Below are 60,184 nucleotides of genomic sequence, written 5' to 3'. Positions count from 1 at the left end.
CAGTGATCCTTGTGATGTACTTGGACTTTGAATGACTTGGATGCACTTGCATCAAAGGGTCAAGATGGATCATTTTTCATGGATTAGATTGACCTTGATGGACGACTCCTCATGAGCCAGCTTCGGTGTAGCAGTCCTCATAGATGGTGAATGTACACTTACATATACACACCTCATTGACCTCAGGGAAAGCATTCATCATTAAGCCTAGAAAGGATGTTCTCCTTCAGGCACCTAAAGTCAGTATTCTTTACCTTTATTCGAGGTAGGAAAGTACTCTCCAGTACGGTTCCAAGGGAAGGAATTGACCCAGCAGAGTAGTGTGTGCGTGCGTGCGAGAGTGAGGGAGGCTTAGCCGACTGAGAACGAGTAGTGATTCTGCCTTCGTACAGAAGGTAGAGCGTGAAAAGGAAGGCTTCACACTTCACTCTTATTCTTCTATTCATATTGGCGGGGGGCTATTCAGACAAGACCATTCATTCTTACTGTTGATGGAACTGCCGAAGCTCTTTCCTTGCCCCCTCTCAAATGGGCCCAATTGTTAGATTATATGATACAGGATATTCATCTATTAGGTGGTGTTATGCTTCAGGCTCAAGAGATTTATTGGACTCAGTACAAAGTGGATATCGAGAATATCTGAGTTGACTCCTCAGCGAAGGTTGGCGCGTAAGCTCATAAAAAGTGCTCGATAGGGGCGTTAGAGGTATAGCGCGTAAATGGCATTGAGGGTGTGTTGACCTATGAGACTTTGTTTTCCTGGTTTCCGACTTGGTGCAAACCAAAGTCATCGTTCCCTTTGGTTCGCTCAATCAAAAAGTAATTCCAGGATTGAAGTAGGCACCGAGAACGTAGTATGGGAAGATCTGTGACTTTCTTTTGCTCTTGGGATACGCCCCGGAGCGGGAGATCCAATTAACCGAGATTCAGAAGCAGAAATTTCACCTCTCCCATCAATAGGTTTAACCAGAGCATTTATAACACGACAGAGAGAAAAGGAAAGTCCATTTGAAAGCATGAGAGGGCTGCGTGAGCTGTAATCGTCGACTCTTTTTGAGTTGATAACATTGATGGCGTCATATACATAGTTAGCACATTCGTCATAGTAAGCAGCTCTGTATCAAGGTCATCATCAATATCGTCACTATCATCAATATCGATATCGTCACTATCATAAAAAATAAAAAAAAAAGTAACCCATCAAAAAAAAAGATATCGTCACTATCATCAATATCCATATTGCTTTTTCAATTGAGATGGGAAGATTCGTTGAATCAAAGAATGATCAATAATATCAAGGTATATTGTCTCCTGCTTAGACTGATAAATCCAAGGGAAATATCCCCATCCCGACGTCATACTCAGTAGCCGTAGCTTTATTGCACTGCCCACTGCTACTTTAGCCCCCGTTCAGTTCCCCCTATATTTATTGAGTTCGACCAGTTGTTAATTAAGTAGTAGTAGAGATATGTCCGCATCCGTTTCGTTTTTTTTTTCATGCCACATTGGATCAGGCTTCAAGAAAGGATTGCACGTAAAGGGTGGGTACTTGAGTTTGAGATTGAGTTTCTTACCTGCAGGAGCAGAGGCAAACTCATCCTCCTCGGCCTCAAAATACTGTCTGGGTCTGTGACCAATGGAACACTGATGGGGTGATACCTCATCAGATGATTGTATAAGGAAGATGGTAGATTGTAGAAAAGAAAGAGTGGAAAAATAGGATAAATTCAATGGGATTTTTTTTCTACCTTTCCAGTCATTCTAGATACAATTTTGAAATATTGGATCTTCCATTATTTAGATCGTGTATCTCCTCTGTTGCCGGTTCTACTTAAGTTTCATTTCGTTCCGTCACGATGTGCTTGACATAGTTGGTTCTCATCCTTCAGAGACTACAAGTGTAATAGGAGCATCCGTTGACAAAAGGATTACCTTAAGATGATCATCTCATGGCTATTGAGAACGAATCAAATCAGATTTCATTTAGGGAAGAATCCAATCCGTCTTGGTACCGTGTGTCTTGAGGTTAGCTGAAAGGTGGCTGGCGTATGGGAAAGACTCTCCCTAATGACTAATTTATGTCATGAAATGGATCAAAGTCTCGCTGGAAGTGTAAGAACTCAACAGGACCTTACCCCTCGAATCAGACAAAACAAAGAGGGGTAAGGTCTTATATTCCAACTTAAATGGATCTTTCAGATCGGGACTGTCAGTAATAACTCCACCAGCAAAAGAAAAGATATAACTTGTTATTTAAATGAGCCCTCGTTTTCTTCTCCTAGTTCATCAAGCCTTCCATCTGGAACACATCAGCACAATGAGATCTGAGCCGGAATGCCTTTGGAAATGCTGAGCCACTCCGGCACCTATTGATTTTGCACCTTCTAACATCTCGAGTCGAGAATTCTCGTCACACTCGGGCAAAGGAAAATAGGGATGACGCAGCCCAACATATGCTCTTCTTGATCGCTCTCCCAGCTAATCGCTCGAAATCATAATAGCGAGGTGACTTTTTCTCTTCTATGCCGTCCTTAGGCAAGCTCGGTTGTCAATGGAAAGGATCCCAAAAATTAGGATACATTCTGGGAAAATTAAACTTCCATGGAAGAGAAGCAAATGAAATGCTTCCTAGTGTGGTCTGTGCCTCAACAAGCCGTGTTGACTTTTTAAATCTTTTGCAAGTGCTCTTAGCCCCTTGGGTTCAGAACCAGTCTTTTCTTTTAGAACCTGCATTCTTGATGATCTTTGTGGGGATGAAATATCATCCCGTTTGCTCGGGACATAGCCATGCCCCTTTGCCGGATTTCGTTAGGTTTGGATGTAGGGCGATAGTCAGCCGAGATGTTAGCACTTCAAACGGGTGCTTCACCTCTCTTTTTTTAGTTGAATTAGAAAGAACGAGGAGGAGTGATATTAGACAACCTGCCTTTCCTCTCTTTTTCACAAATAGAAAGTTACGGATCAAATTCGGATATCAGAAGGATCACCATATATAACATAAAATTTCTCCTCCAATTCTTTTTAGTCGAGCTTCTCGATCTGTCATTATACCTCGAGAAGTAGAAAGAATTACAATTGCCAACATTGGCCTTTTTTCATCTCTTTATGATATGCTATCTTCCTTTAGCCAGACTTTCTGCATTACAGTGATCAAGAGGAGGCGCTAAGGTCTATCCTTTCCTTAAGAGTGAGGTTCGGATATTGGCATGGCTCCTATATGAACTACTGGGGAGATCATAGCAAAGAAGTCGAGACCTAACAAAACAAGTAAACCTGAAGTGTCGCGAAAGACTAGGATGGGGTGCAAACTGAAGAAGGCATTATACTGATTGAAGTAGGCACCGAGAGCGTAGTATGGGAAGATCTACGACTTTCTTCTGTTCTTGGGATGTGCCCATATTCTCCGCTAGGCAATATCCGCTGTTTAGGTCCTAATGAGACCATTTGGAGGAAAGACAAGTCCTTTGGCCTTGTCCTCACGGTTGCCGCTGCACTCTTTTTGGCTCGCAACTTGATTAGCTAGGGCTACTCGCTGGCGTTGTCGCATTGCGCCTCCTAAGCTATATTTTGAGGCTCTTGCACTTGTAGCACCCCGTCGCTGCGTTAAGGGGCCTTGGTTGTCCGCGCGAAAGACTCAAAAAAATAGTTATTCAAAGATGGTATGGTGCAAATACATTCCATGCTTTTAACCCAACTCAAGCTGAAGAGACGTATTCGATGGCCATTGCTAACCGCTTGGACCCAATTCGATTCAGTGGGATCTTTCACTCACATTTTTTTCCACCAAGAACGTTTTATGAAACTCTTTGACCCCCGAACCCCATAGAGCTGCGCCGTTGACCGACTTGTTGAAGAAGGATCGAACCGTCAGAAGAGTACCAGTGGGCATTCGATGGCCTAAAGACTTCGGTAACTCAGGACTCGGTACTATAGCTGCCAGATCATGCACTCAATACAATAATAATTAATTGTATGGTAGAAATTGTATCCTTTAAAGGAGATTGACTCCTTTAGTTTTATAGAGAGAGGAGGGGTTAAGGACTTCTTGTTGACTCCGCGCTCTATTCGGTCGGAACCAGGTTCGAGAACCTTCTCTCATAGATTCCCTTCACTAAGTCATCGCCATCAATCTGCTCTTATCCCTTGGTGTCAACGGGAGAGTTCCTTTCTTGTCTTGCAGTTCGTTCTGTCCTTTCTTTCTTTGACCTTTAAGGCGAAGCGCTTCGTCTGGGTACTTGGTTAGGGGCGGCTTTGAGTGAGCTTTATCCGTATGAGCAAAGCGTTCAGCGGTGAGCTCATTAAAAAAAGAGTGGAAATCCCTGCTACAGTAGAAGGAAACAAAATCAAGCAATTGATCGCATTCGGCTTCTAAATTCTCATAGGCCCTACTTCCCGAAGACTTCCCTTGAAACCCCTTCGTCCCATACATTTTCCAATAAATATGGTTTGTTCTTACATATCTCTACCATTTTTCCAAATTAATCCTGCCGGGGGGGTGTGTCAGACGTTGTTCAACAACCTAGCCCTAGCGTCCAATGTTCATCCCTCCTACACTGGGCCTCTGCTTACGATCAGCCTCTCGCTAATGTCCATCAACCTAGCCTTAGCTTCCAATGTTCATAATCTCTACAGAAAGGTTCTCTCTCTATCTCTCTCTCTCTCTCTCTCTCTCTCTCTCTCTCTCTCTCTCTCGTTTTACATCCTGTGTAGGGGTGGCAATGGTTCGGTTCGGTTTGACCCCAAACCGAAACCGAACCTAACATGCTTACCTCCAAACCAAAACCGAATCACTCCAAACCGAACCGAACCGATCATACACTCCAAACCGAACCGAAATGATGAAAAGGGAAACATTTATCATTTTTCTATGAAAATGGGCGCATTTATCATTGTCCAAACCAAACCGAACCAATCATCGGTTTGGTTCTACCGAACTGAAATTTGAATTGGTTTGGTTTAACCAAACCGAAACCGAATTTTCGGTTCGATATCGGCTCGGTTCAGTTGATTTTGCCACCCTTAATCCTGTGTCCTGCCAATACATTCAATTTATAACCCACTCTACTGGCAATACATTCGATTTCTCGCCTGCATTTCCTATCCAATCTTGATCGATTAGGAAATGCAAGGAGAGTCACCCCCCCCCCCCCCCCCCCCCCAACCCCCCAAAAAAAAAAAAGGATTTCTGGCCCCCTCTCCCTACAATACATTCGATTTGGGTTCCAAAAAATAAGATACAAAAAGAAAAAAAAATATGTCATGCATTTCCTATCCAGGCTTGATTGATTAAAGGTTGGGCTAGTTTAGGTATTATAAAAAGACTACATATTCATTGAATTTTAATCAAGCCGGGTCTTGGTGATAATGTATTTGCCGGAAGTGTTCTTTTCAAGGTTTTATACTAAATTTCATTGCTTTGATGAGTAGAAAAAGGTTTTTAATTGAGTAAAGTTTAAAGATATTGTTTTGATCAACTCAATGATAGGTCTATTCACTAAGATGGGAAATTTTAAGGAAGCTTCTTCCAATTTGGTTAGACTCTATCGTATTCTCTAGTATCTGTTAGAATATGTGAGATTCACCGTTGATCTGGGTTGATTTGGGTATCTTGATTTGGGTATCTGATAGAATAGGCAGCTTGGTTAGATTGGCAACTAAGCTAGATTTAGTATAGGTAGGATTTCTATCTTTATCTCTTTCCTTGGTTAGGATTTCTTTCTTTAACTTTTGCCATAGTTACTCTTTATCTTTCCATGCTTATCTTTTGAGTGCTCTATATAAACACTCTTTAGCATCTTTGTAATTCATTCAAGAGTTAGTGAAATCTTCTTATAATTTTACGTGGTCTCAGAAATGCCTGGGTTCAAAGTTCAAACCTCCTTGATAGCAAAAATCCACATGCAATGGCCAAACCCAAAAAAGATGGGCCACATGTATCACGTGTAGGCCAACCCTAGAAAGAGGGGCCACACAGTGAATGGCTTTTTTAAGCTGTGAATGCAAAGGAATCAAATCAGATAAATTAGAAAGGAGGGGGAGCGAATATCAATTTTTGAGATTTGGGTATTTTACTGAAGTAAAAGGGACGGGTGTGGAGTCAAATTAGGGGGTTCCACTTTCCACACCATCCTCTTCTTAAAATTGTTGTAGGAAAAAACACTAGTTTTGAGGGAATTGATGGAGAACGAGAGTTGTTGATCTACCTTCTTGCTGGGGTTTATGCGAGGCCAAGTATCACCGCCCGGCTTCGCCGTACAATTGTGGATTTGAATGCAACCACGATCAGATGGTAGACTTCTTGTAGGGTTGTAGATGGATGCTCGTGTTGGGTTTGAGAGAGCAAGGAGAGGCCAAGGTTGGTGGTTGGTGATATCCAGAGAGCGAGATCAGATTGGGGATATCGAGTTAGCGGGGTTGGGTGAGAACAAGGTGACAATAAGAGTGAGTCGGGGACAAGGGCGTGGACTTCAGTTGATGGAGCATATTTAGACATGCAGGATTGATGAGTTTAGGAATGTTGCTAAACTTTGAGTAATGCTAGAGAAACCGAGAGTGGGACCTAAAAGGGGACCGAACTTGATTGATGCCACATCATCACAAGTGATGTGAGATTTCCCTTAAGTCTAAGGAAATTTTAAAAAGTAAGCTTTTTTTATCTCGGCATTTTCTCATTACAGGTCCCCTGCTAGGTGGTACTGTCTCCATATCATTTTCCCTATACTTTGGATTATTTTCATTAACAATAGCATTAGCATGTGCTTATATAAAGCACTTACATGATAAACATAGAAAGATGTTGTGATAAACATAGAAAGTGAAAAGAATAGAACTTTCTAATCAGACCTAATTACCAATTTAATCTAGCTGCCTAATCTAGTCAGATTTCCTCATTTAACCCACTTACTTAATCTATCACAAACATTATCTGATGGTGAGATCAACACCCAATCCATTGGTTGGATCTCACATATTCTAACATACGCCTCAAACATATGTGCATCGAAAAATCAACATACATTTGATCTTACAATAAAATTCCTCAAAAAATCCCCAATAAATTCCCCAAATTGATGCACTGAATATTGATGTCTGATATCTGCTCAAGATGTTGATAATTGAAGAAGATAATGATTCTTGTCAAATGTGCCACTTGGAAGATCCTTTTGTATATTGAGGCATTGGTCCATAGTGACCTGCTCTTATGAGGATCGGTAATTCAAAACATTGATTCAATTCTCTTTTAGGGTTCCGCCAACAAAAGTAAGGCCCTTTTCGTTTAAGATTTTGACAACCGGCTGTGAACTCCAATTTTTGAGTCCTATAATTGGTATTGGAGTCACAATCTGTTGTCGGAATCATAAATGAACAGGGCCTATACTGTTTATGGAATGTCCTATAATGCTTGGAACAGGGCCTATACTATTGATGCATGGAATGTCCGTTTGCAAGGAGCGAAGATCACATGGTCACCTCGTGATCTTCTACAAGATCAATTGTCTGAATTGTGATACATTCACCATGTGAGAGCAAAGAATTGATCGTGGCCACCTTCTTAGTGATCATATTTGCAAATAGACCATGAAGGAAAATTATTATCATTATATTTTTTTACCTTTTATTATTTTTGTTGGGGTTCCACGCAAAAGCAAATTGTCTCACATCGGATAAATGAAATGGATGGAGATGGGTTATAAGGGAATGGGCACCCTCCCTCTAATAGTTAGCTTTTTGGGGTGAGTTCTACGTGGTTAAGTTCCCTACAAATGGTATCAGAGCTCAGGGCGTGGTAACCCCGGTTTGCCTCCAATGGCCGGAGTGTCACTCGGGGAAGATCTCGGAAACCCTGGTGTAGGATTTCGTGATTCCCACGTTGCCACCGCGTGGAGGTGCGAGATTGTCCACGTTGCTTCCGCGTGGAGGGGGAGATTGTTGGGGTTCTACACAAAAGCAAATTGTCCCACATCGGATAAGTGAAATAGATGGGGATGGGTTATAAGGGAATGGGCACCCTCCCTCTAATAGCTAGCTTTTAGGGGTGAGTTCTACCCGGTTAAGTTCCCTACAATTTTTTATTCACGACATTTGCCTACAGGATCATATTTATGTAATTTCTAGAGGTATGCAAAGAGGCCCTTATGCAACCTTAATAATATCTAACGACCACCCAATCGCACACTATAAGCTCTAACCAAAGTATTAACCTTTCATGCTATTCCTACTAACTGAGGGTTTAAACATGTGTTTGTTGATCGGGACCGTTAATCTGGTGGGCACCACCAGAAGTTCCAGAATGTAGAAGACTGCCCCCTTCTCCTCTGTTGAAAAAAAAACCAAACGCTACGACCAACAATCCTAAGGACCTAAGCCCTCCATCAAAAATGTATTTTTTGTTACAATTTTCTAAGAGATTGGAACCCAACATATGCTCAAGACCCATTCAACGAAACATTCCCTTCATGGCTACAAACTACAATATGTCATATGTGTGGATGATGATAGAAGAAGAACGATGGAAGAGTCCACCATGGGTCCACGGTCGTCCGATCACCGACTGAAACAAGATGAAATGTTGCAACCAATATATCACATTATCAACCAAAAAAGGGAATAAAAAGGAAGAAATAGAATTGGAGGCTATTCCAATTGTAGGCCCTACATATATAACATCTGATTAGGGAATTGATACATTCTCTAGAAGGGGGTTGGCCGGGAAAGAAAAGGGGGAGAATATATCACTTCCTTCTTATCATCATCGTCCGGTCAAAAATCAAACAGTAATGGGGACTCCTTCTCCCATAGCATTTGAGCAGAATACATGTCAAAGAAGGAAGAACCACCGTTGGTGCTGTTCATCTCCATCTCAAGGACTTCCATTTGCATCTCCAAATCCCTCAATTTCTGGTTCATGCGCTCTAGCCTTTTCTTTGCAACCTCATCTGTACCATGCACGACCGTGTCAGTCACTTATACCGACTAAAATTGTTGAATTTTTAAAAGAAAATTCTTGTTACTTTTATTTGGGAAATGATATATTCGGCTCTTCTTCTTCCTTGGGCCACCCGTTTGTAGTGTAAAAAGGTAATCATCAAAACACTAGAGGGGGCTGGCAGGGTGGCCCGGGAAAGAAAAGAGGCAAATAAATCATTTCCCTCTGGAGGGCGTTTTGCAAAACCGCGTTTCAAACGGTACGCCAAACACACCTTTAGATTAAAAGACTTGATAACCTCCATTTCGTCCGTCTCTAATAATTTTTCAAAATTGTGTCCCCCTATGGCAATTCTCGTATTTTGGTGTCCCCCATTAGCAATTTTTCCAAGAAAAAAGCATGAATCACGTAGTTCTTTGTATCATTGTTTTCTAGAAGATTGCCAATTGCACAAGCAAATTTCATGCTAGAGAATGCCATCATCAACTGTGCGATTCATGGAGATCCATGTCACAGTGAATTGGAGCCCAACATGCGGACGGACCGTAGCTCAAAAGCTGAATTGCAATTCCTTTTGAGATGGAAATTGCAATCTAAAGACCCAAATATACTACTGTCAAGTTAGTCGATTATGTAACTCAGGTACTGAGGAGTTCGATTTCCTTGGTTTAGACTTCCTCTTTCTATAGTTACGGAAAGGGATGGCGTATTGGGTCCATGCCAAACCCCAGCTTACCCATCAAAAAAAAGGTTGAGAGGGAAAAGGGATACCGAATGTAGAGATGAAGTCCGTCACCATCTTGGACTCGGCGAGGCCGGAATTTGACGTGTCAGAGATTAGGGCAGCAGCTACTTGTGGTTTCCTCATGCCCTCTTCCTTCTTTATGGACATATCTCAACGAGACAGGTGATGGTGTGGAAGGCCTTCCAATCTAGTCTTGAGACAGAGGGGGCAAAATGGGTAAAGGGCACTGAGACCTTCAGAAGGGTGGTCCAATTGTATAGGGGGCTTTTGCTTGGTACCCAAGCCTTCTTGGGAGTCCTCCTATTGACTTTGAAGACGGGGGCTAAGGGATTAGGGATTATTGATCTATGTGGTGGCTTTCTCCAGTTGTCCAGTTGGCGTGGCATTAACAAGAACCAGTCATGAATGGCGTGCATGTCATGGCACCCACATAGATCGTCATGTGATGCGTCAGATTTGTTTTAATTCTCTAACCATATCAGAGGAGACCAATCCAAGGGTGGAGATTAGTTCGATATTGTCCTGCGGAGTGTCTATAGTAGTGGGCCCAATCTCAAGCGGTTTAGATCACGACATGTGTTGTTGGTGGGACGGGTATGAAGATCAGATATCGCCACGTGCCCAGTAACACATTTTGATGATGTGAAATGACACCTATTTTAAGGATTGGCATGCTTCACGAGTAATGGCGAATAAGTATTTAAAATTCTTTGGCTTAGGTATGCCTCGTGAACGTGGAAAGGATAATGAACCAAGAAATAGGGACAAATTCTATCAGCGGGGTGTAACTCGGGCCAGGTTAGGCCGGGTTGAGACGGAGACCAAGCAAAGTCTAACCCGAGGACCCAAAACCTCAACACTAACCCGACCCGACCCAACCCGAGACTCAGGTCAAGGAGGTCCAACCCTAACCCAAACAGCGGTTAAAGCTCTCAATCCTAAGCCAACAACTTTTTCTAAATCGGGCTGGGTTTGGCGTAAGGCAAAAATAGAGAAAATAGAAAAAGCAAAAAAAAAAAAAAAACCCATTATCCTGAGATTTTGAAATCAGGATAAAATTAGGGTATGGGTTCATGTTCGGGTCAGATCAGGTTGCCCGAGGCCTCAAACCGTAACCCAACCTGAGGAAATGCCAATCCAAGCTGAGATGAAATCGGGGTTAACCTGTCGGGTCCAGGTGGAGCCCAACCAAAGTTTCAGTGTGGCCTGCATATGGGAGGGAACTACTCGTGGGACCTGAAGAAAAACTGGAACTGCGAGAAATGTTTTAGAGGACAAAAGTGCACTTATATTTTTAAGTAAACGACAAATATACCTCTAATTAGGTACACATGGCAATTGACAATACTATAGGGCTGTTTGGGACAACCTTGACAGAAGGTGTCTTCATATGGTTTCCGATTTTAGTTTAATGATAAATGTGCCTTTCTCTTTTAATTTAGTTTTACGACAATGGTTGTGAAGTTACCATGAATCATCTATATTGTAGCACTGTACCGGTTGTGAAGCTGTTGTACCGGTACGCAAGGTTTAAAATTTCGGTTTCGGTACCGGTTTTGGACCTTGAAATTTCAAAATTTCGACCGAATTTTGGTCGAAATCTGGTACAAAAATCAAAACCTATATTTTAGTCAATATTAAATTTCAGCCAAAATTTCGGTTAAATATTAAATTAATTAAAAAGAAAACAGATTTTTTGGGTCAAATTTCGGAATAACCGAAATTTCGACTGAAATTCTGAAATTTCGGCCAAAATAAATGACAGTTTCGGTTATTGGTGGTTTCGGTGTCGGTCTCCGAAATTTCGGATTTCGGTGTCGGTCAATATGGATGATTAATAAAAGCTTTATCAGACCCTTTTATTCTATGGTCATAACAACTAAAGGGACCCTTCACAAAGTTTATGTATGTATCTTCCACTTTTCTTCTTCATTCATTAAACTACACTTCTCATGAAAGCAAAACAAACAAGGAAGACGGAACATAGAGAACAAAATAGAAGGTTCTTTAGCAGTTCTCATTCAAAATAAAAAAGAGGCGAAAATGTGTTTAGTTGAGAACGAAGGTGGGATAATCATTTTCTGTTTAGTTAAGGATGAGCGTAGTATATTAATGAATATTAAACAATTGACTCTTGATTGGATGATTTAACAACATTATATTCAAGAAAAATGAAAGGATCATGTAAGGAATTTCTTCATAATATATTGCCTCGAAAACTCGAAGCCAAGAACGATGAATGCAAGGGCCATTATCTGGCAAAGCAGAGTGCCATGGCCACTTTGTATGGAACTAGCCGCATGCTTGCGAGACCCCACTGGGGATTGTACATCTTCATTAACCAGATGGAAAGGAGCTTGGAAGAGGGAAGTGATTCATCCAATATTGTGTCATGGGTCAAAGGGATCAACGTCAGTCCATGGACATTAGTCAATCTATTACGTGAGATTAGAGATCTTTATGTTCATCGTGCTTTCTCTTTTTCTCTCATTCCTCATAGTACCAACTACTTGACTGATTGCCATGCCAGAGCTTCTAGAACTACTACCTTGTGTATGGGACAGTCTCCCTGAAATGCACTTGTAATCATCTTTTATATAATAAACGTCATATTTTTTTAAAAATTTGGGCTTTTGCTAAAAAAAAAAATGAAATAGAATCAACCTAACCCGACCCAATTTTATGCTTAAAAGCTCAACTCGAATTCCCAAATAGGTTGTTGTTCTGAGGTATATCAAGATTCTGATGAGAGTTGCAACCCTGATCTTATTACGAACTCAAAATGAGAATTTCATTCCTAATAAGAGCTGTTGTATGACAAATCTGCTAACAGTACCAGAAGTTTCTTTCGGACGATGTTTAGACCTCGAGTATGGTTTAGAGAAAATGCTCAACAAGGAGGATTGTTTGAATAGTGAATACCTGCCTAACCTTGACTTAAAATAAGAGGAAGGTGAGATTGGTATACAAGATCCTAAAGAATCAGCCTAAGAGGTGTTTCATCTTATTCAGTACAAACGGAACCAAATTGACGAGTATGGTCCTATTCCTTAGTAACTATGGTCCCATTTCTTGCAACTTTCAATCTGACCACCCTATTCTCTCACATATTCTCTCACATGTCTTGCTCACGAGTGTTGTCAACTTCAAGAGATCCAAATCTTTGCAGTGTTCCGAAGTTGGGAATTTATGACATTTTGTGACCTTCCAAGACAATTACACCACCATTAACCTTAGTTTTCTCTCTTTACTCTTCCGCACATCATGTCTATGATAGAATTGTTTGAAATCCTCTAAGCCACATAGGACCTATATTTGCACAGTACGAGAGTTGTCATGAATCCATATTGATCAAATTAGACAGAAAAGGTCACAGAAGAAGTCCACCTCTCATGCCCTGAATAAAATAGAACATAATACTTCCAATTTTCAGACTTCCAAACCTTGAGTTACTTAGCAGAGAGAGAGAGAGAGAGAGAGAGAGAGAGAGAGAGAGAGAGAGAGAAGAAGTTCTATCTACTCAATCTAGCTGATGAGGAGTATAGTTCCATTAAAAAGGACATTTCGTATCGTTCTGAACCCATTCCTGAGAAGAAGAGCATCTGCATCAGTTGTCAACATGTTATAGATGCCCGCACAACCAGAATAGAAGGATAACCAAATATAAGTCAGCCAAACGATTTGTGATCTAGCCATGCAAATTTAGCCTCCATAAAATCTGTTATTGTCATTAATTATGGATGAAGCAAATGTAGAGCACCAGTACAGAAAACTACTCCTTTGTTGCAGAAAATGGAAGACGTCACATTTTACAATGCAACCATTGGTGATGGAGTAGCAAAAGTGTGAAGCAAGCAATTGAATAATTTTTACAGGTTCAATTTTGGCTAAGCTTGACTATTTGATCTGGTTGATGTATGAGAGGAGAAATAAACAGTAATTGACTTACTTGTGCGCTTTAAAATAAAAAGGGACACAGAATCCTGAATTCCAATACCTATTTTCACAGAAGCAGATGATTAGATTGCACATTCAGGTAAAAAAACAGATATAACAAAGGACAAATGTAATTACCTTACACACATTTGCATTTCAGTTTGCAAGGTCACAACAAGTGCATTAGCCCAAGGACTTAAAAGACCTTCCAATAGTTTAAGTTTCAGATTGCTGGGATACAGGTTTTTCAAGTTCCTGGAGACATTGACAATAGTGTTGGATTGGTGCACGGGGAAATCAATTATAAATATTAAAAGTGAGGAAAGATGTGATTACCTCTGAAAAACGTGAACGGCCACGGTGAACATTAGAAGTTTTCACAATGGTTTCCCACTTAGGATCAGTAGTAGATGACTTGAGATCTTGTTTCCTTAGACGGAATTGAATACCAAGATATGACCTAGAAGAAGAGTTGATTGATGAAACAGAAGGCAAAGTTCGACAAAGCCAAGACTCAGAAGGTGATTTTGGCAAGGGAGGGGGGAGTATAGCCTGCATAGCATTGGAATAAGAATCTCCCTGATCTTCTAATTTTGAAGGCTGTGAGTCATCGAAATTTGGGCTCTCATTGCCGGGGGGTTTTGAACATGGGAAGAACGTAACTCGATCTAATCCATTCTTGTTTTGGAAACCATCTGTGTTGTCTGTTCGCCCTCCAAGAATTGGAGATGGTTGTTCTGAGTCCATAACAGTTGAGAATTTAGGTTGCAATGTGTCCCTTTCCTTCGAAATATCTAGCTGATTGGCCTCTCCAAGATGAGCTTCTACGATGGGAGTTCTCTTCAACTCCTCATTTTTTACCAGAATCTCAGGGCTCTTATCCACACTATTCATCAGCTCCTGGGAATCTGAAGAGTTTGACCTTGAATTTGGTGTTTTTAGAATATGAACAGAATCTACATACAGTGCCTTCTCAATTGTAGGGCTCAATGAGCCGGACCCTTGCTGACTTACACTATTGGATGATACTCCGTGGAAGTGATTATAGCCTTTGTTCCGGCCTTTGCCATGTGTGCCAGAGGAATCAGATTTGCAATTCTTGCCTTGTTTAGGAATGCCTAGAAAAGCCATTCCTTCTTGAAAGGGTGAGTGAGGCGCTTCATTCCGGTAAGGTGATATTCCATCACCTGCAGAGTGCCTGTATGGAGATGAGCCATCAGGTGTTTGAGAATCACTCCAATAGGTTAAGAGATTGGATTCACTATTTGGTTTACTCCCACTCTCATGGGCTCCATGAGGTTGAAGTCCACGCGCTTTGTAGTTATAGACTGGTTCCCAAGAGTGCTGTATAGCAAAACAGAGAAAATAGTGAACAGTGATCTCTATTGGATTAAAACAACAAGGGAAGATTTTAGTTTTTAGCATACCTCATCATCAGTTTCACTGAGAGATCCATGACCTGCGGCTTTTATCTGCACATTTGGCTTACGACCAATCGGCGACAAGGGCACCCGGCTCCTAATTTTCATCCCTGGCACTGGATTTAAAAGACAAAAAGAATTCTTTAAGCAAAAGCGAGGCAATATTCCACAAACTTTTGCCGATAAATTCCCAGTATCCTCATAACCTTCATCTTCATCATCACTCTCATCTTGGGGATGTTGTGGTATGACATGAGGCCTATACTTCTGAGGCACATTTCGCTCATTTCCATCAATCCTGTTCACCTTTCTTGTCTGTTCACGCATCGAATTTTGCTTTCTTGGGGCATACTGAGGTGTCTCCGAAGTCATCGCCTTGGCAGCAGGCAAGAACCGGTCAATCATAAAATTCCGAGCTTGTGAGTCCCTTCCAGACATTTTGAGGTCTGGACTATCCAAAGCGCTCATGCCGGTTAAGCTACAATTCATGAAAACCGATTCAGAATGGGACAATGTGTCAACTGCGTCCGAGAAAGCATCATCACAATCCTCCAAATCGGAATTTGCCCCTTCTTCCACAACCCCTTTGTAGCTCTCCAATGAAGCAACATTATCATTTGAAAAAGAGACATCAGGACGTGAAACAAAATTAGCAGATCGGGATCGAATTACACTCGAAGGTTCGGTTTCTTTGCCATCTGACTGTGGTGTAACATCCAAAACTCGACCTGGCGGGAGCTTTGGTGGGGCCATGGGAGGCGATTCATGAGGTATGAATCGTGACCCACCTCCGTCCTTGGGTCTTCCAGGGATCTGTTCCCAAATGAAAGGAACAGCGCAGGGGTTTCTTATTGGGCCTGATGTCAATTCAGATTTGTAATAAGGAAGAGAATGTCTCTTTGGCAACGACTTCCCAACCCTCTTACCGTCTTCTCCATTAGAAGCTGATGCCGCTGAAGAAGTGAACCTCCTCACAGACATAAGGGGTGCATTGAAATCCAACTGTTTTTCCTCCATCAAATTACTCAGCATCTTGAAAACAAGTAGATTCCAAGTAGATTCTACACACAATCCTTTCAATTCAAAGTCCAAACCCAATGAAACATAAGTCAAACCCTAGCCCATCAAATTTGTCAGCATCTTGAAACCAAGTAGATTCTACACACAAACCCTTCAATTGAAAGTCTAAATCCAATCAAGCTTAATCAAACCCTAGCCCATCAAATTTCTCAGCATATTGAAACCAAGTAGATTCTACACACAGCCCTTCAGTTCAAAGTCCAAATCCAATCAAGCATAACTCAAACCATACCCCTAAAAAAAACCCTAATTCCAGTCCAAAGAATCAAACCGACCTGAATTCCTGAGTATCCACCGACAAAATAAATTAACAAGGAAGAAATATCAAAAAATGATAATAATTAAAAGACCCAATTCTTCCCCAAAATGATACAGACATTGTCAATAAGAAAAAAAGAAAAAAGAAAAGAAAACATGATGAACTCCTTACTTTTTACTGAAATTGAATTCAAGAAAGAAAGTGTAGCAAATCAAATTAAAAGTTCAAAACAGAACTGATTTCCCCATTTCATAGACACAGAAATAAACCACAACAAGATATCCCAACAAAATGAAAAATTACAGAAAGAGAGAGAGAGAGAGGAATACCTTCTTGGAGAAATGCTTTTTCTCTCTAGAAAGATTAGAGATGGGTATAGATTGTGGGAGTGACTTCAGCAGTGTGGTGTTTTTCCTTAAAAAAAAAGAAAAGGATAAGTTCCTTTGTACGCATGCTGTCTCTCTTTCTCCCTTTAAATTACCCCGCCATTAATGGAAACTTAGTAAACTCTCTCATTTTCTTATTTTTTTGGAATCAGCACACTCATGCTTTAATAATTTCACAAATGCAGCTTGTCTTTCTCCTTTTAATTGGTTTGTAAGAGGATTTTGAAAACTGTAATAGCCTAATGTTATTCGCACTACCATGTTTTTATAATTGCACTCACTCACGAGTCAGTTAAAAAAGAAAAGACAAGGTGTGTTAGTGCACTGATCAAAACATGGTATTGTCATTACCAATTTACCAGTTGCCTTTATGAAACTCTGCGTTCGTTTTTGGTTTCTTCCACCTTACGTACACCGTGAAAGTCGTCGATTTTCGAAGGGAGAATTGAAAGTTGTAAGGGAGAGAGGGGTACGCATTTTTGTCTAGATCTAAAATGGTACAGGTGGGACGTGTTACTTAGATCGTGACCGTTCATTTAGCGAGCCTCTGGACGGTGGCTAATTTGGATTTTTAACCGTTCATTGGCTTCTGGACAAATTGATCTAAGGACCGATGGTCCCACAAACAGAACGGTCCAATTTTATGATTTGAGATTGAAGGTGACCTCTCTTTCAGAAATATCTCTTTTCGGAATATGGCGCTATATATGTAGGAAGAAAATAGTAAATACACTGAGTGGGTTTGTCCCAAGTAAAAAGAGGGGGTGAATATATAGGACTTCTTATGTGCTGTGAAGTCTGAACGCATGTGCGCTCATTCTTTACAAATACAGTCGGGCCCATATTATTGGGCCCCAAACTAATCCTCTGGTTGAGGGATGGCAAATTATAGAAAGGTCAATAGATCAGAGGGGTTGTAGGATAATTTTATAGGAATGATATTCAGTGTATGACCTATTTAAGTTGGGGTCTAACAAATGAATGGTCTGGATTATCAAATATTATAGGCCCCACTACATTTTATAAAATAACTCACGCTTACATGCAGACGTACTCCAGATAATAACTCATACAATAGGGGCAGGTTTAGCAACCACACAAAAAAAAAATCACGGAAAATTTGTGTGCCCAAGACGAGAGAAAGGTAGAGAATAGAGATGGCTGATGAGAGAAAGATTTGAGCGGGCCTCTAGTGAGGAGAGCATGTGATAGGGTTGGTATAACAAAAGAAAAAAAAAAAAAAGAGAAATGTTATCAGCACTACTGTATTTTGATGAGGCCACTCTCACTTTATTAAAAGTACGGTATGGCCTGCACCATAGGATGATCCAAACCGTCCATTAGATAGGCTACAACCTAAATAGGTTGTGCCCCAAAAATCATTTTCATAAGTTGATCCTGACCCTCTATAGATTGGACGGTTAGGATCAACCTATGGAAATAATTTTTGGGGCACAACCTATTTAGGCCGTGGCCCATCTAATGGACGGTTTGGATCATCTGATGGTGCGGGGCATACTGTACTTTTAATAAAGTGAGGAGTGCCCTCATCAAAATACAGTAATGCTGATAACATTTCCCAAAATACAGTAGTGCAATACAATGTTTTTTCGATTAGATATTTTATGGTACGTAGTCAAAATATAATATTTTCCACGAATACAGAAGCCAGTTAGCAGCATGGGGTGCCCCGTGAAAGGTCGGCTAGACCAGGTCTACGGAAAAAGTGTAAACAATATCATAAATAAAGGAATTGCAAGGGTCCATTGCAAAAGGCCTGTTGCATGTCAAACCAGCCACCTCGTGAACGAGACAACAACTTTTGTCTCCGCTCACGAGGTGGCTGGTCTGATATGCGACAGACCAGCCGCGAAATGCCTTTTGGGATGGACCCTAGCAAATCCCCATAAATAATTCATAATAATTTGGTGGGATTGGGATCAGAATACTATATTTAATTTTAGAATCATTCGTCACAAATAAAAATTAAAAAGTAAAGCCCCCATCTTTTTCTTTTTTTTTTTTTTTTTTTTGGGAAGCTAAGATGCGAGCGAACATCTTACCTCAAGGTCTCGTAACAAAGCCTTAATTAACCAATTGAGCTATAGGCTCAATCCTAAGTAAAGTCATTCTTTGCGTAGGCCTAATCCAAGCTTACCGAAGAGTATATATAGTGCAAACTTACAAAGGCCTATATAGCCAAAATTGGTGATGAACATCGGTAACTTAGCCCAAGCCCAGTATCAAAAAACTCAATACATTTCATATAATGCCGTTATATTGGCCGTTTTCTCAATTTTTTGGTACATTAAAAAAAACTAGCTGATGACAATCAAGGTTTAAAATTTCGATTTCGGTAGGTAATGGTTTCGGACTTCCGAAAAACCAAAATTTCGAGAAAAAATTTATTTTCCCAAAATTTTGGACCGAAATTTGGTAAATGACGAAATTTCTAATTTCGCCAAATACCGGTTTCGGTCCCCACCGAAATCAGAAATTTCGGATTTCGGTCAAAATTTAAAACCATGATTACAATAAGCAAAAACAAACACTAACAAAAAAATATATTAAAGCAAGCAATCTACTTGATCATAACTCTTAGATTTGCTAAATGATCAGCAGTTGCATTTGCGGAATGAATAGCATTTCTTCTACTTGATGAACTTAGAAAGCAAGGATTAGCATATGGTACTTAGTACGCGAATTTTAATAGAAAATATAATGAAGTTCTAATAGCTGGAGCTAGTATTTTCGCAGATTGGTATGAATTATATTTCTTTTTTTTTTATTAGTCTGACCCCTCCAACCAAGCCTGTGTTTGGTTTGGAAGCACCATCGACATTCAGAGTATGTCCCATTCGAGGATTTGGTGATCCATTTAATTATGTTAAGTCCATTCATAATATAATTATGTCAATTGGGCCATAAAGATCCAAACCCAGAATATATTCAGTTTCTTTTATAGAAAGGTAGGCTCTCCATGGGCCATTAAGTGAACCCACAACCGGTTGGGCCTCAAAGGCCCATTTGGCTACCGGCCCCATCGGCAGAACATCAATGAACAACACAAATACCCAAAATAAAATTATTTTGTCTGTTACTCTACTCAGTAATCATTTTCCTTGTTCTATATAGAAAAAGCTTACATAAGAAATTTCATATATGTTATGGTGATTATGGAGAAATCTAGGAACTTTAACTGGAATCAGCATCTTGCCTAATAATGAAGGCCCCTTTAGAATAAGGAGGAGCATATATCAAGTTGCAATTATTAGTAGAATAAAGGCAAACTCTGCCTTGTTGCATTTTCTCTCCCAAAGTGGGTCCGGTCCCTGGCTAAAGCCTAAAGTCACGAATGTGACCTTTAAACTTCCCAAAATTATTCTCACTGTCTACTCTTGAGGTTGAGGCCCTGTTATTCACGCCATACATATAAGGGGCTGTTTGGATCTAGAGGAAAAATATTCTTGGAAGTTTTTCTCCTCGAAGGTACGTTTTCCATCATTTGTCTAACTCATTGCCCATACCCGAATCCAAACACTACCAAAAACACAGTGGGCCCGAATTGTTTGGATGATCCAAAGCGTTCATTTGATGGGCCCTGACATGATAGGGTGTGCCCAAAAAATCAGCTCCATCGGATCATCCTAACCCTTCAATTTGTGGACGAACCGTCAACTGAGGGGGCCTACCTTATGCAAATTGAAACTACATGGGGTGTAGTTGTCACGTTTTAAACAATAGAGGTAGAAGTGGATGCGTCAGAAACTAGAGGGGGTGTAAATGTAATTTTCCCTTTTTTTTATTTAAATTTATTTTTTCCAAGAGATCTTTTTCCCTAAATCCATACATAAAAGGACGAAGAGGAGAAGAAAGGGGATACTAAAATCCCAATTTTTGGTAAGATTTCAATATCCCCATCTTCCCCTCTCCACCCTCGATCCGTGTGTAACCGAAACCAACAAGTTGGGATGTGGTCATGCAAAATCAATGGTCATGATCACTTGAATGGAATATCTAGATGGTTACAAGTTGAAATAGCTAAGTGGTTGGAATGAAATGAATGTAAAGAATAAAGTTGGGAGATGGTTGGAGGCTAGACAAGATAAGGGGCCTCATCCCCTCCTCCATCCTCTTTCTATAACAGGTCCATCTGCTCATGCACAAAAAAACACATTTGCTTGGTTTTGGTTGTGATCCATGTCAAATGAACGCCGAACGTCGGTCCCCGTTACCAAGTGAGTATAAAGGAAGAGACAGGCCAAAGGGAAGTCCTCAAGCTAAGCCATCGCCATTCATGGCACCTGATGAGCTATTTTTCCTATTATGTTTTCAAAACCAATGAAACTAAGGAATGAAATTGATTTTCTCCGACTTCGATCGCCTAAGATCTAGTTAAGATGTCCCTAAGGTACAAGGACACCAACACAACGATCAACCAGAATGCACTGTACCTCCTCAACCCTCGATTCCCCATTCTCTTACCAGCGAATACAACTAGGGGAACAGTCTGTTGTAAAGATATAGCTATCCAGAAATAGCAATCACCATGCCAAAACAGTCCCAAAAGCAAAAACCACTAAAGATGATCGAGGTGAACCAAACGCTGTACGACCAAACCAGTTACACCAGAATCTAGAAAGCTTAAAAAGGGATGGCATCGGCCTTGTTTACTTCTTCTTAGTTTCACCCACATGACAATAGTATGATCCAATAATCGGATTTGGACTCACAATCGGTTCTCACAATCTAGAACGAACATGGCCTAAATCTTATTTGCAAATAAAGACAAACTTTTGGCGGCATCCTATGAGGCGATGAAGCTTAGGATGTGTTTCGTTCCACATAATTGTTGGTCCCAACATTTTAATAGATATTGGAATGTTGTGGGTTTATTTATTAGGCTATTATTGGGAATGATCTCGTATGAAACAAAACAAATAGAAGATACAAAGATATTACCAAATATTGGGAGATTTTTAAATCCTAGGAGATATTTGTGACTATTTATCGAGGTGGTTGCACATTCCAATATGGCATTTAAAACGGGTGCTGATAAATTCGCACCCTTTCAAAACCTAATTCACCCACATTTAACCCAATTACCAGTTGTAATGCCCACAACAGGTATTCACGGAATTACCCCCAAACTCTCTCTCTCTCCATGAACATGGGCCCAACTGCAAAATGTTCTAAGCAGGAGTTTTACTTTTACATATGCTACAAATTTTCAAAAAGTACAGTAGTGTCACTTTAAAGCATGATCCAAACTGTTTATTTGTTGGGCCACAACATAAATAGGATGTACCCTGCAGATCATCTCCACAGGATGATCCTAATCCCCCAATTTGTACAAGGACGGTACTTTAAAGAAACCTCGATAGATTGGAAGGTGAGGATCATCCTATGGAGATGATCTGCGGTGTGCAGGCTATCAACATTGTGGCCAAACAAATGAACGGTTTGGATCATCTTTGAAGTGGGCCGCACTATACCTTTCAAAAAATATTGGACTTCATGCTCTGGCACCGTATAAATTCTACGTCTTTTAAACTAATAGACTAGTTGTAAGCTCAAGGGTTCCCCATGGGTTCATTCAATCATCTTGTTTTAATGATTAACAAACGCAAATTGATTAGTCGTTTATGGATTGATCATTTGCCTTGAGTGTTTTGCTTTAGATAGGTCCTACACAAGTCAAATCATACTAGCACGCACCTTGTTGGCCTATGCTTGAAGATGAACCAAACACAATGGCAAAGAAGCTTGGAACATACTTTGACCAATCACACCTTAGAAGTACCAAGGAGAAGGTCATCATCAACCATCATGACCCCAAGCAAAAAAATACCCCACAAGCATACGGAAGCACACCAAGTGGACAAAAGCATGCCAAGCAACTAGTAGTCGAGCTTCGCTAATAGACTAGACCAGCCAGCCCCAATTTCGTGTGTGCCTGAAAAGAGGAGATCTGGTGGCGGGCTTTCTTTCTTTCTTTAGCAGGCTATTGAACTTCTTGTCATCATTTGACGCTTCGGCATGAACTCTATTGAATCCCGATGGATCTTTCTTCCCATAGAAGTCAAAGGGGGATCGCACCATATAAAATATAGGTCTTTTAGATCTTTGAACTCATCGTATTTTAAAAAATAAGTGGCGAGGTGCACGTGGGCCCCACTGAATATTGCATCTGCGCATCTGCGCGTAGATGGCATATTATTTTTAAAATACAAAGGACCCCACCTTGTTTGAAAATCTAAACCCATTAATTGGTGGGCCCAAATGTAAATCGATTGTGCCCCAAAAATCATTCCATACGATGATCCTAACGCTGTAATATGTAGACAGATTACACCAAATAGAAATCTCAAATGATCGGAAGATTAGGATCATCCTATGGAGATAATTTTTTACATAGGCCAATTACGCTGGGCCCAATAACTGAATGGTTTATATCTTTGAAGAAGGTGGGCCCACTATATTTAAAATAAAATATGTGCAACTACACCATACGGAAAATTCATTGCGGCCCAATTCGTTCAAAGATCCAAACCGTTCATTTGTTAGGCCCCAATATAATAAAACCCCATATGAAAATTATTTCCATAGGTTGATCCTAACCCTCCGATCTATAGAGGATTAGGATCAACACTCTAACATTCAGATGAGAGGGTTAGGATCAACCTATGGAAATGATTTTGGGAGAACACCCTATTTCGGCTGTGGCCCATCTAATGGACGGTTTGGATCATCCTATGGTGCGGGCCATACCGTACTTTTAATAAAGTGAGGAGTGCCCTCATCAAAATACAGTAGTGCTGATAACATTTCCCTTTCGTTGTTGTTGACGTAAGTTTCATATGGGATTTTATTACATTGGGGCCTAACAAATGAACGGTCTGGATCTTTGAACGAATTGGGCCGCAAAGAATTTTCCGTATGGTGTAGTTGCACATATTTTATTTTAAATATAGTGGGCCCACCTTCTGTCGACTCACTTAACAAAGGCCATTGACCCCGAAGTCTTTCGGGTATTGGGAAAAAGATATTTTATATGATTGGTGGTAGTACCGCCCTTGATATTTGATCCAACAGCTTCTCACTTTTTGAGAAGCTGCTTCGACGGCCGTTGGATCAAATATCAAGGTTGGTACTTCCATAGTTCCACCTCAACGTGTTTGTAGGGATACGCTCATTTATTCCACTGGTTTTGCCTTGAGACTTCATGGTTATAAATCTTCCAGCTGCGGGGAGAAAGACTAGACAGTCATCAACTCATCATTCCATCTCTCCCATGGCCTCCATTCTTCCTCTAACCTTTTTCCTCATCTTCTTTTTCCTACAGCCTCTATCTTCCAATGCAAATCTCCACAAAGCAAGGCTCTTCAGGTCAGAAAACCTCTCCCAAGACCCACCACAAGACTCACCCTCCACTGATTTCGAAGTAACCCGACCCATCAAACTCCCCAACACAAAACCCTGTTCTTATCTAATCATACAACATGATTTCGGCTTCACATATGGACAACCCCCTGCTACTGCCCCTTACAACCCCCCTTCAAACTGCCCTTCTCAGAACTTCTCCAAAATCGTCTTGGAATTGAAAGCAACCTGTAAGGGAGTTCAATATGATCGCATTTTCGGTGTTTGGTTGGGCGGAGTCGAGATACTCCGGTCCTCCACGGCCGAGCCCAATGCCAACGGAATCGTTTGGACAGTCGAAAAAGATATTACCAGGTATTCTTCCTTGCTCAAAAACCCCCAAACACTAGCTGTTTATTTGGGCAATCTTGTTAATGAAAAATACACTGGGATCTACCATGTTAACGTAACATTCCATTTCTACCCCGCCGAAGAAAGCGGTCTTTTTAGTTCGAATTCGGCGAATTTGGATTCTGGATTTGATTCCCCTGCTGATTTGATACTGCCCATTTCGCGAAATCTCCCATTGAATGATGGGTTGTGGTTTATGATAGGAAATTCTAATGATATTCAGTTGAAGGAATTCATGATTCCTAGCAATGCATATAGGGCTGTTTTGGAGGTGTTTGTCTCATTTCATGAAAATGATGAATTTTGGTATGAAAATCCTCCTAATGACTATATAACTGCGAACAACTTGACGGGGACGCCAGGAAATGGTGCATTTAGGGAGGTTGTTGTCACTCTAGATGATAAGGTAGTTGGCGCTGTTTGGCCTTTTACTGTGATCTACACTGGCGGTTTCAATCCCAGTCTTTGGATACCCATTACTGGTATCGGTTCGTTCGATCTCCCATCATATGACATTGAAATCACACCATTTCTAGGTGAGATGTTGGATGGAAAGCAACATAGGTTTGGGTTTGGTGTTACGAATGCTCTAAACGTCTGGTATATAGATGCCAATTTGCACCTTTGGTTGGATGGAAAGAGTGCAAAAACAATGGGGCATCTGACTACATATGAAGCCATGCCTTCTAAGGTTTCTTTGGTTTCAAACTCTAAGGGTCTCAATGGGTCTTTCCTGACTAGCGCGACTAGGCAGATATCTTCAACTGGATGGGTGGAGTCCTCCCTTGGGAATATCACAACCCATTCATTCCAAGGGTTTGATTACATGAACTTGTTGGTTTTTGCAGAGAATGGGAATATGCAGATTGTGAATCAGACCATAGTAGCCAATTACAGTGTCTATGCCAAACTTCCATCTTCTGATATGTACACAATCCAAGTCCTTGAGAGGTTTCCTTTGTATCTTTATATTACGGATACCTTGGATCAAGGTAACAGCACTTTCCCTTTCCTCACAAATGTCTCGTTGGGATTCGAAGAGGAAAAGTTTTGGGGCCCACAGTTTGGTTTCTCATCCAGCTCCCTCAATAACAAGCAGAACGGTCAAATGTCTATTATTGTAATGGGGAACTCAAACAGAGTATTGGGGAATACCCAGCAATCATACAAATATGACAGTACCGAAGGTTGCTACTTTAGAAATGTTAGCAGTAGAAACTACGCTATTTCTCATGATGAATCAAGTGATATTTGTAGCAAAAAATCAAAGTGAGGCTCAGGCTTTGGATTCAGCCCCAAGACACCTTTGATGCTTCCTTTACTTTTATGTGAAGATTTTCTGTAAGCTTTTCATCATTATCATAAGAGATGTTCTGAGGAGTTGTGCCTCATGGTTCCACAAAATAAGCATGTGAGTGCAAGTCATGAAGCTTAGGCCCTGCTTGGAACATTTCTAACAAAAAAAAAATAGTGGGACAAATTTTCTTTCTCTGATTTAGATGAAATAATATGATTATGGTTTATGTAGAAATATTTCCACAATGGCATGAGAGCCTAACAAATGTTCTTTTTCTAACATATTTTTCCTTATGAGAAATATTTTTCTAATAAGAAACAAATTAAAACAAATAGATAAATTATATTTTAAAATTTAAGAGGCAAAATAAATTATAGTCACAATTGTGTAAAAATAATATTACGTCATAAAAAAAAACATTAAGAAACTAAAGAAACGAAAACCTAGTTTTAAATATATTGGAAAAATAATATCGGTCAATAAAATTTACCAAATATTGGGAGATTTTCAAAACGCGAGATATTTGCGATCATTATTAATAAGAGTGCTGCCTGAGAGCTAATGGAACCTAACAAATCCCCGCATGCCACATGGCATGGGAGCGATAGTTTTGGCATTTTCATGGAGCAAAAAAACAAAAATCAAGAAAAAGATTGCTAATGTGTTAAGAGACTATTTATCGGGTTGCAATGTCGGTTCAACTCTCCATCTCCATAGCATCACTCTTTATCAAAAGAGTGCTGGTATGGAGACCGAGAGTGTAACCTAACAAATCCCCACATGCCACATGGCATGGGAGGGGTAGTTTTATCATTTTCATGCAGAAAAGCCAACTGTTGATCCTCAAAATATCACTATTCTTATCAAAATGGTTATAAATCGTGAGATGAAATGAATTTGGCATAAATCCTGAGAAGACATGAATTTGGCATTTGGAAGTACTACTTCTTATAATATTAATGTTGCCATGGGAAAATAACTTTCAAAGATGACTAGAAGGACCCGACAGAGTACAGCTCACGCCATTACATCGGAGATGACTAGAAGGACCCGTCCAAGTCAAGCTCATGCCAAAGTGTCATTCTTCCAAGGAAATTAAATAGGGGAATGCCGAACACGGGCGCCCTTGAAAAATTTATAAATGCCAAATTAGCCGAAAATACAGTGGGGCCCAAATTGTTTGGGTGATCCAAACCATTCATTGGTTGGGGTCTTGATATAGATATGGTATATGCCCAGCTAAATTCTCCATAGGATGATCCTAACCCTCCGATTCGTGGTGGTTTAAAATTAATGGACGGTGTAAAGTAGGAGCATTCAATGATCTATCCGAATTGAAGAAAAGCAAGAGCCACAATTAATGAGCATTTTGAATCAATGGGGCTTAATGATCCTCCACCTCAATAGCATTAGGAAGCCTTTGGAGATCCCAATTGTCAAGAATTAGAGTAGGCATGATAGTGGCTAACACCGTGGGCTCTTATTGGGTGGGCCTCATGGCGGTCTCCTAATATTATTAGGGCAGAGGATGACCTCCGATGCTTATTACCCATCATTGATTCAAATAGTATTAGAGAGATGCCATTCTTTTGTGCCCTAGCATAGAGCTTCTGTTACTCGAGACACAGAGCTCGAGGGAAAGAGCTCATCAGCATGCAGGTTGATAAAACCTGAAGGCAAGTTGGGAGGCACAATATTGAAGTGTCCATAAGCTTGAAGCAATTGAATGGTTAGCCGTTAGAGATGGCTCATTTAATGGGCCTATCTTGTATCTCATATTGTCCAAGAGTAGACTTAATAGTTATTGGAGATAGATTATGTTACTGTCCTGAGTGGGCCTTCCTAGGTATGGACTAGGTGGGACCCGGCCTGGTTAAAGGGTCTAGCCTAATGCGTTCCGACAGCTCTAGAGCTTTTGGCTTATTAGTAGGTACCTAACAGATTATCCACCCTGTTCTTGGGTAATGTGTCATCTAAGGTAGTGCTCACTAGAGATTCTATCCGAGGAGTGGAGATGATACCCATTTGTGGGGGAAGTAATATATTCACCCCCTTCTCTTCCCAGGCCACCCCCTCTTGTATACTTAACTATTTATGACAACTTTTTAAGGTACAACTCTGTGGGGTGGCCCGGGCAAGAAAAGGAAGCGAATATATCATTTCTCCCTTGTTGATAGATCATGTAATGGTCCCATCTTCGATGTCGCATTGGCCAAGAGTAGAGCTGAAGCTTTCAATAATAGATCATCTAATATGTCTCACCTTAGATCTCACGTCGCCCAAGAGTGGAGATGTAATTGGATATAGATCATCTAAGAGCCCCACCTTGAATTTTACATAACCCAAGAGTGAAGTTGATAACTATTGGATTTCAAGAGAATACTGTTATGTGCATATAATTTTGGTGCATATGGGTAGTTATAATCTAATTATTATCTAGTTGTGGGAATGTGTTTTTAGAGATATGGGTGTTAGTTATGGTGTATGTGTTTAGGGTAGTGGGTGTTAGTTGTTGATGGTGTGTGTTGTAAGTGGGGAAGTGGATGGGTGATGTGTAACTACTTTTTGGTAGTATTTAAGTAGTTGTATTATAATGAAATGAGGAAGAAGATGAATTTTGAAACAGCAAAGGCAACTTTGTTTTGGAGGGTCATGGCTCCTCTCGAATCGAGCCATTAGGAGGTCCGATTGCCTCGAATCAATCATTCCCCTCTCTATTTTATTTTATTTAGTTTATCTGTGTTACGGATGATTAGGCACATAACAAGTACTTAGAAAAAGAAAACCGAGTTCCATTAAGGGGGATAAATTGAGATTTGCTCATTTAATAATGAGCAAAGCTTGATTTTCTACTTTTGGAAATTGATATGAAAACATTTATACAAATGTTGTATGGGGTAGGATCACCCCATGGAAATGATAGGAGGGTTTCTATAAAGTGCAGTCCCGATACAGTTCGAGGGTTAGGATCATCCTATGAAAATGATCTATGTAGTGCAGCTTTTTTCTGTTGTAGCCCAACAAATGAATGGTTTGGATCATCAGTTGAAGTGGCCCCCATTGTACTTTTCAAAACATACTTGGCTTCACGCGCACCCGACCGTATAAGATTTCGTTGAGACCAAACTAGTGGTGGGTTAACTCGTGACAATTCCTACCATTCAAACATTCTGCCTTGTGGGGCCTAGAAAACATTGTTATCCTCAATTTAAAACCGCACATATGGCCCATGGCTAGGAGATTCAGCATTTCATCCCGTAAAGATCCAACTAATCCTACTATTCTCCTCATTCAAAGGTGGATTAAAGACAATACTAACCCTCAATTAGACCAGTTCTGCCACTGAATACAGAAAGGTGCTCATTTTCTTTTTAAAACCCTTTCTTCTCGAACTATTCCCATTTTATGTTGTACCCACTAGATCAACGGTCAAGATCTCTCAAGTTTGGCTCAACGTTTCGTTTCTTGCACTACACTGTGGAGACCGACACTGAAATTGGGGTTTTCAGAAACGGTAGTTTATTTCGGTCCGGAATTTCAGAATTTCGGTCCGAAATTTCGTTTCTACCGAAATTTAAGTTAAAAAACTATTTTTATTATTAATTTAATATTTTACCGAAATTTCGCATTAAACATCCTAACCCTTCGAACCGTGGAGGCAAAAAATAAACAGATTTGTGAAAGGTTTATACACCTCCATTTTACCTCGACAAATCGTAGGGTTGGAATGATCCTATTGAGCTGATTTTTTGTGGACACCCTATCTATGTGAGGGCCAATCAAATGAATGACTTGGATCACCCAAATGTGGGCCTCCACTGTATTTTGTGTAGAAACCGTTCTCTCTTTATTTAATTTCAAACCTTTTAAATTCGAGTAAGAAATTTCTGTAATTTCGGGCGAAAATTAATACCATTTTTCGGGTCTAGTATGTGATTTCGGTTGAAATTTCGGTTTCTTGAGGGCCCGAAACCGGTACCGAAACCGAAATTTAACCTTGGTTTCGGTTTTGCTAGAGGACACCCAAAGGTTAGCTCAGACCCAACGAGCATTGAGGTTACCGCTGTCAGAGAAGAGTCAAAACAGAAGTGAAATGTCGGAAATAAACTTTCTTTCTCGCTAACAGGAGTAGGACAACTAAAACCTTCTTCAACTTTCGTAAAAATGGCTGTTATCTAAGGGTATTTTTGGTATTGGAGAAAGTATTAAGTATTAGCTGATAAATTCCATAGATTTTTGCCTTGATTGCATCGTTACAAATTTTTCAGCCGTCGGAGAGAGACTAGAAATAGGTAACAAGAGAGCAAAAAAGTAAACAGTCACCATTCTATCTCTCTCATGGCTTCATTCCTACCTCTAATCTTTTTCTTCTTCTTCATTTTCCAAAACCCTCTCTCATCCAATGCAAATCTATACAAATCAAAGCTTCTAAGATCAGAAAACCTTTCCCAAGACACACCACAAGACTCACCCACAACTTATTTCGAAGTAACAAGACCCATCAAACTTCCCAACACAAAACCCTGTTCTTATCTAATCCTCCAACATGATTTTGGCTACACATATGGACAACCCCCTGTTACTGCCCTTTACACTCCCCCTTCAAATTGCCCATCTCAAAATTTCTCCAACATTGTCATGGAATGGAAAGCAACATGTAAGGGAAGGCAATTTGATCGCATTTTCGGCGTTTGGTTGGGAGGGGTCGAGATCTTCCGGTCCTGCACCGCAGAGCCGAGAGCGACCGGGATCATCTGGACCGTCCAAAAAGATATTACTAGGTATTCTTCCTTGCTCAAAACCCCCCAAACCCTAGCTGTTTATTTGGGCAATCTTGTAGATAGTACTTACACTGGGATCTACCATGTTAACCTAACATTTCATTTCTATCCTGCCGAAGAAGAACACGGTTTTTACAAGTCGAATTGGGCGAATTTGGATTCTGGATTTGATTCCAATGCTGATTTGATACTACCCATTTCGCGAAATCTCCCTTTGAATGATGGGTTGTGGTTTTTGATAGAGAATTCTACTGATACTCAGTTGAAGGAATTCATGATTCCTAGCAATGTGTATAGGGCTGTTTTGGAAGTGTTTGTTTCATTTCATGAGAATGATGAATTTTGGTATGGGAATCCTCCTAATGAGTATATAACTGCGAACAACTTGACGGGGGCGCCTGGAAATGGTGCATTTAGGGAGGTTGTTGTCACTCTAGATGATAAGGTAGTTGGTGCTGTTTGGCCTTTTACTGTGATCTACACAGGCGGTGTCAATCCCCTTCTTTGGAGACCCATTACGGGTATCGGTTCGTTTGATCTCCCATCGTACGACATTGAAATCACACCATTTTTAGGGGAGATTTTGGATGGAAAGCAACATAGGTTTGGATTTGGTGTTACGGATGCTCTAAATGTGTGGTATATAGATGCCAATTTGCACCTTTGGTTGGATAAAAAGAGTGCAAAAACAAAGGGGCATCTGACTAAGTATGAAGCTATGCCTTATAAGTTTTCTTTGGTTTCAAACTTTACGGGTCTCAACGGGTCTTTCCTGACTAGCGCCAGTAGGCAGATATCTTCAACTGGATGGGTAAAATCCTCCCTTGGGAAGATCACAACCCATTCATTTCAAGGGTTTGATTATAGGAACTTCATGGTTTTTGCCAAGGATGGGAATATGCAGACTGTGAATCAGACCATAGTAGCCAATTACGGTGTCTATTCTAAACTACCGTCTACTGGTTTGTACTCAATCCAAGTCCTTGAGAGGTTTCCTATGTATCTTTATACTGATGCCTTGGATCAAGTTAACGGCAGTTACTCTTTAGTCGCAAATGTTTCATTGGGATTCGACGAGGAAAAGTTTTCGGGCCCGCAATTTGGTTTCTCATCCAGCTCTCTCAGAAACAAGCAGAACGGTCAGGGGGTTATGATTGTAAAGGGGAACTTAGTAACAAGCGGGTTGGGGAGTACCCAACAATCATACAAATATGACAGTACCGAAGGTTGCTACTTTAGGAGTGTTAGCAGTAGAAACTACACTATTCTGCATGATGAATCAAATGATATTTGTAGCAAAAAATCACATTTTGGCCCAGGCTTTGGATTCAGCCGTAAGACACCTTTTGCAGCTAGGAGGGCCTCTCTAGCATCTGATTTGCATCATGAAAAGAATGGGGATTAGACTTGATTGAATGACCTGATGCTTCCCTTACTTGATATATGGAGATTTTCTGTAAGCATTTCATCATAATCCTAAGAGATGTTCCGTGGAATTGTGCCTTGTGGTTCCACACAATAAGCATGTGAGTGCAAGTCATAATCTTGATTGTGAATCTGATTTCACCCACACGAATTCCATTTCAATGTTACATAAGATGCTTTTTATTATTTCTTTAACGGGTTGCTTTGTGTGCTTCAATTAGCTATGCAAAATTTGTTCTTTAACACTTGCAAATTTGGAGCCCAAAATCATCAAGTTTAGGAACTCTTGAGGATTCATATTCCGAACTAAGGACCGTAATTTTAGTGCATTATGTTTGAATGAGTTTAACAGATTGGTTTGTTGAATTACACCACCAAAATGGACACTCGCAATTGCTATGGAAAACATAGTAGGTTTTACCATTCAATATGATGAATAAATCGAACAACTCCTCCAATTCATGCATTAGTTGCCATTTTTATGAATTCTTTGAAGCTTGGTATGTGTCAATACTGTTTTGCGAATGTGACTCTGACAAGTTCTTCGTAAACCTCACTAGAAATTTCTTCTCATACCTATAGCAAGTAAAGAAGAAATCCACATCTATAACAAGAGAGGAGGTCACCATTCAAAAAAAGAAAAAAAACAAGAGAGGAGGTCAATCATCAGTCCTAATCCGTAAAGAGAGTCCTTACTTTTATTGCGTCACGAATGGTGCCAACGGAACACAGGATGGTTGCTGTAGAGATGTGGAGTACAAACACTGATATAACCAAGAGAACATCCAATGCACTGCTGCTCAAAACTGAGAATAATAAAGTCACTTCTTAAACCATCAAAGTGGTTATTCTTCCCAAGTTCCCATCATACATTCAACGTTTTTTATGAATAAAATGAATTGATATCCTTTACTTCAGTAACACCATATTTTTCTGAATTTTCTTTCAACATGTTTTTTGTAAGGATAAAGCCCCGTCTTGGAGGTTTTTTTTTCTATATTGAGGATCCAAAATTCCTTGTGTGATGAGTTGCTTAGAGGGAGAGTCCGAAATCCGAATGATTAGCACTAGAATGTGTGGTCACCTATTTTTTTCAAAGACAAACTATAAATTTACCAGCGGCATGAACATGTGTAGCACTATGAGTCGTGGACACAAACACGAGTGTCGCTTGTTGACACGGACACGGCAAACTCCCAAAATTTTGAAATAGGCACATGGCTAAAATAGAAAGTACATATAATCATGATTTGTGGACACGGATTCGTGTGCTGATTTTCGACACGGATACGAGATATCTGACATGTCAACACCTAAAAACCTAGAAATAGTAGCACACTCATACACATACATATACATAAAGTTACTGGCACTTCTAACAATACATTTAAAAGTGTCTAAAGAAATGTCGACACGGGTGTCATGTCGGACACGACACGACACGGGTGTCAGCAATAAATTCAAAGTGTCTGCTAAATCATAGGTGTAGCATCAAATCTGCACTCACAAACCAGTGAAGGAGTTGAGAAGAGATAGGGATGCTAAAATTACATTGCAATTTCATCATACTGCAACCATTTAGTGAATTTCATAGGATTCAAGTACAATCCAATGAACCAAGAATGAGATTCTGGGTATCCGACATAATATCCTCATCAATCTCTGGTCATTTGGTGCTGTTTAGTTAGGCTAGGAGAGGGAGAGTGGGCCTTAATCCTAGGGAGTGGTTGAAGGGAAAGAATGATAGCAAGGCAACTGGTGCTGAGCGCACAAAACAATCACATTAGACTTGCTGAACTATGGAACTTTGGTATATAGAAGCAAAACAAGGTTAATGAAAATCCTCAAATGATCTATCTACAGATATTCGAGTAGTAGGACGATCATTGGATATGAGCTGTGGCTATCAGTTCCAGGACACATGGGAAAAATAATGTCTGTCAGCATATATAATGTGTCACTTCTTTGATCCAAGGACAAACTATAGATTGATAATGAATTCTAGTCGTAACAACAACTAGTGGTTGATGACGGTACATGGATTATATCGGTATAGTTAGCTTGCTTGAGCATTGGACTGGTGCAAAAGAATGCATCTTTGGCTGCATATTTGACTGGTGTTACAATCATCGTTGTTGGGCATTGGGCGATTCCTTATGGTTTACCTGAAAGCCCGAAAGCCCCACAACAAGTGTAGTCATATGGTACCTGAACTTGTGGCCATCTGCGCGCCGTGGCAACCAAAAACCATACTTAAAGGCAGTAGATTATGAGAACTATGGAACTACAACACTAGGTAACATTTCAAAGGTTCTTTTATATAATTTCCCTTAAATACCAACTATTAACCCTATTGGGGCTGTTCACCATGGGGATAGAAATCCTTGGATAAGCTGTTCATGGGATTGGCTATCCTGCTTAAATAGTTTATCTTGAAATTATCTTGTCAGATGTTCACCAATTTTGTTATGGTAATATTTTATCCAAGAACAAACATAGACGTGAACATAGAATAGCAAGTTACCCTAAGTTAAAATAAACCCTGGCTTGCCATTCCCATGGTGAACAGCCCCATTAAGTTATAATAGCATACAATAGTTTAGTTTGGTGATTAAATACCAAGAATCTCTCCTCATTCCTACTTAGTTATCTCTATCACCAATTCACCATAGCATGCTCATTTTGCTTTACAAGAGAATGGCTATAATACAATGCTCAGCCAAGCAAATTGCCGTTTTGTTGGTGCTGGCTGCTGTACAGGTGGGGCTATTGCTCGGTGATTTAGATTGTTCATCTGGTGGGCTCCTTCATGGAGAGGCTATGCCCCAGACCTCTCCCTCATATGATTATAAAAGGATGCTAACCATTTTATAGCGTAGCATCAATTGCTTAGCATTAAAAAATACATGAGGCTCCCGCAATTGCTTAGCATTACCATTCAATAAAAAAAATTACTTAGCATGATTCTTTTTTTGGTAAAATGGGTCTTAATGCTTTGAATGGACAAATAAGGGCGGTGGGGAATAGTTGATGATAAATTTTGATGCAGCAGAAGACAAGATTAATTTATAATTATGCGAATGCATGCATGTCGTCAAATAAATTACTTACGACTTGAAAAAAAAATGACATAACTTGCTTCTGTATCCATGATTCAAGCTCGAGACAACAATATATAATAACAGTTTTGATACTAAGAAAATGGTTTTATTCTCTTGTGACTATGGCCTTCAAAATGCAGAGAAAAAGCTCCTTCAAAATGCAGAGAAAAAGCGTCCACCCCCTCGTTCAGTGAAATGCAGTAAATCCATCCCTCTTCCACTTGAGGCGAGGTTGTAAGCTGGGGTTGGATTTCCCTTGGGGTTTGGTCCATGGGAACTTGTGTTTGGCGATCTTTCGTTTCTTTGCTGCTACACCCATGGAATCTCCATAACCCTACAAAAAATGAAAATGAAGAACTTGAATAAGGAAATCTTGCAATGACAAGCCTACTCAAATGACCAACATCTAAGAATGAGAACCTCATTCACTGAAAAGTTCAAATCGCGTAGGAAATTTAGTCAAATAAAAATTCCAAGCTCAAACTAAGATCACTGTAATGTGTACATTGTCTGTCTAGGCGAAAACTAAATAGGGACAAGGAATTAGAACCTTATTTCATGAAACTTACAGAATGTCACCCATTTTCACTCTTTCTTTTGCTAGGTAAGCAAATGCATTTAGAAAAACAAGGGGGGCAAATATAACAAGATCTTCTATATAGAAGAGTGCATAGGCATAGGGGACTGAGAATGGCATCAGCAAAACAAAAAAGACTGCCCTTTTTCATACGAGTCTTGTAACTTGCTGGCAACAGTTTTGACATTGTTCTTATAGCATGATAATTCCAACACTAAGCATGGCTAGTTTCTTGCTAGGGCATATTTTATCATTTTGGGGTAAAATATGGGATCATCATCTCTATCATTCAACAGGAGGAAACCAATCATGTTTATAATAAAATACTGAAGCTACCATTCAAAAAAAATAAAAATAAAAAATAAAATACTGAAGTTCTGTGCATAAACCTTCTCTACCATCCAATGTTGCTTATACCCACAGGATGGGATTTTGTTCAAAAACTAACTATGATATTAAAACCATCAATCAGACAGTTGATCGGATGGTTAGGAAATCAATTTCCTCTTTAAAAAACAAAACTTTTGTTTCTATGATGGAAAACGTTCGTGTTTTTTAAATGAGACTGACCACCTTAACTCTGTAATCATATTGAATGTATCACACAAAAGACTGGTTTCTGTTCTTTCCTGACACCAGTCAACAAGGTTAAAGACTAGTACAAAACAGTGACAACTTAGTGGTTTGAAACTGTTATATTCTGTTATTGTAACTCAGGGGAATGATATAATCAGATGCTAACAAAATTACATGTGGCTCATATTTATTGTGATTGGCATTGTATATGTAGTGGACCCTCACATCGTGTATGGGGGTGACTGAAATGCACAAATCACAACACATTTGTGTAACATCATATTTTGTTGACATCTAAGTGTCTGTCATTTTGTTGGAATTTTTTGAGCACTTCAAGGTTCAGGTCACGGGTGAGCCTTGGCGCAATGGTAAGGTTGCTCCATTGTGACCTGGTGGTCATGGGTTCGAGTCACGGAAACAGCCTCTCTGCAAAGCAGGTCTCTGCAAAGCAGGGCTAAGGCTGCATACATCTAGCCCTCCCCAGACCCCGCAATGGCAGGAGCCTCGTGCACTGGGCTGCCTTGAAGGTTCAGGTCAAGTTAAAAAAACCATTCTAGTTTTCAGAGCAATGTAGCTTTGGGTCAAGTTAAAGACCAGTCTAGTTTTTAGAGCAATGTTGCTAATCTTAAAATTTCAAACCTGGAGACAAAGCCCTTCTTCGACATCACAAATGGGGTAATCTTCAGGGCAGCAGTAGATGGTCCCGGTGCAGCATACAGCATTCTCATACGCGCAGCAACCATAGCTAAAGCAGTACCCACCGAACTCAAGAATGCAACAGCAAGTCTCTTCAGCTGGACAATATGAAAGGTCTCCACATTGAACTGGCGAAGGACTAGGTGGCGGAGGTGGAGGTGGTGATGGAGTTGACGGCGGAGGTGGAGGTGGTGATGGAGGTGATGGCGGAGGTGGAGGTGGAGGTGGTGATGGAGGTGATGGCGGTGGTGGAGGAGGTGACGGTGGAGGAGGAGGAGAAGGAGAAGTGGATTCTTTGGTGGGATATGAGGCCATTGCATTGATCGCACAAACACCGTATTCTAAGTCAGTGTTCCTCCTTATGTAAAAGTACCCATCAATCCCCCAGTCTGTTCCCCAAGAGTTCTTCACTATCCAGTAGTCTTCGTTGTTTTCGGAAGAATAACCCACGATGAGAACTGCATGGTCGATGTCATCTGGATTGCTCGAGCACGTTCCATCATAGATTCCCTAATACATTGTGTCATTCAGATCAATTCAGTTGTTTTCTATGTTACTAGTATGAAAGTTTTTAGGTGTGTGATACGAGTTAAGTTACATACTCCTGTGTATAGCTGAAAATCAATTGCAGAACCATCCATCCCGACACTGATAGGTTGGGTAACAACAGCGCAGAGAAGAGCACTTTCTTCTTCCTCGACATCTTCATAACCATCAATAGTTACCACTTTGTCTTCCTCCTGATCAACAAAACGATATAAATCAGGTAAAAGAAACACAACAATGAGTTATTTTGTTTCTAAATTTTTCAATAATGATGTTAATTCTGCAAGAAAAAAAAAACATGGTGTATTGGATCTTGTAATTTAAAACATGGGTAAGTTATTATGGTTATTTTCTTCTATGCAGCTATATTTGGGGTTTTTAGCTCATCCATCTGTTTTCTAGTTTAAATTCAGATGTAGGAACTTCATCTTATTCCAATCAGAGAAGTCTTGATGAGGCAAATCCTGTTTTTGATACTCAATTTTATTTTCAGTTTAGTCCTTTGGTCTTCGCCCACAAACTTATCCATGCTAAGATCTGCTATTCTTTCTTCATTTCTAAGCTGAATAAGAGCTTTATTTAAAGGACAAAAAAACTACAGATACAGAATTAGACCAATCATCCAAAGACTAACACAAGAGAGACTAGAAGACAGAAACAAGAAATAGGAGAGGAGAGCCCAAACCAAGGCCACAAACAAACTAAAAATTACATAAATTGGGATTTTAAAGATCTTCTGTTCTCAATCACTCCAACTGAATGAGACAAGAATAGGTATATAGATTGAATAACGGACCTAAGAAATGGGAAACACACTACTTTCTGCCAATCAATTGATGCCAACCAAAACAGAGGAAATGATCCGATGTTTACAAGCCAGAAATTGGATATCATCAATGAGAGGCAAAACTTAAAATGATAGGTAGAAATGAGAAAACTCTAGCAGAGTAACAACGTTTAGTACTCTTACATCGGCCAACATGCAGCCACCTGTAATGATCCAAATCCCTCGGCAAAATTGGGAGAAACTGAGAAAGTTGAGCCAAGATTCTAGAGAAATTCATGAGGAAGTGATCTCGTTTTAGGATCCACTCCGGCATCTAGAAATTGGTCAATCGGTAAAGTTACATGTACTTGGTGTCCCGCCCAAGAATGTGTAGTGTTACAATTATCCTGTGTACAGTTCAATGCACTTAAACTAAGAAAAACCACTATAGCATTTACTATCTTCATGTTTGGGTGGCTGAAACTTCATCTTTGTCTGATGAATTCTTAAAATTAGTACTATCACATTACTGTGGGTCTTATTGGGTATATACCTATATTTAAATATAATGAAGACAGAGAATGTTGTAGAAACTATTAGCTTTATTTCTTCAAAGATTGCTACAAATTCGTAGGAAATCAGACCTTGGTGGTGTTACAGGTTCCATCCACTCCTGTGTAAGGATAATCAGTCTCCGTATCAATTCCTCCGTTCTTTACGACCCACTCGAATGCGTAATCCATGTAGCCTCCTTCACAACCATCATTCGTTGAATCACAATCCACCAGTTCTTGTTCAGATAGGCTGATAAGATCTCCAGTAACTATCGCGTTTATTCCTTCTATAGCACCAGTTGAAGAGAATGACCAACAGCTCCCTTTGAAAATTACACCAAAGCTGATTAGGAAACTGAAACTAAGATACAACTTTTTTTTATCCTTGTTTTGTAATTTGTAACCGTTTCATTGGCTCATACAGTTCATTGGGAATCATTAAAGTTTAAACAGCTAATAACAAAATTCTGAATAAAGGAGGGAGGGTGTTTGGTATCAAAACAGGGGGTCTAAGTATCAGTTTCATCAGTAAATTTCTAAAAACAAAAACAACTCACCGCAGTCGCCTTGATCTTTGACGCCTGTGACAACTCCCTCCTTCCTCCAATCGAGCGAAGAAGGAGCTACACATGTTGCCACCTTCTTGGTCAATTTCTTCTTTGTCGCGGGCTTTGTTACCTTTGACAGATAAAGCTTCTTAAATTCCTCATTACTCAGATCAGCAAACTTGTTTAGCCCGACGACATGGCTGGACAATCCTCTATTCGCACTCCTCTCAATTATGTAAGCTAGATTCTTCCTAAAATTCTCAAACCTCTTCTCCTTCACTCCAGAATGTGCATAAATCTTGTTGTGCTTCTCCCTCCATAGCTCGAAGATCTCTGCCACTCGAGAGTTTGGCGTGATATCATTGGGGTCGTAACCAACTATAGAGAATTCACTATGGATACATAGACCAAGGCCTGAAATGGAGGCCCACAACAAGAAGAGGAGCACAGACTCAGTTTTCCGGTGACCCATTTTCCAACCAGTGACTGATGAATGATCGTTGGGATTTTGTATATAAATTAGATGGAAGAATGTAGCTACCATTCAACACCCTTCTAAGAGCCATTGACTGTGTTTTCATCTCATGGATACCCTTTGTTTCATAATATGAGATATTTTGAATATTTGAATGGACCGACTAAAATATCCTTTGAAAACTGCAAATGGGTTCAAGCCCACTTAAGGGAAAAAAGGGCTTTTAGCTCACATGAATGGAGGATGTTATGGCAATTTAGAGGGGTGTATCCATCAATTCAGGGGTTGGTTTTGCTAATTCATTGAAAGGAGAAGTATTTTCCTAAATAAAGTGTACGTGGTGGGGCAAATGACCAATGAAAACCTCGTGGTAGTTCTTGGTCTACCTTCACATTCTAGTCTACCTAACAGTCTGGTGAAGTAAGCTGGGAAGGGGAGCTGAGAGAAAAGCAATATTTATCTTTGATGTTTTACTGTAGAATGCTAGTGCCACTCTCCCATCACAATCTTTCTATTTCATTCCCCATGCATGGTACACGTGGCACATAGTTTGTGATTTTTTAATGAGATTGCGTGGGAATTCTGTGCCCATGCCCTACAGATGATCTTAAACCATTCGAAAACATAAATCTTAATTCTTGGTATTTGAAGCCTTGATCGAGTGGGTGGGATCTCAGTTCGGCATGAAACCAGATATTCCCACATGTACTGGATATCAATGACTAAAGTCAAGTATAGTTAGTCTAATGTAAAATGAGATTGGATTATTTCGATAATGGCACTCCTCAATCAATTAAACACTTGTTTGATTTGCTGTTGATAGATTTAGGTTACGACAGTAAGTCGTTAAGTCGTAACGAGCAATTATATGATGCCAGATCGGGCAAGACCGTGAAAAAAGCGCCACCCTTAATATTTGATCCAACAGCAGCCCCTTAAAAAGATGAAAAAAGGGGCTGTTGTTGGATCAAATATCAAGGGTGGTGCTTTTTCCAAGGGCATGCCCGATCGAGCATCATATAAAAAATCAGTTGTAACAGCTTTCCGCTTTCAACACCTAATTGAAAAGGCCGGTATAAAAGCAAGATGATAAATTCTCACCCCTTGTTGGATGATTCGCGCCCCTAGCGTAAAAAAGCTTCAGACTTAACGCTTTCTTATGTCAATTCATGTTAAAGGGGTGCGAATCATCCTTTAGGGGGTGCGAATTTATCACCTCCGTTAAACTATATAGCACGACTACTTTCATGCACCAGACCATTAGGGAGGGGGAGATGGCTGGGGATCCATTGGGCTGGGCCAAGCATTTGTCAGAAAAGTGAAGGGGTAACCCAAATCCTATCTCAAAAAATTATATCAAGGTGCGGGAAGAAAATCAATTGTACTAGTTGAGGAATCAATTGGAGCAGCAAAACCCAAAAGAGTTTAAGAGCTCGACCAACAAATTATGTCTAAAACATCAATTATACAGGTTGAGGGTTGAAGATGCAAGAAGCTGAAAATCTTCTAAAATATATGAACGTATTCAATGGAATCTTAGATCAGCTTCACAAAATTGATTTCAATGTAGGAGAATAATACGTGGTTATTTTGTTTGTTGTCCCACTACCTGGTTCAGATTGCATTGCCCTTCGAAAAACGAGGGTGCAGCAGGAAAAGATTGCACATCACTCCTATCTAAAGTGATGAGGAGGGAGTCTAATCATGAGGACAATCAATATCGTATTTTGATTGCTCGATTGAGTTAAAAAATTGAATAAATAGATAGCCTAGAAGGGGATCTAGGGTTAGCGAAATATACGTTCAATGCTTCCATTGTAAGTAATTTGGCCACTTGAAGTAGGACTATCCAAGGTAGACCTGGCAAACGGCCGGGCCGGACCGGGTTTGACCCGGCCCGTACAGGTCCGGGTCAAAATGACCCGGAAAATTTTACGGGTCATTGAGCTTGGACCTGCACCCGGCCCATACGGGCCAGGTCGACCCGTGGGTCATCCGGATTTTTGACGTATTTTTTTTAAGATTTTTTTTTTGTATATGGATTCGTAGCCACCTTCGCGGAGGCTACTTTTCGGCTTGTCGCCCATCCTTTGCTGCAAAGATCGGCAGAAGTACGATTTGCGCAAAGGTGGCTAGCAATATATAATAATCATGCGGGTACTAAGTTTTAAATGAAAAATTACGGAAAAATGGAAGTAAAGTAGAAAAATTACAAAAAAAAACACCAACAAAATGTATTAAAATATGATAATTACCAAAAAAACTACAAAGAAAATTAAAAAATTATGACAATTACGGAAAAAAAAATTCAAAAAAAAAAAAAACTTTTGTACTTCTCTATGGGCACCCGCGGGTCAATTTCAAACGGGTCACGGATTAGTGACTCGGACCCGGAATTTACGGGAGGGCCGGGTGGACTCGCGGGTCCGGGTCACTTTTTGCCAGGTCTAATCCAAAGGGATTTGCTAGCGTCCATCGAAAAATGCATTTCACACATGGTCTGTCGCATGTCAGAGCAGCCACAGAGGCTCACTTTTCAGCAGATTTTGTTATCATTCACGAGGTGGCTGTTCTGAAATGCGACAGGCCATGTGCAAAATGCCTTTTGCGATGGACGCTAGCAAATCCCCTATCCAAATCATGCCGACAAGATGGAGAGTGATAACAATTTTGATATATAGTACTGTAGTAGGGGTGATGGATGAGCAAAATGAGATTGTTGGATGAGTGGATTTTAGATTTTGGTAGTTTTTGTAACGCGTGATCTTGGATGGAAAATATTGATAGTTTATAAATTACGAGAGAGTATGACATGTATAATATCATGATGTGACAAGTCTACTTGTAATTTCACTGGTGTTAGGATAGTGAAGATGAAGATCTTCAATGTAGTCGTTTACACTTTGGGCGATGTGGAATATTGTCCTAAAGATGTATGCGTTATGTGATTGCTCCATGGATTGTGGTGTTAAGTGGAGTCATGAAAATCACACATTGTTGCATGCACCTAATGGAGTAAGAGAATTGTGATGGTATGTATTGTCTGAAAACAATGGTTAGTAGTATTTATGTGATCTCGATGGGTGGAAGATGCCCTGCTTGTGTGGTGTCATTTTGCAGTTGGGTCCAGGGACGCGCGTGTGTGATTTGTTTCCACATTCCAGAGGATGGTGAGATTGTAGTAGATATGTGTGATCAAGTAAGCAATATTTTGATACATTACAAAAGAGTATGACATGTATAATATCACCATGTGACTGAGTCTACTTGGTATTGGGATTGTGAAAATCAAGATGTTTCATGTAGTGATTTGCACTATGGGTGGTGTGGAATATATCCCAAAGATGAAAAGAAATTTAATATCCCTTAGCTGGTTGGTCCATGGATTGTAGCCTTGTAGGTGCTATGTGGAGTCATGAAAATCACACGCGACCCAATGGAGGAAGGGAAATGTGATTATATGTATCATTTGGAGAAGGAGATTATCATGGCTCCAGCCCATTATGGAAACCTTAGATTCCTACTTAGAATAGGAAGTAAGGAAAGAGAGGAAACCTATTTGAAAAAGGAAATAGGAAAGAGAATCGTGTGTGACATGTTGATTGTGGAAGACGAAAAAAAATAAAAAACCACGAGAAAAAATAGTACAGAAAAAAGTGTGTTTTTCTTGTTTTTTGCCGGTGCGTTCTCCACAAAGTTTGAAGCTATTCGGAAGCCAAATTGATCCCGGTTTGAAGCATCTTGAAGAAGAAGTGGAGCATATTACAACAGGACTATTCTCACAGGGGCAACGCTTGTAGGTTTCTTTGTTCTTTGATTCACACACAAACGGGAAGACCTTGCATCCCAACAGTGGCAGAGTGACCATTGGAATAAATTTTAATGATTATGGAATTTCATACTTAATCATTAGATAAACATATGATGAGTTGTTATCTCTCTCTCATAAACTGCAAGTAACTGATCAGTTTCACCAATGGAATAAATTTTAATTATTAAGAAATTTACTCCTTAATGAGTTGCTCTATGCAAAGAAGGGGTAAGGTGGCGTACATCTAGCCCTCCCCAAAACCCGCAACGGCGGGAGCCTCGTGCACTGGGCCGCCCTTTTTATAATGAGTCGCTCTCTCTATTTGACTACTAAAGTTGGGAGTCATTTTTGTTAGGTTAATAAACTAATATGCATCAATAACTTCTTCTTGTGAAACAACCAATTACTCCAAAAGCTTAAGCTGTTGGAGAAGGCGTTATTTAATCTTGTTTACTTTAACACCTCCCCCTCATGTGGCCCCACTTTTAAGGGTTGACCTACACGTGGCACATGTGGCCTCTCTTTCTAGGTTACTCATTACATGTGGATTTCTTAATATCAAAGAGTTTTGAAGCCAGGACCTTTGCTTTGGTACCCTGTGAAACAACTAATTACTCCAAAAGCTTAAGCCGTTGGAGAAGGCGTTATTTAATATTTTATACTTTAACAGTTCTAAGATGGTCCAATCCACTCCTTGATGCAGGAGCATCCCCTTGGAATCTCTACATTGGCCCTTCCATGCTCGTAGTGTAGTAGTTTTAGCATTTGATGCATTAGCCTAGTGGTAGGTTGGTGAATTTGATCATTTTACATGTCTTTTGTGTCTTTTGGTTTAAGTAGGGGTAGTTTGGTTATTTTAGCATCACTCATGGTATTTTGGTCATTTGATATCAGTTAGGGGCATTAGTGTCATTTTACTTTGTAATTGGCTATAAATAGCCATTCCCTCTCATTTGTAAGAAGTTGCTGAGTTTGAAATTGAGTAGAGATTCTTTTTTTGGAGAGGTTTGGGAGAGTTCTCTCTTCTCATCTATTTTTGTTTTCTTTCTTGTGAAATTGGAAACAAGATTAGGTTTTTTCTAATCATTTCTCCTTTTTCTTCACTTTACATCTTGTTTCATGCAAGATTTATCCCTGATTTTATATTTCTTGCATCCCTTGCAAGAATCGACACTTTCCATTGAAGATCCGATCCTTTCCCAAAGATTGATGAAGGCGCTTCCGCGGCCACCTACATCACACCTCCCCTCACGTGTGGCACCACTTTTTAGGGTTGACCTACACGTGGCACATGTGGCCTCTCTTTCTAGGTTACTCATTACATGTGGATTTCTTAATATCAAAGAGTGTTGAAGCCAGGACCTTTGCTTTGGTACCCTGTGAAACAACCAATTACTCCAAAAGCTTAAGCCGCTGGAGAAGGCGTTTTTTAATATTTTATACTTTAACAGTTCTAAGATGGTCCTATCCACTGCTTGGTGAAATTAGTTTGTATCGGGAACAGTTTTCACTACAGGAAAAAAAAAGGGTCTTTTACAGCTGTGCTTATATAAGCCCACTTTATCCGCCGGTGTAATTTTCACTGGGGATAAGCGGTGGTTTACCATCTGCCGGTAAATGAGCGATTCCTAAAGGCTTCACCAATGGACATTCAAAGACCGACGGTGTATACATGTCATTACCGCCGCCAAAATCAGTATAAAGTCGATCAGTATAAAGTCGAAATATGCCACATTCACCGGGGGGGTCAAGAACCCGGTGAAATGTTATTATCTAGAAATAATATATAATAGAAATAAGTTCTTCCACTATTTGGTTAAAATAGACTGAAATGCGAAATTCACCAGCAGTTATGATTCCAGGTGAAATTCTATTGTCTAGAAATAATAGATAATAGAAATAAGTTCTTCCACTATTGTTTGGCTAAAATTCTATTTTTAAGAAATAAGTTCTTCCACTATTTGGTTAAAACCATGTGAACCCCGTTTAGTGTTTATGCTGCTCACCAAGGCTCTAATTGTTTTGGATTTTGAGAATCGATTATGAACCAAAACAGTTTATTGGACTCGTAATTGTGAATAATCAGTTTTGGACTCAAATCGATTCTCAATATCCAAAACGAACATGGCTTACGATTTTCAATGTAATACAGTAGGCATGTAATAAGTAATAGAGGGCGAAAAAAAGCTCGATGTCCTCTGCTGTGACAAGAAAGAGAGCTCGCATCCCCACAAAATGTAAAAAATCAGGTGAAAATACCCCATTCTTCGGTCATTTTCACTGTCGTCTTAATCTTCTGAACAGGATCCCGTTTTAGAAGTGTTTTCCAGAGTAGTATAAATTTTCTATAATCTGAAATAAAATTTTGAGGAGACAACTTAGTTCCCCAATTAATTAGTAAGTAGTAATCTACCGGACAATGGAAAGTCGAGAAATTATGGAAAAGATTTTCCTATCAATACTTTTGCTAAAAAGTTCCTCCACAATCCAATCAGGTTCTTAGGCCCAATTTGGATTGCAAGAAAAGCATTTCTAACAGAAAAGATTTTCTCAGGGAATTTTTTTTCTTCCCATAATTTAAAGATGATAGATTACTGTTAATTTAGAGGGATATCATCATAAATTGAGGGTCCCCTCTAAATAAAAATTCAATAGGGTAATTTGAATAGGGTTGGTTCAAAGTTATCTCTTTTCATGTGTATGAGGAGGAAATGTTAGAAATCTTTTTTCCTTTGCAAACTTTTCCATAAATTTCCTGCTATCCAAACAGGGCCTTAATTAAGTTAAAATCTTGTATTGTAATAGGCCAGTCTAGTTTTCCCATTGTATAGTCTTTAGAGATAAGAATGGCTATAAGGTTTCTAATAGTTAAATAAACATTTACATTTATAAGGTTTTAAACATCCTAGCCATCCAAGTTTTCCCAATATATAGTATAGAATAAGTCGCATAATAATAATTACAAATGCAATATTATAGGTTCTATTTCTATCATCTCTTCACAATTATTAGCTTTGATATTCCCGAATCCTACCTCCTACCCTCAATTACTAATTTTTAATGCCAAATTAATGTTATTAATAATCATTAAATCCCTAACTCTAATAGTATCAAGTCTTTAGTCTTAGAAATCAAGATACTTGATTTAACATATTCAAAGCCTTAAAAACTATATAATTTGAATTTGTTGCCTGTTAAAGTATAAAAGATAAATAACGCCTCTCTCCAACAGCTTGAGCTTTTGGAGAAGTTGGTAAGTTAACATGGTTTCAGAACCAAAGGTCTCGAGTTCAACCCTCCCGGATAGCAAAAAATCCACATGCGATGGTCGGCCCAAAGTGGGACCACATGTGCCACTTGTTTGCCAAGTGGGTGACACGTGAGGGGGAGTGTTAAAGTATAAAAGATAAATAATACCTTTCTCCAACCGCTTAAGCTTTTGGAGATGTTGGTAAGTTAACTTCCAATTGCAACTTTCAAACCTACGTACTGTCAGGTATTCAAAAGCAACTTCATAAAGAAAAGAAGTCTTCTTAAAAGAATCCTACAAAAGGATAATCCTGATTAACTTATACAATATTGCTGTTGTAAACAACGATGGGGAAAATGAATCTTTGTTAAACAAATGAGATGGAAATTGGCCTATAAAAGTAAATTAAAATAACTGGAAATTCTATCAAGGAAAACGAAAAGGAGACATACACATGAAGAATATTAGACAGACTATAATCACCTTTCCCACATGGTTTAAGGTTTTGCTCCTCTCACGATCTTAAGTTACAAGAGAGAGAGGAGAGCTACACTGCTCAAAAGATGGAAAAGAAAAGGTTTATTAGGGTTTTTACTTATGATGTTTTATAATATTGCAAATGGATGGTTTTCAAATGTAAAATACCAAAACTGTCATAAAGAAAATAGCTATTTATTATACTTTTAAAAATGATCTTATTAAACAGAAAATCATCCCTTAGTTTTTAATCATTTTCTCATGTAATTAATTTAAATATAGTAATTAATAATCATCTTTGTGAGGAATTTTCTTTTCTACAAGACAAGTTTCCAATGAACCGGTGGTTTCCTAGATTTAGGAAACAATGCATTTAGGAATCTACGCATTTTCTATATTCGGAAAATGGTGTGTTTCTAATTTAGCAAATGATATGTGCATTTTCTACTTGTCATACATTTTCGGTCTCATAAGACAATCCATTAATGCCCTGAATTCCTCATGGAATCCAGTTAATTCTGCATTCTTGGTTGCTTAGCTAGTCTATAACAAACTTGAGCCCCCAATTACAGTAACTCACTCATAAATTTTCGTGGTCGAAATATTTCAACCTAAGAATTAAGGAAATGTATACCCAATTAAACAATAGGGGAAGAATTCTATCATTTTATGTATTATATATAATTTTTATGATACTTCTCAATATCTTTTTTCAAAACAAAAATCCTGAATAATTCAAGAGCATTTTCCGAATTTCAAATGTTTGTACCCCAATTAATCCCAATCCAAAATTGTAAATATGCTTCAAACTTGTAATTAGGCTTTTACCTAACAGTAATTTGCTCAAATCCTGAGAAGTGCCACTGATTAGCTGATTATGACAGGAGTGTTAAGTGGTTGATGTTTTTTTTTTTTGAAAACTTTGCAACCCTTGTCAAAGAAAAAAAAAACTTTCTTACACATGATGAAACAAAGAGGGTTGACTAGTTTGACACAAGCTGTGTTTTCCTATCATTTTCCATTACCAATATCAAAACAAGGGAGAGAGCAAAAACCATCAGGGAGAATATACAAAATAAAAAAACAGGAATATAAGAAGTTACCTTCTGTTACTTATCTTTACTTTACAAAAGTTATCACAAGTAACTTATAATTGGTACCAAAATATTCACATGTATGAGAGACATAAGATAGAGCTAGAGAGGTGTTCAACTGGTTTAAGTGTTTGATGATGCAGATGCCATCTTCTCTGAGATCCTAGCCAACGACTTAAGGTTGCATCCAACGATAGTATCAGCAAAAAGGCATGTCTCCTCCTTTGTACTTCCCGATGGCACGTCGACTACATATGACTCTATAACGACTGTACCTCCCTCAGATGACTCGTGAAGTGTCATTGTAGACTGATAGTTGGACAGCCTATGGTCTCCCCCGACAATACTAAAGATTATGACATGAGAATCGTCGTCGAGGAAATCAAGCCGCTCGGTGCTAGTCACCGCTGGCAGCCCCGACACGACACGAACCTCTCTCATGCTCCCAATCTCGCCATTTCCGGCACTCATTATGCAGCTTTTGATGAAGTGCTTGTAGGCTTGAGGGTTGTCAAAGCGACGGACAAGGGACCATACCAGGGACAGCGGTGCGAGGATGGTTTGGACCAGGGTCGAGCTGCACTGGTGTGGCAAGAGGACGTGGTTGTGGTACTGGCCAGACATTTCTAGTGTGTTGGGTCTTTGGGCTTGGTTGAAGGGCATTCTCTGGTTAAGTTTTTCTTTCTCCTTTTATCTTACTGTCTTTGAAGAGGAGAAGGTGGTTTTTTTCTATTTCTCTTTCTTTTTTCTTCTGTTTGCCTGTTTCGTTGTATGTTTTTGGGGTGGTTGGTGAGAGCTTAAATAAGGATGGTCTGTGCTAAAATTAGTAAAAATTTTGGCTTCTTGCTTAAGAGTTGGGTGGATTTTGTTTATCGTCCACTTGCCTGTGGTGACAGGCAGAGGAAGAAAAGAAATTTGTCCTGTAGTTACTTTGATAGGTTTTGTCCTCATCTCTCTCACTCTCTCTCTCTCTCTCTCTCTCATTTCTAAGGGTGGGTAATACCAGTGCAATTGTCCACTGTTTGCATGGTTTTTCTTGGATTTCTCGTAAGCAATGGGCCCCAGTAAATCTGGAAGCAATTGTAATTTAGGTGAGAATTTAATCTTTTAATATTGCAGTTTACAATCTAAAAAGGCCCCAAATACATCTAAATAATTAGTGTAGCCATTTTATAGGAAATGCTATTCTTTCCTAGTATAGAATACAACTTGGTGAAGAAATTTCTAGCCGTAATCTTAGAAATTAAATTACTAGAGGAAAGTTGGTCAAGAGACAAATTGTGTTTTACTGTACCTTTTTTAACGTAACCTGAGATTGACACTATGGGGCTAAGGTTGAAGAACAAAACCTTGACCAAATGAGTTAGGGGTTAGCCCCTTTTGCTTTGGATTTTGAGTCCAAAACTGATAATTGGAGTCCAATGACCATTTTTGGACTTATTATCAATTTCATGTTCCAAAATTGTTCCCTGCAATTCTCAAAATCCTAAGGAGCCGTTTGGGTATCAAAAAATATTTTAAAATCTTGAAATTTCCTCAAAATCCTGGATGAGAGACCAGAGAAGAAGGAGACCCTCTATCGTTTTCTGATTTCTCGGCCCGCTTTTCACAAGCAAGAGAATAGGAGATTGTCCCGTGTTTCCAGGTTTTAAAAATCTTACGATGGGGGAGAGATTTCTAAAACTTGGATCTCTTACTTAAAATCGAAGATGATGGAAAATGATCAAGAATTTTACACCGCTTTCAAACCAAAACAAGGGCGTTAGAATGTTTTTAATGGATAAGACAGTACCGGCAAAGCCAAGACAAACGTGTGACAATACGTCTCAGGGAATATACGAAACACAGAAAATGTCAGACCCCCCTGTGATTATTATTAGAACTCCTTATAACCCCCACCACATTACGCATGCGCCCCCCTTATAACGTGATTTTGATGTCTCTTGCGTTAAAGTTGCCCACTTTTAACATCAAATCACGTTATGAGAGGAGTGTCCACGAAATCCAGAGAGAGTGAAAATATCATCTCCCAAATGTCGGAAAAAACTTTCTTCGATTGTTATTAGCACTTCTATGACTTTGATATAACATTGAAAAATACATACTGTATTGAGTTGGTCTAAAGTGGCTTTAGCACTCAAAGAATGTGTCAAGACGACCTGTTGATTAATAAATAAAAGAAAACGACCTATGCCTTAGTTTGATAATATGACTACTTACTATGTTAAGCATGTTTTTTAGGGAAGTGATATATCCGCCCACTGTCAGTGTTTGTGGCAATCAGGGGCATTGATTTCTTCTGATTGCCACAAACACTGACAGGGGGTGTTCCTGATGATCAAGAGGGGCGGATATATCATTTCCCTTTTTTTATTGGTTATAAATTGCTTTATGATAACTGTAAAGACCTTCAGCCGCTAATTGCAAAAAGTGTAAAATGAAGATAGGACTGTCATTATCGAGAAGAGTAAGTACATATATCAATGAGAAAAGTACGTAATGTGGGCTGATGTTGGGGGAAATTACGGATTGCGTGCATCTTTTAAAACAAAAATGATACACAGTCTAATCTTCAAAATCGGACAAGTTGTTCGTTTTTTTCTGACATGGACAAGTTGTCCGTTTTCATTACTGCCTCTTAAGTTAGAGCGCTTCACGAGGTTTCTTTTGGTTCGTTTCTATCTTGGCCGTCAGAAATAACTAGAGACATATGGATGCTTGACAGGTGTTGAAAAACTTTTTAGAACGTTGACAACCCAAAATCAATCATTATCTTCTCTCACTTCTCTTTTGGCTTAGAAAGGTAACGTTATTGAATACGTCTCTTTTGGCTTAGAATCCTTTCACTTCTCTTTTGGTCCTCACTTCTCTTTTGGGTTATAACGGCAGCGTTATTGAATATGCCTCTTTTGGCTTAGAACGGTGACGTTATTGAATAATGTATTATTCCTCACGTTTCTTTTGGCTGAGAACGCCGCCGGATTCAGGAGTACGCCGCCGGAATATTAAGGGTTACGCCGACAGAAATAGGGTGTAAGCGGAAATAGGGTGTACGCCGGCGGAAATAAAGGGGTACGCCGGCGGAAAGCGTAAATAATGGCGTAACCCGGCGTAAATAATGAGGGCCAAAAGAGAAGGGAAAAGATTCTAAACCAAAAGAGAAATAGGGTGTACGCCGGCGGAATTCATGGGTACGCAGGCGGAAATAATGAGTACGCCGCCACAAATAATGGGGTAAGCCGGCGTCAATAATGAGGACCAAAAGAGAAGGAAAAAGATTCTAAGCCAAAAGAGAAATAATGGGTACGCCGACGTAAATAATGGGATAAGCCGACGTAAATAATGAGGACCAAAAGAGAAGGGAAAAGATTCTAAGCCAAAAGAGAAATAATGGGTATGTCGGCATAAACAATGGGGTAAGCCGGTGTAAATAATGAGGACCAAAAGAGAAGGGAAAAGATTCTAAGCCAAAAGGGAAATAATAGGTACGCAGACAGAAATAATGGGTACGCTAGCAGAAATAAAGGGGTACGCAGGCGGAAATAGGGTGTAATCGGAAATAGGGTGTACGCCGGCGTAATTAATAGGTAAGCTGGCGTTAAATAATGGGGTATGCCGGTGTAAATAATGAGGACCAAAAGATAAGGGAAAAAGATGCTAAGCTAAAAGATATGTACTCAATAATCTTATCGTTCTAAGCCAAAAGAGAAATGAGAAAAGATAACGCTGCTCACTAAAGTATAATAACGTCAGCGTTCCAAAAAGTTTAAATTTTCCAACACGTTTCAAGCATCCATCTGTCTCTAGTTATTTCTGACGGCCAAGATAGAAACGAACCCAAGGTGCTTTCGGTTCAAATACACATTCAAACGAACCAAAAGAATCCTCGTGAAATGCGCCAATTTAATAGGCAGTAATGAAAAAGGAGGACTATGTCGATGTTAGAAGGGTATCAGGGTCTTTTGACCATCCGATTTTGAAGATTAGCCCGTGTTTCGTTCTTGTTTTAAAAGGTGCCTGTAATCCATAATTTTCCCAAAAATCAGCCCACATTCTGTACTTTTCTCTATATCAATCCCCTAAAACAGAATCCGCCTGATATAGTTTCTTTAATAAATAATTTATTCTTAAATTATATATTTCCTTTTTAGACCTTGTTTGTTTTGGATTTTAAGAACAGATGGTGAGTCCAAAACTGATTATGGGACTCAAATTTATAATTTTGAATCAAGTAATCAGTTGCAGACTCACAATGGATTTTCAAAATCCCAAACACACAAGGGCATTTGGATACATAGAGTTTATAATCCAAGGTTGTACAAGCTAAAACCATGATTTTATAAGCTATAACCTGGATTTTATAAGCCAAAACCAGGATTTGTCGAAGTATAAATGATTAAATAACACCAACCCTAACAGCTTAAGCTTTTGGAGTAATTGGTACTTTTCACATGGTCTCAGAGCTATTGCCTCGACGAGGATAGTCCTAGGTTCAAAACCCAAACAACTCTTTGTTAAAATTTGACTCGTTTAGCCAACCTAAAAGAGGGGCCACATGTGCCACATGTACGCCCAACCCAAAAAAGAGGGTTCACACGTGCGAGGGTATGTTGAAGTATAAATGATTAAATAATAACAACTCTATCCGCTTGAGCTTTTGGAGTAATTGGTTTTTTTAAATTTGGCTTATAAAATCCAGGTTATAGCTTATAAAATCAAGGGTTTTACGGCTCACTTCTGCAAGAGAGAACAGCCACCTCCGATAAATTAAATAAATTCGGCAAAACCTGACACAGGTGGCTGTTTTCTCCTGCAAAAGTGAGCCGCAAAATTGCTTTATGTGAAATTGCTTGGATGCTTGGATTTTATATTGTAAAATCCATAAATCCAGTTTTTAGCTTATAAAATCCTTGTATATCAAATGGCCCCTTAGCTTAAATCATCCCAGGATTTTGATTTAATTCATTGTTTTGTTTTTTTTTTTTTGGGTTATTTCTCCCTTGATCAAGGGGCAATCTTCAACTATAGTGTCGGTGCTAGAAATTCACAAGGGAGATTATTGCAGGTTTGACTCTTGACTACGATGCGGGCTAGATACTAAGCGCATGGCTCCCGAGTGATGTGCTCAATTTCCTAGGTGAGGTATATGATCGTACAGCTTCAAGGCAGTGAACCTGCCGAGTTGTTTTTGGATTTTTTCATATAAAACCTTGTGTGGATTCTAGATTCTAGATTCGTTTGGATAAGCTCTTCTTCAATGCAAAACAAAGTACCAAGTATATTCCAGATTCCCAAAGTAAAGATAACCGCCTTTTGAAGTTGGAAAATTCCAAGGCATGGATCAAGACCTTTCTTAGTTCTTACCCACTGAATTATAATTTTATTTGAGACTTTTTATAATTTTACATTAGGAATGCAATACTTAAGGGCACCCTTGCAAACCCACCTCCGCCATTGGATCCACTTCATCTCATTGCATTTATAATGGCACCAATAATGTAAAAGTTAAGGATAATAAATGTATTAATGCAATGAGATGAAGTGGATCCAATTGGGGCTCTCTTGTGGCTGGCTTATGCAATGTTGCACTTCAGTTTAGCATTCATTTCTTACAGATAAATCACTGGTATTTTTAATTGTTTATCAACTAGTCGATCGTCGAGAGTAATGACTTTTTAAACGATACGAAAACGATAAGAAGACACTGGAACGACTCTCGTGAAGGGATAACGATTTGTCAATTTAACAAAGGAAAATGTTGAATAGAAAGTCACTTTTACGCTCTAAGACACTTAAACTTATTAAGCACTCACACCTACCTTGTTTACGTAAGCAGAGCTGTTGATTCATGATTTTTTTAACTTTATTCACAAAGCTCATTTAGGGCTTTATAAAAAATGCTTGCTTGTTGATTTTCTAGTCCTTTAATTATCTTATGGATAGGAAATTCGCGGATGGTCTCTTGATTTCTAGTCCTTTAAAAAAAAAAAAAAAAATTTGCTAGGTCCATCACAAAAGGCATTTCACGATGGTCTGTTGCGTGTCAGACGAGCCACACAAGCTCACTTTTCAGCAGATTTTGTCTTCATTCACGAGGTGGCTGGTCTCATATGCAACTGTCAAACGAGCCACACAGGCTCACTTTTCAGTAGATTTTGTCTTCATGCACGAGGTGGCTGGTCTCATATGCAACTGACCATCCAGAAAATGCCTTTTGCGATGGACAGTAGCAAATCCTAAAAAAAAAAGACAAGTAAAAAGTTCAAAATCTTAAACGAACATAAGTACTTTTGATTTGATCATCGGATTGGAGCTTACAAAATACAAATGGAATCACCCGAAGAGCTCTATGATGATTGATTTGGGAGTGCCAAATCATCTTGAATTAATCCCAGGGTGATAGACATTCTTTTTTTTTTATTGAATGGTAATAGACATTCTTACTTTTTCTTTATTAATTTTATTTTTTTGGGAAATTCTGTTGTTAGCCAATTTACAAGATATTGTGCCTATTCGTTTTTAGTATCAGACATGTTGATTTTTGTTTTGTATTTTTACTATTTTTTTTGTATTTTGAATGGTAACTTGGTAAAAAAACATTATTAGGATCATTATAGGTTTTTAAGAGTCTATGAGACATACATACCGTAACCCAAAACATAACCATATAGAGGATAAAGGACTAGCAAAATTGAGTGTTTAACTTCTCTTGGTGGAACCCTAAACGAGACTTGATGGATCAAGAGCTCTGATCATGGTCATCTTAGTGCGGTTCTGCCTGACTTATGGTTGGCATTCGGACAAAGAAAAAACTAGGCAGAAGTGGATCCCAATGTGTCTTTTAAGAGTGAGCCTAAAAGTGACTTCCTTTTTGACATTATCCTAAAGAAAATAGTTATTTGGCCGGACTTATTAATGACTGTTATTTCTCTCCAAGAGGGCATTTTCTCAATGAAAATGGAAGCACGTTTCACGCACGTGAAGTGTGTGGTATGGTCGTGGATTGAAGGGATACAAGTTTACGTGTAGTATTGTGTGTGGGCGTACGCAAGTGTTGGGTTTTTAAGAATTTATTGGTTAACACCGAAAATACAGTGGATTTGAGCCTTTTGTACGTAATTCGTGTAAAGTTCACATCCAGGTAGACCGTAGACGGAAACTGTAGTTTTGATCATACAATGTGACACTAATTCACGTGGATTTCACATGATCAATGCGTAACGAAGTTAAAGTCCTACGGAGCTTCCAAATGGAAAAAAAAAACAAAAAAGTGACGGAAACAAGTTGAAACGTACGACAAAGTTCGTTGTTTACAGTGTAAAACGTCAAATACTGGAGTTAGGAAAACACTTAGTGCTTATTTCTCTGTTTCCGTGTCATAATAGACGATTTTGTCTTGTTCTCTAGACTGAGTCCCGTTTTGTTAGCAGCCCTAACACACTTGTAAAACGGGATTCCTTTACGAAAGTGGAAATGACAGACAATTTAGTCATTTCCTTCCGGTGCTTTTGACATTTTGTGTGCGGATTTATGTCTCTGTCTTCAGGCTATTCTGCCTTTATTTTTAGGGAATTGCTAGCGTCTAATCGCAGAGGCTTTTCGTGGCTAGTCTGTCGCACTTCAGACCAGTCACCTCGTGAATGGAGGTGACTAGTCTGAAGTGCGATAGACCAACCACGAAAAGCCTTTTGCTGTGGACCTTAGCAAATCCCTTATTTTTATTGGTGGAGTACCCCTTTGCTAGCAGCCCTCGGTTGGGAAAACACCTCTAATACGGGATCCTGTCTAGTGGAAATGACTTATGATCTGATCAGTTAACGCATGGGCGTATATAGCAGAAGCGAATCTCGTAATAGCTCCTAGGGTACGCACAAGCAGCAGATGGCTTGGCTTCAACGATAGCAGCAGATGGCTATCAATTGCTCGGATCGGACGGGACTTGAGGCAACGGCAGCAGGTGGCCGTGCTTTAATCGGCAACAAATCAACAAAGGCAACAAAGTTTTCAATTAATAAAAGCTGTCAAACTATTTACAAAGTTGCCTATTTATAGGCTTTCATTGGACGTTTCCTACTCCAACTAGAACTCAAATTCCAATCTACTTTGGACGTTTAAACCAAAAGAACTCCTATAATTTTGCTAAATAAAATCTCTAAAAGATCTCCCAATTTATCTAAATCTACTTTTCCTAAAATTTCTCTAATACCAATTCCTACTCTAATCCTACTACTAACTCTAGGAAATTAAAATTCAAATAGAAAAAAAATCTAAACTACTTAAACAATCATTGTCGGCCGTTGATCTCGTGATGTAGCAAGATGCACCTGCATCATCAGTTCCACAGTGCGTTTTACAATCCTTCAAGGGGTCCAATCAGATAGCAGATCTCTATTACGTGCTTGATCGGCCATAACATAGATAAACAAGAAAAAGAGAGAAATAAATAAGAAAAGGGTTCGAGGCAACCGGACCTCCTAACGGCTCAATTCGAGAGGAGCCATGACTCTCCAAAACAAAGTTTCCTTTTCTTGCTGTAAAATTCTTCTCCTCTTTCCTTTCATTGAATTACTCCAACATAAATACAAGCAAGAGAGAATGCCACATCGATCACAAAGCGCACCTACCCACTAACAAGACACATCATAAATAACTAACCCCACCACGCTAAACCACATACTCATAACTACATAACTACTACATCAAAACTACTCATAACATAAGCTAGCAACATTCCTTCCCCTTTAGAATTGACCTTGTCCTTAAGACTGAATTATTGGAGAAAATAATGGTCCGTTGGGGTCCCTATAATGCTACCGATTACTGCAAAAGCTTAAGCTATTGGAGATGGCATTATTTAACATTTTATACTATAACACTCCCCCTCACATGTGGCCCTTCTTTCTAGGGTTGGCCTACATGTGGCCCCTCTTTTAGGTTTGGCCATTGCATGTGGATTTTTACTATTAAGAAGGTTTGAACTCGGGACCTTTGGCTCTGATACCATGTAATACTACCGATTACTCCAAAAGCTTAAGCTATTGGAGATGGTGTTATTTAATCTTTTATACTTTAACAGTCCCAAAACCTACTGGGCACTCTTTGGTTGAACAATAAAATTGACATCAAACCTTCATATTCTTCATAAATAACAATCATGATCCTTCGAATCTCACTTTCGAAATCTTTTGTGATCAAATTTGAAAAGAAATAAGATTTTTTTATGATCATCGATAGTGGCTTTTACCTCTGTCCGGACATAAAAAATTTCAAGTTTCAGGCTTCCTTCATCTCTGCGCAGTTCCTTGAACGTTATGCTGATTTTTTTTCAAACCTTCCACCAATCGTTATTGTCCTTCCATCATTTTCAAAACCAGTACTTTAATCTCCTGCAGATGTTCACATATGGATTCCCCAAACTATGAAGATGCAGCCATGGCATAGGATCGACAACTCTGATACCACTTGTTAAGTGCCTAAATCAGTCGTAATACAAATAAACAAGAAAAAGAGAGAAATAAATAGGGCAAAGGAGTTGATTCGAGGCAACCGGACCTCCTAATGCTCAATTCGAGAGGAACCATGACTCTCCAAAACAAAGTTTCCTTTGCTTGCTGTAAAATTCTCGTCCTCTTTCCTTTCATTGAATTACTACGATATAAATTCAAGCAAGAGAGAGTACCGCATCACAAGCACACTTACCTACTAACAATACACATCACAAATAACTAACCCCACCACCCTAAACCACTTACGACATACTCATATCTACATAACTACTATTAAATCTACCCATAACATAAGCACATAATAATCTCACATTAAGAATGTTATTGCTGAGTTTTAAAACAAGTTGAACCGCTTATTACAAAAGAACAAAGGGATTTATTTGGGACATTGGCCCACATGCAGGGCACACAGGGATTGGCAGTTACAGACAGCTGGCCCTGCTGTCCTACAAAAGGCCTCTTGTTTGCATTCTAAAAATGAAGGAAACAGGTAGTGATCCACCCTTTTCTTGATGAAGCAGAAAATGCTGATATGATGCCAAATGTAGATTCCTTCCGTCAAGATTGAGGCTGCATCTTTTTCATTACCCTTGATCCAACAGGCAAGGGTCACCCATTTTAAACCTCGTCAAATCGGACGGTTAGGATCATCCTACGGAGAAGATTTATGGGACAAGGCCTATTGACATTGGGTTTTAACAAATGAATGCTTTAGATCACTTGATAATGTGGGCCCAGTATTTTTTTTGTTGCACGTGCATGCACCGGCAGCGGCAGCATAAACACACCAGAATATACTTGTCCAATTATTACTAGGGTGATGACAAATTCGCAACCCTGTAGTATAATTCGCACCCGTATGTGGCATACTTTACGCTTTTTGATGCAATTCATGTTAAAGGGGTGCGAATTATCCTACAGGGGTGTGAACTTATCATCACCCTTATTACTATGAATTGGATTAGTCACTATCACATGACTGATGGTTGGGTCATGAGTAGTTTATTGTAGAAACTTGATCCAAAGGCATCCTTTGCCAAAGAGAGTTTAGTCCTTATTTCTGCAGCCCTGTATCGAATGACTGTTCAGGATGGGAAAAATTAATAGTATCATTTTGTGGGGGGCTCTACACTATCATATAAGTGGTTTCAAGCAATCATCTGAAATGTATTTCACATGCTTTCGGCGATGCTTGTAAAATTAATCTAGGCTGTATTATTCTAACCACTCGGATCTATAGGGGATTAGGATCAACCCTCTAACATTCAGATCGGAGGGTTAGGATCAACCTATGAAAATGAATTTTGGGGCACAACCTATTTAGGTTGTGGGCCATCTAATGGACGGTTTGGATGATCCTATGGTGCGGGTCATACCGTACTTTTAATAAAGTGAGGAGTGCCCTCATCAAAATACAGTAGTGCTGATAACATTTCCCTTCATTTAATTCGTCTGATGTGGCTGCTCTCTCATGCAATTGCCGGTCCATGAAATGCCTTTTGCGATGGTCATTGGTAAATCCCATTTTTTTTATCTAGATTTGATACCCCTCCGGAATAATTTCCACTCCCAGGTTTATTGAAATATTTGCACTAAGGCTCTGCCTCTTTGGACATAAAATGAGTGTAAAACAAATTTTACAAGAATGGGCATAAAATTTGTTTTAGGCCCATTTTACGTAAAAATAATAACGTAAGAAAATGTACAGATAGTATTCTCTTTCTAAAATTATAGTTTTTTTTTAAAGAACTTGAAATAACACTTTTCACAAAAAAAAAGAAGGTAATATATATATTTTTTTGATGGGTAAGCTGGGTTTAGGCAGACTCCGACCAGATATATTGATAAAAAGGAGATTACAAAGATTGAGCAAGAGCAAACGCAAGCCACAAGCGACCGGGAAACAAAAACAAGCCAAGAGCAAAGCAGCACGAACAAAACACAAATCAAGAACAACAGCAAAAAACCAACAACACGAGAACAACAAAAGAAAACAGCAAAAAAAAGAAAACCCCAAAAAAGCAACAGCAAGCAACAACTAAGGGAAACAAAATTCAAAGCCCAACAGCAAACAGATGGGGACAAGAACCCAAAATCACCCAAGAGAAGAGAGCCAGACCCCACTTAGGACTTGTAAGATCCGGGGATGAGCCCTTTGAAGGGGGTTCTTTGGCCCGG

The 60,184-nt window shown here is 39.4% G+C and overlaps 3 protein-coding genes, 1 long non-coding RNA gene and 1 pseudogene across 7 annotated transcripts; 1 reads left to right on the top strand and 4 right to left on the bottom strand.

Moving 5' to 3' along the window:
• Nucleotides 1–8,567: 8,567 nt before the first annotated feature.
• On the bottom strand, nt 8,568–10,710 carry LOC143861071 (uncharacterized). The gene is made up of 2 exons (XR_013239872.1): nt 9,698–10,710; nt 8,568–8,936 (listed from the first exon to the last, which is right to left on the bottom strand). It is a non-coding gene; the product is annotated as an uncharacterized LOC143861071 (long non-coding RNA).
• Nucleotides 10,711–13,041: 2,331 nt separating this feature from the next.
• On the bottom strand, nt 13,042–16,950 carry LOC143861856 (uncharacterized). 4 transcript variants are annotated; one of them, XM_077372807.1, is made up of 6 exons: nt 16,697–16,950; nt 15,035–16,391; nt 13,944–14,951; nt 13,746–13,862; nt 13,621–13,668; nt 13,042–13,273 (listed from the first exon to the last, which is right to left on the bottom strand). In XM_077372807.1, the coding sequence occupies exons 2-4, from the start codon at nt 16,058–16,060 to the stop codon at nt 13,824–13,826; spliced, it is 2,073 nt and encodes a 690-aa protein (XP_077228922.1). In that variant the 5' UTR covers nt 16,061–16,391; nt 16,697–16,950; the 3' UTR covers nt 13,042–13,273; nt 13,621–13,668; nt 13,746–13,823. The 4 variants fall into 4 exon arrangements, with proteins under 4 accessions (XP_077228922.1, XP_077228924.1, XP_077228921.1 ...); XM_077372809.1 differs by having other exon boundaries at nt 13,755–13,862; XM_077372806.1 differs by lacking the exon at nt 13,042–13,273 and having other exon boundaries at nt 13,435–13,668.
• A 6,998-nt stretch (nt 16,951–23,948) lies between these two features.
• LOC143860317 (uncharacterized) lies at nt 23,949–32,246 on the top strand (annotated as a pseudogene).
• A 2,874-nt stretch (nt 32,247–35,120) lies between these two features.
• On the bottom strand, nt 35,121–39,900 carry LOC143860374 (low-temperature-induced cysteine proteinase-like). The gene is made up of 5 exons (XM_077370961.1): nt 39,403–39,900; nt 38,936–39,168; nt 37,582–37,719; nt 36,923–37,489; nt 35,121–35,464 (listed from the first exon to the last, which is right to left on the bottom strand). The coding sequence occupies exons 1-5, from the start codon at nt 39,863–39,865 to the stop codon at nt 35,318–35,320; spliced, it is 1,548 nt and encodes a 515-aa protein (XP_077227076.1). The 5' UTR covers nt 39,866–39,900; the 3' UTR covers nt 35,121–35,317.
• An 8,491-nt stretch (nt 39,901–48,391) lies between these two features.
• Nucleotides 48,392–49,274, bottom strand: LOC143861093 (abscisic acid receptor PYL12-like). The gene has a single exon (XM_077371988.1). It carries the CDS (start codon nt 49,161–49,163, stop codon nt 48,624–48,626), a length of 540 nt encoding a protein of 179 aa, XP_077228103.1. The 5' UTR covers nt 49,164–49,274; the 3' UTR covers nt 48,392–48,623.
• Nucleotides 49,275–60,184: the final 10,910 nt, after the last annotated feature.

This window comes from Tasmannia lanceolata, unplaced genomic scaffold, assembly GCF_043159265.1.
Source record: "Tasmannia lanceolata isolate RefF3 unplaced genomic scaffold, GAP_Taslan_0.1 ptg000037l, whole genome shotgun sequence".
NCBI classification, from domain to species: domain Eukaryota; kingdom Viridiplantae; phylum Streptophyta; class Magnoliopsida; order Canellales; family Winteraceae; genus Tasmannia; species Tasmannia lanceolata.
Note: the sequence above shows the minus strand (reverse complement) of the source record. Positions and strands in the feature narration are given on the sequence as shown.

What these genes read in the sequence shown, in the direction of transcription:
- LOC143860374 (XM_077370961.1), bottom strand. Translation starts at nt 39,865, where the DNA reads ATGGGTCACCGGAAAACTGAGTCTGTGCTCCTCTTCTTGTTGTGGGCC. An exon ending in CAAAGATCAAGGCGACTGCG is followed by an intron (nt 39,169 to 39,402) that starts GTGAGTTGTTTT and finishes TAATTTTCAAAG; the next exon opens with GGAGCTGTTGGTCATTCTCT. An exon ending in AAGAAGGGCTTTGTCTCCAG is followed by an intron (nt 35,465 to 36,922) that starts GTTTGAAATTTT and finishes CATTTTTTGTAG; the next exon opens with GGTTATGGAGATTCCATGGG.
- LOC143861856 (XM_077372807.1), bottom strand. Translation starts at nt 16,060, where the DNA reads ATGCTGAGTAATTTGATGGAGGAAAAACAGTTGGATTTCAATGCACCC. An exon ending in TCAGTGAAACTGATGATGAG is followed by an intron (nt 14,952 to 15,034) that starts GTATGCTAAAAA and finishes TTTGCTATACAG; the next exon opens with CACTCTTGGGAACCAGTCTA. An exon ending in GCCGTTCACGTTTTTCAGAG is followed by an intron (nt 13,863 to 13,943) that starts GTAATCACATCT and finishes CAATGTCTCCAG; the next exon opens with GAACTTGAAAAACCTGTATC.
- LOC143861093 (XM_077371988.1), bottom strand. Translation starts at nt 49,163, where the DNA reads ATGCCCTTCAACCAAGCCCAAAGACCCAACACACTAGAAATGTCTGGC.